Source organism: Lytechinus variegatus, chromosome 10 (genome assembly GCF_018143015.1).
Source record: "Lytechinus variegatus isolate NC3 chromosome 10, Lvar_3.0, whole genome shotgun sequence".
NCBI lineage: Eukaryota > Metazoa > Echinodermata > Echinoidea > Temnopleuroida > Toxopneustidae > Lytechinus > Lytechinus variegatus.
This window is the reverse complement of record NC_054749.1, coordinates 19,366,328-19,433,827: the sequence shown is the minus strand read 5'-3', so window position 1 is coordinate 19,433,827 and position 67,500 is coordinate 19,366,328. Positions and strand designations below refer to the sequence as shown.

At 37.1% G+C, this 67,500-nt stretch overlaps 3 protein-coding genes across 4 annotated transcripts; 1 reads left to right on the top strand and 2 right to left on the bottom strand.

Annotated features, from left to right (window-relative positions):
• Positions 1-10,674: 10,674 nt before the first annotated feature.
• Positions 10,675-53,410, top strand: LOC121422246 (adenylosuccinate lyase-like). Its single transcript, XM_041617157.1, has 10 exons — positions 10,675-10,898; positions 12,393-12,596; positions 14,251-14,375; positions 15,047-15,265; positions 38,819-38,909; positions 39,750-39,967; positions 41,795-41,885; positions 43,946-44,035; positions 46,707-46,883; positions 50,406-53,410. Exons 1-10 carry the CDS (start codon positions 10,722-10,724, stop codon positions 50,490-50,492), a joined length of 1,479 nt encoding a protein of 492 aa, XP_041473091.1. The 5' UTR covers positions 10,675-10,721; the 3' UTR covers positions 50,493-53,410.
• LOC121422245 (cell surface glycoprotein 1-like) lies at positions 18,743-30,383 on the bottom strand. 2 transcript variants are annotated; one of them, XM_041617155.1, is made up of 7 exons: positions 29,304-30,382; positions 24,727-24,966; positions 24,250-24,396; positions 23,723-23,923; positions 23,195-23,290; positions 22,778-22,873; positions 18,746-21,940 (listed from the first exon to the last, which is right to left on the bottom strand). In XM_041617155.1, exons 1-7 carry the CDS (start codon positions 29,470-29,472, stop codon positions 21,165-21,167), a joined length of 1,725 nt encoding a protein of 574 aa, XP_041473089.1. In that variant the 5' UTR covers positions 29,473-30,382; the 3' UTR covers positions 18,746-21,164. The 2 variants fall into 2 exon arrangements, with proteins under 2 accessions (XP_041473090.1, XP_041473089.1); XM_041617156.1 differs by lacking the exon at positions 22,778-22,873 and having other exon boundaries at positions 18,743-21,940; positions 29,304-30,383.
• Positions 53,411-59,199: 5,789 nt separating the features above from the next.
• LOC121422648 (G-protein coupled receptor 54-like) lies at positions 59,200-60,228 on the bottom strand. Its single transcript, XM_041617808.1, has one exon. It carries the CDS (start codon positions 60,226-60,228, stop codon positions 59,200-59,202), a length of 1,029 nt encoding a protein of 342 aa, XP_041473742.1.
• Between the last annotated feature and the right edge of the window lie 7,272 nt (positions 60,229-67,500).

Below are 67,500 nucleotides of genomic sequence, written 5' to 3'. Positions count from 1 at the left end.
AGAGGAAAATAAGATGAGGAAGACAAGTGAATGAAATAATGTGAGGGGGAGACTTGCAAAAATAAAATTAAAAATCTTTCATATTACTATATAAAATTTTGGCTTGCGCTTCGCGCCAGAATTGCCTGTTCAATGAGATTCATATCTCGCTCAATATGCTGATATGAAGCAAGTTTTGAAGTCAATATACAAAACATATTTTAGCTCGGACATCGAGCTTTCATTATTTTTGCTTCATTTACAAATTTAAGTGCTCTGTAAAATGTCCGGTTTACGGTCTACATATCAGCATTAAGCTCAAGCTGCGTGGTCACATTGTTTGATTTGCCAAGTTCCTATCGTCTACGAGTATTCCATAAGTTCCATTAAACAAATGGATTCAGAATGCCCAGTTTCTAGGTCTAAATTTAAAACATGCGCGATAGCCTGCATGTTCTTTATTTAAAATGTACTTAAATTATCCAGTTTCACATCAGAATATCAATTGTCTGCTCATGCTTCACGATCGCATTATTAATGATACCCAATTAACTATATCCTATTTATGATTTACAAAATATGAATAGAGTGTCCCGCTTTTAGGTCTAAAATCTCAATTTTCTTCCTCTCGCGCTTCGCGCTCGCATCAATTGTTTATTTACAAACATATCCCAGGCATTTATTAATACAAAAGAGCTTAGAATGACCAATTTTTAGGTCGGAATGTCAAAAAAATTGCCCGCGCTTCGCGCTCGTATTATTGAAATATATACCGTCTTCGTGGGTAACTGTAAGCAGTCCTTAATGTTCAGGTCCCTTTTCAATAATGCTCGAACAGTTAATAAAAATTTCTGCTCGCACTTGGCGCTCGCAGTAACCATCTAGTTACATACAAATCTTGTTCAGGATCACACATAACATTGCCCATAATATAACATTTTCAGGACAAAATACATGAAAGTGAAAAAAAAACTCGCGCTTCGCGCTCGCACTTCTTGTAAGGCTTATGAGATTATTTCATGTTTATGTTGTTTTATAAGAATAAAACCAAGAAGTGACTCATCGGGGGAAATATAGGTGAAGATAATTTCGGGCCCCATCTCCTATTGGCGAAAGTCGGATCCGGCCTTGTGACACATACACACACACCGGAAAAAATGGTGCCCCCCGAAAAAGCAAGGACCCCCAGGAAAAAATTCTAGCTACGCCACTGCTCCATGTACTCACCAATTACAGAGGTGAAAAAAATGCAAAAAAACAACAAACAGCTGCGAGCTGTACATGTAGCCAGGCGCGGATCCATGGGGGGGGGGCCGAGGGGGCCTTGGCCCCCCCCTTCGGCTAAAAAAAAAGAGAGAGAGGGAAGGAAAGAGAAAAAAGGGGAAGAGGGGAAAGAAAAGAAGAAAAGAGAGAGAGGAGAGGGGGAAGAAGAGGGGAAAAAGAGAGAGGAGAGGGGGAAAGAAAAGAAGAAAAAGGGAAGAGGGGGAAGGAAGGGAAGGAAAAGAGAGAGGAAAAGGGGAAAGAAAGAGAAGGAAAAAGAGAGGGAAAGGAAAAGGAAGAGAAGAAAAGAGAGAGAGAGGAAAAAGAGGGAAGAAAAGGAGGAAGAGAAGAAAAGAAAGGGGGAGGGAGGGGGAGGAAAAAAGAGAAGAAAAAAGAGAGGGGAAAGAAAAGAAGAAGGGAAAGAAAAAAGAAAAAAGAGAGAAGAGCGGAAAGAAAGAGAAAAAAAGAAGAGGGGGAAGGAAGAGAAGAAAAAGGGAGGGGGAGGGAGAAGACAAAAAGAGGAAAAGGAGGGAAGAGAGAGGAAAAGGAGAAAAAAGGAAAGAGAGGAAGAGGGAAGAAAGAAGAGGGGAAAAAAGAGAGGGGAAAGAAAAGAGGAAAAGAAGAGGGGAAAGAAAGAGAAAAAAGAGGAAGGGAAGAGAAGAAAAGGGAGGGGAGAGGGAGAAAAAAGAGGAAGAGGGTGAAAAGAGAGAGGAAGAGGGGAAAGGAGAAAGAGGAAGAGGGGAAGGACGAGAAGAAAAAAAGAGGAAGAGGAGGAAAGAAAATGATGTTTGAACCAAAAGGGCGCCGAAATGATGTTCGAAGTGATGTCAAAATGCTGTTCGAACTAGGGGCAGAATTGATGTTTGAACGGGGGGGGGGGGGGGGGGCGAACTGATGTTCGACGTAGGGGCGCCAAATTGATACTCGAGCTAGGGGGGGGGGCAAATGGTATTCGAACTAGGGGCGCCAAATTGATGTTGGATCTACATGTAGGGGCGCCGAATTGATATTCGAACTAGGAGGGCGCCAAAATGATGTTCGAAGGGATGTTAAAATGATGTTCGAACTGGGGGCCGAATTGATGTTCGAACGGGGGGGGGGGCGAAGTGATGATCGACCTACATGTAGGGGCGCCGAATTGATATTCGAACTAGGGGCGCCAAATTTATGTTAGACCTACATGTAGGGGCGCCGAATTGATATTCGAACTAGGAGGGCGCCGAAATGAAGTTCGAAGGGATGTTAAAATGATGTTCGAACTGGGGGCGCCAAATTAATACTCGAACTGGGGAGGGGGGCGCCACTTGATACTCAAACTAGGGGGGGGGGCGCCGAATTGATGTTCCCAACTAGGGGGCGCAAAATTGATACTCGAGCTAGGGGGAGGGTATGATATTCGAACTAGGGAAGTCAAATTGAGTTCGAAGGGATGCCAAAATGATGTTCGAACTGGGGGCCGAATTTATGTTCGAACGGGGGGGGGGGGGGGGGGGACGAATTGATGATCGACCTACATGTAGGGGCGCCGAACTGATATTCGAACTAGGAGGGCGCCGAATTGATGTTCGAAGTGGGGGCGCCAAATTCATACTCGAACTAGGGAGGGGGGCCGAATCGATGTTCGAGGCAGGGGGAGCCAAATTGATACTCAAACTAGGGGGCGCCGAATTGATGTTCAAACTAGGGGGCGCAAAATTGATACTCGAGCTAGGGGGGGTATGATATTCGAACTAGGGATCGGAAGGCAAATTGACTTCGAAGGGATGCCAAAATGATGTTCGAACTGGGGGCCGAATTTATGTTCGAACGGGGGGGGGGGGGCGCCAAATTGATGTTGGACCTACATGTAGGGGCGTCGAATTCATAGTTGAATTAGGGAGGGGGGCCGATTCGATGTTCGAGGTAGGGAGCGCCAAATTGATACTCAAACTAGGGGGCGCCGAATTGATGTTCAAACTAGGGGGCGCAAAATTGATACTCGAGCTATAGGGGGGGGCGAAATAATATTCGAACTAGGAAAGGCAAATTGAGTTCGAAGGAATGCCAAAATGATGTTCGAACTGGGGGCCGAATATTGTTCGAACGGGGGGGGGGGGAATTGATGATCGACCTACATGTAGGGGCGCCGAACTGATATTCTAACTAGGAGGGCGCCGAAATGATGTTCGAAGTGGGGGCGCCAAACTCATACTCGAACTAGGGAGGGGGGCCGAATCGATGTTCGAGGCAGGGGGAGCCAAATTGATACTCAAACTAGGGGGCGCCGAATTGATGTTCAAACTAGGGGGCGCAAAATTGATACTCGAGCTAGGGGGGCGAAATAATATTCGAACTAGGAAAGGCAAATTGAGTTCGAAGGAATGCCATAATGATGCTCGAACTGGGGGCCGAATATTGTTCGAACGGGGGGGGGGGGCAAATTGATGATCGACCTACATGTAGGGGCGCCGAACTGATATTCGAACTAGGAGGGCGCCGAAATGATGTTCGAAGTGGGGGCGCCAAACTCATACTCGAACTAGGGAGGGGGGCCGAATCGATGTTCGAGGCAGGGGGAGCCAAATTGATACTCAAACTAGGGGGCGCCGAATTGATGTTCAAACTAGGGGGCGCAAAATTGATACTCGAGCTAGGGGGGCGAAATAATATTCGAACTAGGAAAGGCAAATTGAGTTCGAAGGAATGCCAAAATGATGCTCGAACTGGGGGCCGAATATTGTTCGAACGGGGGGGGGGGCAAATTGATGATCGACCTACATGTAGGGGCGCCGAACTGATATTCGAACTAGGAGGGCGCCGAAATGATGTTTGAAGTGGGGGCGCTTCATTGATAGTCGAACTATAGGGAGGGGGGCCGAATGGATTTTCGGGGTAGGGGGCGCCAAATTGATACTCAAACTAGGGGGCGCCGAATCGATGTTCAAACTTGGGGGGCGCAAAATTGATACTCGAGCTAGGGAGGCGAAATGATATTCGAACTAGGGAAGGCAAATTGAGTTCGAAGGGATGCTAAAATGATGTTCGAACTGGGGGCCGAATTGATGTTCGAACGGGGGGGGGGGGGGAGGGGGCAAATTGATGATCGACCTACATGTAGGGGCGCCGAACTGATATTCGAACTGCCGCCTTGTTGTTGGCTCATTGTTCCATATATTGAAAGTTTGAAATTCCTTGGCCTTGAGGTTTTTAGGCCTTGGGTTTCCATGCCTTGGCCTTGGGGAGTAAAGCCTTGGTCTTGGGTATTAAAGCCTTGGAGGTTTGAGCCTTGACTTACAACACTGATGGATATATTGACAGATATTATTTACAGAAATTTCGAAGTTTATTGCACACACTAAGAAATAAATGTTCAGAATTGAACCCCGAAAGGTTGATGCAAAATCAGCACCCTATGGGTTCAAAAATTGAACCCCTGATTTGGGGTTCAAAAGTTGAACCCTGCGGTTGGGGTTCATTTTTGCACCCTGCGGGTTCAAAATTGCACCCCTAGGGGTTCAATTTGAAATTTAGGGGTGCAGTTTTGAACCCCAACCGCAGTGTTCAATTTTTAAACATAATTCTAGCAGGGCCTACTCTGATGAGAATTTAAACGAAATTGAAAGCATCAAATGGTTAAAATAGAAATCGATCGAGTTTCCCGCTCGCATTGATTATTTTTTAAAGTGATATTACATTATTCATGAACACATCATTTTAAAACCATTATTCAATTGCCTCTTCTTCATGCATAGGCGGATCCAGGTGGGGACCCGAGGGGCCCGGACCCCCCTATGGGTAGAGCAAAAAAAGGTGGGAAAGAAAGAAAAAGGAAGGAAAAGAAAAGAGAAAAAAGGAAAGGAGGAAGACGAATTAATAAAATAAAATGAGAGGAAGACTTGGACAAAATATTTCATGTAACTATATAAAATTTTCGCTTGCGCTTAGCGCTCGCATTGCCTGTTAAGTGATCCACATCTTGTTCAACACGGAGATTAAATATCAAGTTTGGAAGTCAGTATACAAAACATAGTTCTCCTTGGAAATCGAACTTTCATTAATTTTTTTGATTTATATATTGATTTTTAAAAAGTGCTCTGTAAAAATGTCAGTTTTATGGTCTGAATATTAACATTTTCCAATTGCGCTGCGCGTTCGCGAATTGTGATGTAACAGGTACCTATTATTTTCATGTATTCCATAAAGTTTTCAAAATATCTCTTTTCAGGTCTGATTGTCAAAACGCATCAGCTAGCGCTGCTATGCTTGCATTTTTGATTGGCGGGTTATGTATGTCTCAATATTGATTGTATAACAAACTACTTAAAATCCCCTTTTCATGACAGTTTATCAAAAATTTCGGCTCGCGATTTGCGCTCGCATTAATGGTTAAAATATATCAACTATAATTAATGATGCATCCTATTCATAAATAAAAAGGTGCTTGAAATGTTCAGTGTTCAGGCCATAATATCATCAGATTCCGCGCCCTCATTATGCATTAATACTAATATATCAATTTGATAATTAAATTGTCACTTTTGTGTTATCTCGCGCTTAGCAAGATGAATAGGAAGATATATAGTCATCATATTCATATGATAACATGTCCTAAGGATGTCAAGGTCCTATGTCTCAAAATTAAAGTAATAATGAAACATATCAGCTCTTTATCAAGTGCGATTTATATCCACCTTACAAGTTTCCTACAAAGTGTTTGAAATATCAGATCGGAAAATCAAATATTTTAAGCTCGCGCTTCGCGCTCGCTTTTATTTTCATGATAAAAGATTGTTTAGAATGCCTAGATTCTAGGTCTAAATCTGAAACACGCGCGCGCATTTTCATTCAGTTATCCAGTTTCAGATCACAATATCAAAAAATTCTGCTCGCCCTTTGTGCTCGTATTATTAATGTAGGAAGATCCCCTTTCTCATCCCTTTCATGATTTACAAAGAATAGAGAATCCCGTTCAAGGTCGAAATCTCGACTTTTTTTACGTTCGAGCTTCGCGCTCGCATAATTTGATTGTGAAATATGTAATGTCTTCATGGCTAAATGCAAGCAGTCCTTAAAAGGCACTTTTCGATCAGTTCAAAACGTATATAAACATTTTCTGCTCGCGCTTTGCGCTCGCATTATTAATGTAGGAAGATCCCCTCTTTTTCATGATTTAGGAAACATGAATAGAGTGTCCCGTTCTAGGTCTAAAACTAGAATTTTTCCGCTCGTACTTCGCGTTCGCATCAATTGTTTATCTATCTTGTTCATGATTACAAAAACTGATTAAAGTTTTCCATTCTTTATGTAGAAATGTCAAAAATTTTCAGCTCTCGCTTCGCGCTCGCATAATTTGATTGTGAAATATGTAATGTCTTCATGGCTAAATGCAAGCAGTCCTTAAAAGGCACTTTTCGATCAGTTCAAAACGTATGCAAACATTTTCTGCTCGCGCTTTGCGCTCGCATTATTAATGTAGGAAGATCCCCTCTTTTTCATGATTTAGGAAACATGAATAGAGTGTCCCGTTCTAGGTCTAAATCTAAAAATTTTTCGCTCGCACTTTGCGCTCGCATAAAATTGTTTAGTTATACTGTATAGCTATCCTGTTCATGATTACAAAAACTGATTAAATTTTTCCATTCTTTATGTAGAAATGTCAAAAAATTCAGCTCGCGCTTCGCGCTCGCATTATTTGATTGATGAAATATGTCATGTCTTCATGGCTAAATGCAAGCAGTCCTTAAAAGGCACTTTTCGATCAGTTAAAACGTATACAAACATTTTCTGTTCGCGCTTTTCGCTCGCATTATTAATGTAGGAAGATCCCCTCTTTTTCATGATTTAGGAAACATGAATAGATTGTCCCGTTCTAGGTCTAAATCTAAAATTTTTCCGCTCGCATAAAATTGTTTAGTTATACTGTATAGCTATCCTGTTCATGATTACAAAAACTGATTAAATTTTTCCATTCTTTATGTAGAAATGTCAAAAAATTCAGCTCGCGCTTCGCGCTCGCATTATTTGATTGATGAAATATGTCATGTCTTCATGGCTAAATGCAAGCAGTCCTTAAAAGGCACTTTTCGATCAGTTAAAACGTATACAAACATTTTCTGTTCGCGCTTTTCGCTCGCAGTATTAATGTAGGAAGATCCCCTCTTTTTCACGATTTAGGAAACATAAATAGATTGTCCCGTTCTAGGTCTAAATCTAAATTTTTTCCGCTCGCACTTTGCGCTCGCATAAAATTGTTTAGTTATACTGTATAGCTATTCTGTTCATGATTACAAAAACTGATTAAATTTTTCCATTCTTTATGTAGAAATGTCAAAAAAATTCAGCTCGCGCTTCGCGCTCGCATTATTTGATTGATGAAATATGTCATGTCTTCATGGCTAAATGCAAGCAGTCCTTAAAAGGCACTTTTCGATCAGTTAAAACGTATACAAACATTTTCTGTTCGCGCTTTGCGCTCGCATTATTAATGTAGGAAGATCCCCTCTTTTTCATGATTTAGGAAACATGAATAGAGTGTCCCGTTCTAGGTCTAAATCTAAAATTTTTTCGCTCGCACTTTGCGCTCGCATAAAATTGTTTAGTTATACTGTATAGCTATCCTGTTCATGATTACAAAAACTGATTAAATTTTTCCATTCTTTATGTAGAAATGTCAAAAAATTCAGCTCGCGCTTCGCGCTCGCATTATTTGATTGATGAAATATGTCATGTCTTCATGGCTAAATGCAAGCAGTCCTTAAAAGGCACTTTTCGATCAGTTAAAACGTATACAAACATTTTCTGTTCGCGCTTTGCGCTCGCATTATTAATGTAGGAAGATCCCCTCTTTTTCATGATTTAGGAAACATGAATAGATTGTCCCGTTCTAGGTCTAAATCTAAAATTTTTGCGCTCGCATAAAATTGTTTAGTTATACTGTATAGCTATCCTGTTCATGATTACAAAAACTGATTAAATTTTTCCATTCTTTATGTAGAAATGTCAAAAAATTCAGCTCGCGCTTCGCGCTCGCATTATTTGATTGATGAAATATGTCATGTCTTCATGGCTAAATGCAAGCAGTCCTTAAAAGGCACTTTTCGATCAGTTAAAACGTATACAAACATTTTCTGTTCGCGCTTTTCGCTCGCAGTATTAATGTAGGAAGATCCCCTCTTTTTCACGATTTAGGAAACATAAATAGATTGTCCCGTTCTAGGTCTAAATCTAAAATTTTTCCGCTCGCACTTTGCGCTCGCATAAAATTGTTTAGTTATACTGTATAGCTATTCTGTTCATGATTACAAAAACTGATTAAATTTTTCCATTCTTTATGTAGAAATGTCAAAAAAATTCAGCTCGCGCTTCGCGCTCGCATTATTTGATTGATGAAATATGTCATGTCTTCATGGCTAAATGCAAGCAGTCCTTAAAAGGCACTTTTCGATCAGTTAAAACGTATACAAACATTTTCTGTTCGCGCTTTGCGCTCGCATTATTATTGTAGGAAGATCCCCTCTTTTTCATGATTTAGGAAACATGAATAGATTGTCCCGTTCTAGGTCTAAATCTAAAATTTTTCCGCTCGCATAAAATTGTTTAGTTATACTGTATAGCTATCCTGTTCATGATTACAAAAACTGATTAAATTTTTCCATTCTTTATGTAGAAATGTCAAAAAATTCAGCTCGCGCTTCGCGCTCGCATTATTTGATTGATGAAATATGTCATGTCTTCATGGCTAAATGCAAGCAGTCCTTAAAAGGCACTTTTCGATCAGTTAAAACGTATACAAACATTTTCTGTTCGCGCTTTGCGCTCGCATTATTAATGTAGGAAGATCCCCTCTTTTTCATGATTTAGGAAACATGAATAGATTGTCCCGTTCTAGGTCTAAATCTAAAATTTTTCCGCTCGCACTTTGCGCTCGCATAAAATTGTTTAGTTATACTGTATAGCTATTCTGTTCATGATTACAAAAACTGATTAAATTTTTCCATTCTTTATGTAGAAATGTCAAAAAATTTCAGCTCGCGCTTCGCGCTCGCATTATTTGATTGATGAAATATGTCATGTCTTCATGGCTAAATGCAAGTAGTCCTTAAAAGGCACTTTTCGATCAGTTCAAAACGTATGCAAACATTTTCTGCTCGCGCTTTGCGCTCGCATTAGTAATGTAGGAAGATCCCCTCTTTTTCATGATTTAGGAAACATGAATAGAGTGTCCCGTTCTAGGTCTAAATCTAAAATTTTTGCGCTCGCATAAAATTGTTTAGTTATACTGTATAGCTATCCTGTTCATGATTACAAAAACTGATTAAAGTTTTTCATTCTTTATGTAGGTCTAAATCTAAAATTTTTGCGCTCGCATAAAATTGTTTAGTTATACTGTATAGCTATCCTGTTCATGATTACAAAAACTGATTAAAGTTTTTCATTCTTTATGTAGAAGTGTCAAAATTTTTCAGCTCGCGCTTCGCGCTCGCATTATTTGATTGTTGAAATATTTAACGTCTTCATGGCTAACTGTATGCAATCTTTAACAGGACTGTTAGGCATAGCTTTCCGATCAGTTCAAAACGTTTATCAAAAATTTCTACTCGCGCTTCGCGTTCGTAGTAATTATTGCAGGCACATCTTTTTTCAGAATGTTCAAATTTTAAGAAAAAATAAATACAATTGCAAAAAAAATTGCTCGCGCTTCGAGCAGGCATTATAAAATAAGGATTATGATAGTATACATTTATGCTGATTTAAAGAATAAAGCTAAGAAGTGACTTATAGGACTACCCCCTTCAAAGAAACAAACGAAAACAAAAACATCTTCGAGCGGCCGATCGGGGAAAATATGGCTGAAAAAAAAATCAGAAGGCTGGATCCGCCCCTGATTCATGTGCCTATGAAATAAGATAATTTAACATGCATTTAAGGCACATATGATTGCCTGGGGGAGGGAGGGGCCGCCATTTTTCCGAAAAGTACACAGGGGCGCCAAAATCAGGTCGAATTTGGGCCCCCCTCCCTACGAAATCCTGGATCCGCGCCTGCATGTAGCTGCCCATGACGAAAGAAAATAAGGAAATGTACAAATAGTTTCCGGACGTCGGTAATCGGTACGATATTTGTCAGTTACCAGGTCCTCTGCCCCTCCCCCCGGAAAAGGCCGAAAGCGAAGCCCCTGGGACAACTTTGAAGTGCTTTTGGCAATGAGTCATGCACTTATGCCTTATGAGCACCTGCGGATATTTTCCATACGCTTTAAATTAATTAAGTTATAACGGTATGTAAGCCAAAAAATTCATGTCAAAAAGAAGGAAAAATATGTTAGTTTAAATAATTTTGATGCTAAAAAGTTTGGTTTCATATTTTTAAATGTTATTCATATCAAGATTTTTGGCTCTTTCAGTCTCAATATACACAAAGCGTCTGAAATTTGACCAAGAGCGCGCGCTTCAATTATTTTGATTTTTCGATGATCGATCGCCAGCATCTTATTACACGTGAAAATGGCAGCTCCTCTCAGCCCTCCCGTGCCGGAAAACGGTAAAAATGCAGATAAGTACAAGTACAGATCACCATTAGTCTCCCGATATGGAAGCCCCGAGATGGCCTACAACTTCAGTGAATTGAAAAAGTTTTCTACTTGGAGAAAATTGTGGCTATGGCTAGCCAAAGGTCAACAGGTAATGTTATTTTTCGAAACATGGTCATGCATGGAAAGTGCGGACGTCAATCCTCATTTGCCCCCGTAGCTCCGGCACGGCTTCGTGCATCATGCTGCAACCAACGTGCGAGCTGCCTTGGTATTTAGCTATCCTATGCTCGTACTCGTTAGAGAGTGACGAGAGTGACGAGAGCTGTGCCTGTGCCTGTGGCTGTGTCAAGCTCAAGTTAATGTTGTTGACATGGTTGACAGTCATTTCGTTGTTTGTATTAGGCTTTCATTCATAGTGAATACTTTATGCCATAATTGTCGTGATTTTTGCTCTTAAATTAACATGATGGAAAATAGATTTGTCATTTTTTTGTTATTATTGATCTACGATAGTACGTTCATCGAGGCCTAGGCCTAAAACTTTTCATAATATTTTCTTAATTTTTGTTAAAATTTGATTGTAACTAGCCAGGAGGCTTCTAGAGAGTAAAAATCATTTACCAACGTAAGGTTACTCTCAACGAAGCCAGGTCTTCCTTTCTATTCATTTGTGTGTAGGGGCCTACCACCAAAAAACCTGAAACTTTTGCCCCCGAGATTTCTACTTTCTTTCCAAGAGATCTAGCCCTAAATCATGTACATGGGATACAACTTCATTTCCGACATTTCTGCGCTATGGATTTTATTTTTAACAAGAATTCATCAAAAAAATGAGAAAAATATGAAAAGACGGGAGAGACTTGCCCAATTTTTACGCCGCCATCTTGTTTTCTATTGTTCTTCACCCACGATAGCGTTCGTATTGTGGGTGAAGAACAATAGAAAACAAGATGGGGCAAGTCTCTCCCGTCTTTTCATGATATTTTTCTCATTTTTTTAATGAATTCTTGTCAAAATAAAAACTTTGAATAAAATCAACATTTTTCTGGGGTGAACTTGACCTTTAGCAGAAAAATCCAATAATAAGGTCAATGAAAGTATGAGACCATTTGAAAAAAAGTAAAGGTATGAGCATTTGAATTTTAAGATTACATGTGGAGAAGATGTGTTCTGTCACATTTCTACTCTCCCATTTATTTTTTTCTTACTGTATTTTTCTTAAATTCTCAACTTTATCAACTGGATATAGAGATCAGAGGCCTGTTTCCTTTACTTCATAATTTAGTGCATGTACACTTTCTACATGTATAACAAGTTTACTATCAGCCAAATACATTGAATGATTTTAGTAGCTTTACGTGTACACTATAATTGCAAATTTGTTTTTTATTAAGATAAATGGGTCCCTGGTTTTCTTATTTTCTAAGGACATGAAGTAGATTTGTCCTATAACACATACATGTATCATGGACAGAGAGTTTTTGATATCCTTAGAATGAGCAAAAATAGAAGATTTGGGGTATATTTTCAGTGTACAATGTAGGAAATGTGGACTTGTTGATGAATGGGCTATATACGACTCACCCCAATACGGCTAGATGTATTTAATATCATAATATATTCATTGTGATTCTTTCACCAGACCCTTGGTCTTGATATCAGCAATGACCAGATCAAGGAAATGGAGGCCAATCTTGAGAATATTGACTTTGAGATGGCTGCTGCAGAAGAGAAGAAAAGACGTCATGATGTCATGGCTCATGTCTATACGTTCGCACAGTGCTGTCCGAAGGCCGCACCCATCATTCATCTTGGGGCAACGTCATGCTATGTTGGTGATAATACTGTGAGTAGTGATGTTTTATGAATTGAATGGCATTCACCAAAGGAACAGTACAGTTTGTCACCTGTCAGCAATCTATCAATACACCAAATAGAATAAAAAAATATTTCAACGTTTAATTTATTAGCAAAGCCAGCAACTAGTTGGAAAATGCAATCATATTTTTAGGATTATTCATCCAACATTGTAATTTCTATATTCAATGCTAAGAGCCTTCACAAATAATAGTTTTCCTGCCTCCCTGTCATGTACATGTAATAATGAGGATGTTTAGCTAAATATTCCATAGGGGGGAAAGGAGACTAGTTTGTCTTAAGGTTTTTTGTTTGTTTGTTTTTTCATCTCTTATGTTCATCAAGTATGAACACAAGGGTTAGACATGCATGTTTGAATACTGTATTAAAACAACTTTGAGTAACACAAATTCATGATGAATTCTTAAGTCATTTAGCTGCATTGCTTACATGCAAGACATAAATTTTCAATAAATGGATTTTTAAGGCCTCCCAAAGTTTTTTATCAATACCTATACTAGACAAAGTAACAAGGGTTTTTAGTTCGACTAAAAAAAATATGATACATGGTCCTACAAAATGAATGAAATATACAGAAAATAGTAAAAATACTCCCCTTTTCCAGGGCTCATCTTTATATTATAAATGTTTAGCTTCCCTTGATGTGAAAAGAACATTCCTGGGAGAGGTATTGGGGTTGCTTGGGGACTGATCAACTTTAAACAGTTTGATCAAATAATGAATTGTTTATTCAACACTGTGCTATGGAATGAAGTATTCAAATATGATTGTTGGGGTTAAAAAAGAATAGAAATTCTTGCCAAGAGGAATAAATCCCTTTAAAAAGAGACTTTGATAGGGGTTATGTTGCATGCAATGATATGGCTTATTGGGAGTAACTTGTGTGCTCAGCAGCCAAAAGGCAGCCCAGCTAATCCCAGGTTAATTATAATGGCAGGGCCCGCTGGGAGAACAGTACATGTACAAATGAAATGAAATGAAACAGTTTTTAGAACTAAAGTGGCTACCCTGGGTAAATATAGCTTTATTAATTATGGTTATTATTATCATTACTTTACAGGCATAACTAAATAACCAAACTCAATAATAATAACTTTGTATGGAATGGGGGTGTGGTACATGTAGCAATAACAAAATATGGATCAGTATTTTGATAAGCAGCAAACAGTGTACATGTACATGTACAATGTATTACAGCTACATTCCCAGTACATGTATTTGATCTGTGTTTAGCCTCCCTAATAATGTTTTTTTTCCCTGGGGGGGGGGGTGACATGAATATGTCCACTTTATATCTATAATTGATTGTAACTATTTGCACCTGGCTTTCCATTGACTTACAGCCTTATGTACACATGTATTTAATTGTATATTTTTTGTTATACTACTGAGAACTTAGTATGATGATGTACATGTATATTTCCCCCTTGTGTGATGCACTTAATATGCATTATTCTATAAACACGTTTTTCTAAACAAACCTTTTCTGAACAGTTCGAAAGTCATTCATACAAAATATACATGGTTTTAAAAGTTTATGTGATGATATTTCACATGATCAGTTTGGTTTAAAAGTGTTCCTATGTTTCTCTAAGGTTTGTTGATGTCTGTTGTTTTGATAGGACTTGATTGTGATGAAGGATGCCTTGACGATCCTGCTACCGCGCCTTGCACGTTGTATACAGAGGCTTGCTGTCTTTGCTGATGAGCACAAGGCACTCCCAACGTTGGGTTTCACCCACTATCAGTATGTACGATCAGTTCACCTCATTTTATTCCATTTCCAGCAAGCATAGAATACAAATGAATTGATACAAATGCTGTATAATTAATTTGAATGAAAACCCATAGGCACAATGTTATGAGTCATGAACTTATGATTTTGCCAGTCTGTCTTTATACAGAGCTGCCAAGTAATACTGATTTTCCGTATTTAGTACTGAAAATAGAGAAGAATACTGATGGTTTCATGGAAAATACTGATTTCTTAAGTTTCAATTTATGTGTTGTCCTATGGTATTCCTGTGAAAATACTAATTTCCTCACCAAAATACTGATTTTCAGCCTCGAAAAAACTGAAATGTTCTTGCTCAGGTTCGCAGCTCTGTTTATATGCATGGTGGAAATGCTGATGTAAATGTAGTGTCTTTGGTATTGTCTGTGCTTTAGAGGCAAAGTTTGACACAATAAAAGTTACATTATCCCCATTTTTATGTGTGTGAATGCTGTTCATTGTCATTTGATCATGATAAAATGTGTGGCGAAGCAACATTTCCAAGTTGAAAATTTGGATTTTTTGCTAGTCAAAATCAAACAATGGCGATTTGTATTACTCTTGTCCCTTTAAACACTGAAACGATTAACAATAAGTGTCAAAATAGCCCATTCTTCTCAGGGTCTGTACTCCTCTACTTTCAGACCTGCCCAGCTGACCACAGTGGGAAAGCGTGCTTGCCTCTGGATCTCTGATCTCTGTATGGATCTACGTAACTTGACCAGAGCCAAGGATGATCTCAGGTTTAGGGGTGTCAAAGGCACTACTGGAACACAGGCCAGCTTCCTTGCTCTGTTTGAAGGCAACGGGGAAAAGGTAGACATGCTGGATTCTTTTGTCACCTCTCAAGCTGGCTTTACAAAGTAAGTAAGGCTCTTGGAGTCTTTTCATGATTTCATGACAAAACTTTCTGGTAGATGGCACAGTGCAAGGCAGCTGTTGCAGATTTGCATCTGGAACTTGTCACTAGGACGTGCTGTTCCCTGAATGATTGGAATTATTTAAGAGTGTGTATGAGAAATGTGTATCATTTTATGTATGAAGTTAGTTTCATTTAGGCGGAGCGCCAAAAGCCCAAATGCGTTCCAACGCGTGCATAGCTATTGTTCCATAATGAGAGCGTGCAAAGGTGTTCCAAGAGATTTGTAGGAAGTACCGTTATATTCTGCTTTAAGGCTAATTTGCATAATCCGTACACGCTGGGGAACACCGCAATTATAATCTCGATCGCTATTGGCTAAAGCCTCGCCCGCCGGAGCGTAGCACGAGAATGGTCTGAATAGTGCAATGTCGCATACAGTACACACGACACACACACACAGAGCTCTAGCGTGCACTTCGCACCAAATGAGGTTCGTGTTCGGTGTGCACGTAGATATACGGAGTTTTCGGTCGGATCAACCATCCTGGCCCGTTGCTTGGGCCGAAATAGAGTAGTCGCTTGGCTTGATTTTTCATGCGTAAAGGGGTAAACATATTCAGTGAATATTAGCTGCCATATCAATTTCACAATATCGCCTGATATCTAAACATGTTGAGATGTTACTCTTCCCGAGTGGACATGTACATAAAAATTTTAAGGATAATTTACGGCGTTTCTGTGCAGTATTTAAAAGTCGAACATAGAAGAAACTCGGGGGTGAATGAAGCAATACTAGTTCGCGCTTCCTAGCTCAGCTGCAAGCGCAATCTTCGGTACGCTGGTCTTTTGGGACGTTACTCTATGGCGACATCGAAATCAACTGCATAATTCCAAAATTTAAATTGACAATGCCTTTATATGACATCTCCGATATTTGATCGAATTCTAGTAAATAAAAGACCGAAACATCTAGTTTTGTGCCGCAATTCTACGCTGTGGCGAAGTCGAAGACAATTCGCGTGCCTGACTAGTTTGACTGTCCGCTGTTGAGACGTTATGGTGCTTTTATTATGAGGGAACAACTTTTCAAATAAAAATAAAAGGAAATTTTATCGGCCAGTTTGCAAACAATATGACTATGACATGGTAACATTACCGGGGATGAAAGGGGGAGGGTCCCAGTGTTGAATTAATAATCATAAAATTGCAATTCATAAAATATAATTAAAGAACAAAACCAAGTAATGAAAATGAAAATATAATGTATAGAATAAACAAGAAATGAATTTCATTAAAAATAGGAACAATATCAAAACTACGTGGTTGCATGCAGTCGCCCCTTTGAAAACTAATTTTGACTAGTTTCAATAACCCAATGATTTTTTTTATTTTTCTATGAAATTATTAGAATTGTAATAATTACTACCATTGCTGTTCATGAGTTTCTTTTGGGAACTATTTTGTCTAAAAAAAAACTTTTTTTTTTTTTTTATGTTGTGATGTACTAGCGCTTTGCAACTTTTGAAAAGGCGCTTGATAAATTATTGTGTTGATATTGTGAATGTTTTCATTATTGTTTGTTGTGTTATCATATTTGGGACATTCTGTGAATGAAATTATGGAGGAGAAAATAATAAAAGGAAAATCGCGTGATGTGTCTCTAAAATTAACAATGTGTCTTTTATGAATCTCTTGTTAGAATTTCTGCTCTCATCAACGAACCATCTTTTTCTTTATAATGCCGATTATTTAGGCTTCAATGAGTTGCCGATGTCAATTCTGCATTTATTTCAAAGTCATTAAAAGCACTGGATGACAAATCACGAGATCACAAGATAGGGAAAATAAAAGTTAATATAATTAAAACGTGAATAAATGAAAACAAAGGTGATCATTGTTGGCTCATAATTTATAAAAATTGAAAGATTAATGATAGGAAGTGTGGAATGCAATGAAAATGTGGACTGCTTGTTTAAATGGTTTCACATCATTATTGTAAATTCGGCCATATATCATCTGGGGTCCGTTGCAGAAATAGTTAAACGCAAGTCAAAAAATCAATCGCAAGTCAAAAATGCGCGCTGTTGATTGGTTGAAAATGAAGTTGCTCGTGATTTTTAAAGATGCGTTTGATTGCAACTCTTTCTGCAACGGGCCCCAGATCTCCATTGTCATCGTCATTATCACAATCACCATCTCATCGAGCTTCCGAAACGTTTTTTTTTTTACGTTCAATAAAACATCTACATTTGGACGCGTTCAGAAAACATCCATAAAACGTCCATTCGTAGTTGGGTAGTCATCAGTTTGGGCCCCTTGTCGTATCCGGATCCGCCGCATGGGACATTCAGGAACAAATGAAATTGGTCGCTACCTAAATCTTTTTAGGTAGCGAACAATTTTTTCCGTTTATTCACTACATTTGTGCATTTGATAAAAGCAACGTCATAATTTTATTGTCAAAATAGAAGAAAATAAAATTCTGTCACAATTAGAATATCATTGACCACCAAAAACTCATTTTTCCGGATTTGTAGAATTTTGATACCGGGTAATTTATGATTGGGGAGGAAACTTATGAATATTTTAAAAAGGAAATGTAGGCCATGAATGCGACTAAACATTCATAACTAAATTTGCAAAATCAAAGATTGAAGACAGTCCTCCTTATAATTGACATTGTAAACAAAATAATAAAAACGCATGATTGGATATCAAATACGAACATAGACACCTAAATTCAAACCTCCGCGGAAACCGGGGATCGCAGAACGGATCTCATTACAAAACATCTGATTGTGATTTTATTTTTGCATCGGGTCGACCCCCCCCCCCCCCGACTGTCAACCCGTTTCGCGGCCCTCGAATGATCTTCAGCGGAAGTCAAAAAAGTAAGCCGCCTCTTCCAATAATCCTGGATCCGTCCCCTGGACACCTAGCATTTTGTTATTATGAGACATTTCTATCAAGAATTAATAAAGTCTTAAAATGAAACTTGTCACAATGTGCATCGTTTACATGTCAATTTTTTCAACTCTTGAATACTAGTTTATTGTTAGGTAAAAGAAAATGAAAATATAAAGACAATTGCAAGCATTATTAACATCATTTGCGACACATTTTTGGCAAGTTCATCGTCAAAGTCGCGACGTCTTATTTTTTTTATATCATTCATGTTTTTAATCCAAACGGAAAAATCAAAGTTGCTTGAAAGAGCAGGCACGACCGCCCCCCAAAAAAGTCACATAAAAGAGAAAAAAGGGAAAAAATGAGAACAGGAAAAGTTAAGGGAGGAAAGGGAAGGAAGGTAGCTTTGTGGTGTTTTCTTTTTAGTCTTTCACTTTTTTATACAAATGGGCAGTGTTTTGTTTGCATGGCTTGCGCTTGTACCTCAAGCTTGGTTGCCCTGGGCCATAGTCTGCTGTGCAAACCCCTCTCTCGAGTAAGGGTCTGAATTGCAGCCTATTCATGCCTTGTGTACTGAAGGTCCCCGAAATTGAAACAGCAAGTTTTGTATTAGACTAAAAGCTTCGGTCTCTGTCATGTCTGTAGCGTTGGCTGTTCCGCTGAACTCAGTTGCTCCACTCACCAAATACAGAGACCTATAAAGTTCTAGCTCGACTCGATCGTCTGTACAGGGAGTGGAACAGGGGGACAGGGACTCAAAGGCCGTATGTTTTCTGGAATATTTCGGATAAACAGTGAAGTGAAGTTGCGCGACAGCTGAAGTAAATCACTGTTTTCCCCCTTTAAATTTATTTTCCCCGTTTTGGTGCATTTCAGACAAAAAAGGAGAAATAATCTTTATTTCGGTACAGTTCCGTATTACGTATTTTTTAATGAAATAAAGATGATCAATGAGCCCGCCGGGGGGGCTGCATTGTTAACCCCTTAACAGTGGCTGCACGATAGCGAGCCGTCTGTGTACGAGAATAAATAATAATTAAAAGAAATATGCAAAATTTCTAGTTTTGTATATGCTACTAATTGCGTGGAGACACTAATATTCGTCAAAGTTTCAACCAGGGTCTGTGTCTGCAGACTAGTGGGGCCGCGCCGTTGCTGGCGGCGGTCTGGGGGATTTCGAAGTTCACAAATTCGCCGTGACTGGCCGGCCGGCCGAGGTTTGAGGGTGATCGTTCGAGCTATGGTTAGCATACGCCTTTTGGGTATATGGAGATATGGAAGTTCGGACCAGACTACGTAAGGATGTCTGATTTCTACGCACGGCCAGAAACTTTTATTATTCGTCTGTTATTCGTATCTTGCCGGCTGCACGCGCACCTATAAAGTAGTGTATACATGCTCGAATAAGTTGTGATCTGTGTTCTAGCCGTCCAGATGTATTAAAAGGGATGTGAGCTAGGTTTGGTTTTGTTATATGTGCCTATATACGGCTATGCCATCCCCCTGTCGGTGCTGGGGAGTTTACCATCGGAGAGCCACCGCATGATCTCGGTGCACTAGTCCACGAAACATGATTGAGCATCGGCATAATATGGTCTCTGGGCGTAGCGTTGGCATACATTGTCGGTTCAGAATATGTGTGGGTAGTCTGTTTTGCCCATACTTTATTGGACTCCTTCCGCATCTCTTCAATTCATTTGGAGTTATTTTTTATTTACTTTTAGTGTAATACACTGATACATTGTAGGTATCACAGTGTAAGTGTTACTGTTATGCATATCTTCATCATGAACCAACTTTATTTTACTTCCTCTTCCTATGGAATCATGAGAATCCAACTTTTGACGCCATATTCCAAATTTCCTGTCATGCCCCCATTCCCCATACTCCTTTCGGTGCTGAGGATGAGAGTAATTACAAACTTGCCCATACCACTTCCAAATGAATTGAAAATAATTAAAAACACATATCTATTGTTCTTTTTTCGGAAATATATAGACTCGTGTTTGAGCCTGTGAACATGGTCTGGGGGAGGGGTGATAGGAAGGAAATGAGAGACGGGTTGAGGATTGGGATGGGGGCAGAGATTAGTGCAAAAATCTTTCATATTGTTCTTTATCATGAAAATTTCCAGTATTAGCCCAAAAGTTCCTTCATATTACGATTATCATTTTAGACCCCTTTTTAAATCAATAGTAGGGGGATGTATCTGGCCTTCAACATATTGACATGTAGAGTCATGTAAACTATTCACTATCTATGCTCTCATTTTTTTAAGGGGGTGTAATCATGCTATATCAAATCATTCAGATGTTAAAAAAGGGTGAGAAGAGTAAAACTCTGGGAACAAGGGAATTGGTGTCACATGTTTAGGGTTCAGTGAGGGCAGAGATAGATATCCAAACTGAAAACGTGTTCAATCTCACAGGCCTATACTCTCTCAGTGTGCACTCAACTCACGCAGATCTACTCTCAATATCCCTCCATGCATCTCTAAATATTTAAATAGTCTCCTAATTAATGAATCAAACAGACAGAATCTTGAACGCATTGATTAACATTTATTGCACTGAAATATAATGTGTTCAATCACTACACAATTATGGAAGTTTATGATATGAAATCAAGAATGTTTAACTACATGGTGATTCACTTGTTGATAAAAGTAGTTGAAAGTAGTATAAGTAGTATTGAAATTAAAATGTACATGTACATATTAAACTTAAATACATGCAATCACAACAAAATTGAAATATTAGAATCAGAATTACAGAAATTCATAATATAAATGAATATATATAAATATATAATACAAAGAATACTTAGCTACCTGACTCAAATAAGTAGCCTAAAATGACAGTATGAGTACAACTTAAATATATGTGCTAACTCAATCAACAAAATTATTGAAGTATTTAAATCACAATTACAGAAATTCAAAATATCAAGTAAAGAATATCTAGCTCCATTGAATGAAATGAGTAGTTGAAAATTTAGGCCTTCATGTGTCTCAGATTATAGTCGGCACGCCTGCACCTAGAGTTGACGGCTATCCTAATGTCTCTTTGGAATGCTTGCGTTGAAGTCCCACCAGGATAGACCAGCTCGGCTTGGGCCACAATCGCTTGGAACGAGATTCTCTCACTAAGACTCTCCTTGGTGACCATCTGTTTTCCGTTGTAGACCTTGCCACCGTAGAAATTGCTCCTTGCTAGCTCCTCCCTTGTCAGAACCTTCCCCATGAGCTTAAGGATAAGCTCCTTAGCAGAGGAAGACTTGTCGAAGGCCTCGTTGTACTCACTCTTGGCCATCACCCAACTTGACCCTGGAACGCCGATCATCACCCTCTCACTGTCTATAGAAGTCGTGTTTGGTCGTTGGGTTCTTGGTCGAGTAGCCACTAGCTGGGTGCGGAGGGTCACGTTCTCGTCAGTTAGTCGTCGGTTGGCGTCCAGTAGGTGTTGGTTGTCGTTCAGTAGTCGTCGGTTCTCACTCTTCAGATGAGAGATGAGTCTCGCCAAAGGTGAGTCTGGTGAATGGTCAGTCAGTAGTTGGTCAAGTAGTGGGTCGTGGGTCTCGTCAAGTCGAGCAGTCATGTCAAGTCTGTCAGTGGTGTTGGGTCGGCAGTGGGAAGTCTCTGGTAGGTCAGTTGTGTCTGTAGAGATGTCGCAAGTCTTTGGTCCTTCCGTCATGTCAAGATGGTCGTCGAAGATGTCGTCGTCAAAAGGTCGAAAAGAAGGTGAGCCGACGGGTGAACGGTCAAAGGGACCTGATGACGAAAAGGGAAAATAATAAGATATACATTAATTTTCAGTCATTGAATGTCTCCCTTTTATGTCAGTAGGTCTGTATAAACATTATTTGGCAAGAACTTAACCAAAAATGGTATCACTTTAATTTTAAACTGTTGTGCCCTTCCGCTATATTGGCCCATATCCTGACGTCAGATTCAACTTATACCATGGTCTAACTGTGCTAAAATTATGGGGAGCCAAAATTTAAAAAATCTGTTTATGTTGTATATTTCTTATGTTTTCTATTGTGTTTCCTTCTGCTTTCATAATGAAGAATCACACCATAGTTACCATTCCCAGACAATTACAAACAATTTGGGTGTCATATCAGTTAATTAATTGAATGTAAACTTAAAAAGGGATTTTAGCTCCAATTGGACCTCCATAGTTAAACCACAACTTGAAACCTGGGTATAATTTAAACCCAAGTTCAGAATAAGGGTCATAGACCTTTTGCTGTTTTTAATTTTAGCTACACATGGGAGTGGGTGCTATTGTATTACGATCAAAAGAAAAGAATATTTTTCATTATTTGTGTTTACTAATTTTGTCTGTAAAGAAAAAAAAATTGGACAACTGAGTTAATGCTAAAGATTATCATTGCTGAAAAAATGTCTTGCTGCAAGGGTGGTTTTAAGATTAAGGAACATGAACAGCCCACCTATTAACTGAACACTAATCTCAAATATAATTACTATTTTTATTATTGGATTTTGATGAACTTTCAGCTATTTGCACACTCAATTTGACTCCATTTTGATTTAGAGATAATTATCATCAGTACCCCATTAAAACTGTAAAATAATTCTTACCCATGGTAGGGCTATCAGGAGTGGGATGGTTGTCGGGTGCACCAGGTACATCAACGGATGGAGGAATAGGGCTCTCAGGCAAGCATTCACTGGGACCTGATAATGAAAAGTAAAAAGAACAAAACATAACATTGATAACATTGGGGTTCTATTGTATTATGATCAAAAGAAAAGACTAATATTTATTCTTAATTGTGTTTACAAATTAGAATAAATGTCAAGATTCTATTCAAGTTTTGCCCACCAAGAAAAAGAAGCAAAAAAAAAAAAAATAATTACTTGTGATTCCATTTATCAATATTACCAGGACAGGGACTTTCATCTTTATTTGCTCACCTAATTTGACTCCATTTTGATTTTATAGTTAATTATCATCAGCCAGAAGTACCCCATTAAAAACTGTAAAATAATTCTTACCCATGGTAGGGCTATCAGGAGTGGGATGGTTGTCGGGTGCACCAGGTACATCAACGGATGGAGGAGTAGGGCTCTCAGGCAAGCATTCACTGGGACCTGATAATGAAAAGTGAAAAGAACAAAACATATATAACATATTTTGGGCAAGAAACCTCTAATTGTACACAAACATTGGTGTCACTTTTAAGTTGCAACTGTTTTTGCCATTGTGGAGAAATGTGTCCCCCTTAATAACATATTGACTTTTCGTTGTCAATAGGGGGCACTATGGGGGTCTTAAAAGATAAAAAATGGGGACATGACATGATTAGCCAACCTATTTGCCAATCATGACAGAAATGAACATAAATGATGACACAATATAATGCTAAACTTTGAAATAAAATTGAAAATTAAACTCAAAGAAATATTATATATTTCTTGGTAGCGGATTTTGATGAACTTTCATTGTTGTGCTCAGTGAATTTGACAAACTTTAGTGCTATGTTTTATTCAAAGTACCCCTTTTGAGCTGAAATACTATATTACCTAATTGGTCTGACCGAGGACTCTCGGGGCATGGATGCCTCTCAGGTGTAGCAGGGACATCTCTGGGTGATGCAGGTGTTGGATGGCTGTCAGGATGGGTGTCCTTGTCAGGTGTTGGTGGCGACAATGCAGGCCATCCCACTTGGATACAGGGTGACACCAGAGGCAGAGGGGTACTCTGGACTTCTGCAATACATGTACCTGTTAAGACAAAAGTGATAGTATTAAACACTCCAGGCTTCATAAATATTCTGAATATTAACTCATTCATAATATTGTATCATAATATTCAGGACGTTGTGCAAGACATATCATTGTTTTAAGAATATATTTTGTAACTTTAGTTCAGAATTCAAAATATGTGGTGTGAATTTTCATATATTTTTTAAAATCATTTGTTGAAATTTACATGTTTTCTAGTCTGTGGCTCAGAGCAAGAGCTTCCATTCCCTCTTTTCTGCTTATATGATATGATTAATAATACCACATCATATTTAGCGCTGATATCAAAGTTAGAAATATCTTACCAATGGTTTGCTGACATTGAGATCCATCCTCAGAACTTGACGGGTTATCCTCGGGTGTGGGAGGTGTTGGTGCAGTCCATCCCACTCGGATACAGGGTGACACCAGAGGTACAGGGGTACTCTGTTGGACTTCTGGAATCCATGTACCTGATATTAAAGACAAAAGTGATAGTATTAAACACTCCAGGCCCTATAAATATTCTGAATATTACCTCACTCATGATATCATACAATATTAAGGACGTCGTACAAAGTATATCATCGTTTTATGAATATAATTCGCAACTTTAGTTTAAAATTCAAAATATCTGGTATGAATTCTTAATATATCTTAAAAATAGTTTGTTGAAATTTACACGCTTTTTCCAGTCTGTGGCTCAGAGCAAGAGCTTCCATTCCCTCTTATCTGCTTATATGATATGATTAATGCCATATCGCATTTAGCGGTGAGATCAAAGTTAGAAATAATTATCTTACCAAGGGTTTGCTGACATTGAGGTCCATCCTCAGAACTTGACGGGTCATCCTCGGGTGTGGGAGGTGTTGGTGCAGTCCATCCCACTCGGATACAGGGTGACACCAGAGGCACAGGGGTACTAGGTTGGGGTTCAAATCCCACCGTCAGAGTTGGAGAGTACGGAGGCGACGCCCTAAGCCGTTTCACGTGTCCAGCAGAAGTATCATCAGATTTCCGCTTACTTCCTTGCTGCAATGGACCTAAGTTGTAAAAAAATAGACATAATTAGCGTTATTTTTAGAATAAAAAAATAAATTAAAATCATTTCTTTTAGAGTATAAATTTAATCGAATCTTAGAACGAATCATTCAAACGGAAGGAAAGTTCAAGTTATACTAATCGAAAAATTGGAGCTCGTGAACTAAACATTACAATGAAATACTTTAAAACGAGAGTTGTAATTTCATATCTCAAGCAAATTGGTATATACTTTGATCGAATTCCGGACATGAAATTAACGAAATCCATCCAAAGAAATACTTTTAAACGAGAATTGTAATTTCATATCTAAATCAAATTGGTATATACTTTGATCGAATTCCGGACATGAAATTAATCAAATCCATCTAAAGAAATGCTTTTAGACGAGAATTGTTATTTCCTATCTAAATCAAATGAGTATATACTTCGATCGAAGTAAAATTCCGGGCATGGAATTAACGAAATCAATCCAAAGAAATACTTTTAAACGAGAATTGTAATTTCATATCTAAATCAAAATTGGTATATACTTCCATCGAAGTAGAATTCCGGGCATGAAATTAATAAAATCAATCCAAAGAAATACTTTTAGACGAGAATTGTAATTTCATATCTCAATCAAATTGGTATATACTTTGATCGAAGTAGAATTCCGGGCGTGAAATTAATTAAATAAATCCACAGAAATATTTTCAAACGAGAATTGTTATTTCATATCTAAATCAAATTGGTATATACTTATGATCGAAGTATAATTCCGGGCGTGAAATTAACTAAATCAACCCAAAGAAATGCTTTTAAACGAGAATTGTAATTTCACATCTAAAACAAATGGGTATATACTTCGATAGAAGTAGAATTCCGGGCATGAAATCACTCAAACGGAAGGAGAGTTCAAGTTATACTAATCGAAAAAATGGGAGCTCGTGAACTAAACATTACAATGAAATACTTTAAAACGAGAGTTGTAATTATATATCTAAATCAAATTGGTTTATACTTTAATCGAAGTAGAATTCTGGGCATGAAATCATTCAAACGGAAGGAAAATCCATGTTATACTAATCGAAAAAATGGGAGCTCGTGAACTAAACATTACAATGAAATACTTTAAAACGAGAGTTGTAATTTTATATCTAAATCAAATTGGTGTATACTTTAATTGAAGTAGAATTCCGGGCAAGAAATTAATTAAATCCATCCAAAGAAATACTTTTAGACAAGAATTGTTATTTCATATCTAAATCAAATGGGTATATACTTCGATCGAATTCCGGACATGAAATTAATCAAATCCATCCAAAGAAATGCTTTTAGACGAGAATTGTTATTTCACATCTAAATCAAATGGGTATATACTTCGATCGAAGTAGAATTCCGGGCATGAAATCATTCAAACGGAAGGAAAGTTCAAGTGATACTAATCGAAAAAATGGGAGCTCGTGAACTAAACATTACAATGAAATACTTTAAAACGAGAGTTGTAATTATATATCTAAATCAAATTGGTTTATACTTTAATCGAAGTAGAATTCTGGGCATGAAATCATTCAAACGGAAGGAAAGTCCATGTTATACTAATCGAAAAAATGGGAGCTCGTGAACTAAACATTACAATGAAATACTTTAAAACGAGAGTTGTAATTTTATATCTAAATCAAATTGGTGTATACTTTAATTGAAGTAGAATTCCGGGCATGAAATTAACGAAATCCATCCAAAGAAATACTTTTAAACGAGAATTGTAATTTCATATCTAAATCAAATTGGTATATACTTCGATCGAATTCCGGACATGAAATTAATCAAATCCATCTAAAGAAATGCTTTTAGACGAGAATTGTTATTTCCTATCTAAATCAAATGAGTATATACTTCGATCGAAGTAAAATTCCGGGCATGGAATTAACGAAATCAATCCAAAGAAATACTTTTAAACGAGAATTGTAATTTCATATCTAAATCAAAATTGGTATATACTTCCATCGAAGTAGAATTCCGGGCATGAAATTAATAAAATCAATCCAAAGAAATACTTTTAGACGAGAATTGTAATTTCATATCTCAATCAAATTGGTATATACTTTGATCGAAGTAGAATTCCGGGCGTGAAATTAATTAAATAAATCCACAGAAATATTTTCAAACGAGAATTGTTATTTCATATCTAAATCAAATTGGTATATACTTATGATCGAAGTATAATTCCGGGCGTGAAATTAACTAAATCAACCCAAAGAAATGCTTTTAAACGAGAATTGTAATTTCACATCTAAAACAAATGGGTATATACTTCGATAGAAGTAGAATTCCGGGCATGAAATCACTCAAACGGAAGGAGAGTTCAAGTTATACTAATCGAAAAAATGGGAGCTCGTGAACTAAACATTACAATGAAATACTTTAAAACGAGAGTTGTAATTTCATATCTAAATCAATTTGGTATATACTTCGATCGAAGTAGAATTCCGGGCATGAAATCATTCAAACGGAAGGAAAGTTCAAGTTATACTAATCGATAAAATGGGAGCTCGTGAACTAAACATTACTATGAAATACTTTAAAAAGAGAGTTGTAATTTTAGATCTAAATCAAATTGGTTTATACTTTAATCGAAGTAGAATTCCGGGCAAGAAATTAATTAAATCCATCCAAAGAAATACTTTTAGACAAGAATTGTTATTTCATATCTAAATCAAATGGGTATATACTTCGAATTCCGGTCGTGAATTAAAACAATCCAAAGAAAAACTTTTAGACGATAATTGTTATTTCATATCTTAATCAAATTGGTATATATATACTTTGATCGAAGTAGAATTCCGAGCACGAAATAACTAAATCAATCCAACGAAATAAACGAGAATTGTAATCTTGTATAGGAGTAATTTCTTTTAAACGTGAATGCTATTTCATATCTAAATCAAACTGAAATCTACTTTGTTAGTATATTGTTCACAATAGCACAAAAAAAATGACCTGCCACCAGGTAATTCAGTAGAGTCTCTTTAAGTTATACATTAGAGTTCGCACGGTATTACTGCGGCAAGATAGAGAACTCCAATCTATCCGCTTGACCTGGGCAATACCGTTATATCCACTTTTTGTTCCCCCTTCACCGTAAAAGGAATTTTGTTATTTTGTCATTTTCTAGTGTGTTTAAAGTGTCTAAATCCACTTTCTAATCCACTTTTGAATCCCCGTTATCTGGTTATAAAGAATGTCTCTATCTTACGGCTCTTAACGTAGGCTGAATAAGTTTACAAAAATCGCATCGTACACGCGCAGCTAGACAATACTGAAGAACTCGTGCTTGGCCATGTACAATAGTTGGAAGTTAATTGCTGATGTGGTTTACGGTACACCATGTGGAGTGTTATAGAAGCAGTGGATAGGAGGAGAGAGGAAGTGGATAGGCGAGAAAGTGGAGATTTGAGAATAGAGTATTCTTTCTTGAGAATAGTCCTGAAAAGGACTGTAAACCAGAAGGAATGTTGAGTGAGAACAGCTTGAGTAGTAGAGCTGATGAGGAGATGCTGGCTTGCGTCGGCGAGTAGAGATGATGAGTAGTAGAGAGACTCGACGTTTCGGACAGGTTGACTGTCCGTCTTCAGGAGTGAATTGAGCAGATATTTTCGACTTGCTATGCTTTTCAGTATAAATATAAGGCAAAAGCTAACCAAAAATCAGTTTGTAATTCGAACTTGTCAACTTGTGGTAGCTATAGCTCATACTTTCATCAATCCAAGTGCTCATATATACTCTACTCTCCGATTATGGCGAATCATCGTGAAGTCACCATTCAGTGGTTGACTAGGAAGTGGAATGGGATGCAGGAAACTGTTGCTAGGAGTCGAGTTAAGACGACCAAGGAACTCCGCCCCCTGAAGACGGACAGTCAACCTGTCCGAAACGTCGAGTCTCTCTACTACTCATCATCTCTACTCGCCGACGCAAGCCAGCATCTCCTCATCAGCTCTACTACTCAAGCTGTTCTCACTCAACATTCCTTCTGGTTTACAGTCCTTTTCAGGACTATTCTCAAGAAAGAATACTCTATTCTCAAATCTCCACTTTCTCGCCTATCCACTTCCTCTCTCCTCCTATCCACTGCTTCTATAACACTCCACATGGTGTACCGTAAACCACATCAGCAATTGTACATGCCACCATGCAAACCTTCAAACAACATCAGTTGGAAGTTAGTAGCATAATATATTTCATTAAATTCTATATAACAAACTCGTTTGATTTAAATCTCGTTCAATTTAAAGTCATTCTAAATTGATTTTGCATCCTTAGGCATATTTACAAAATGGTAACGAATGATACTTACCTAATTTAACGACCACAGCCCTGTACCTACACGACTTGTAGGTAACCCAGACATCCATTCCGGGGCGGAGTTCCTTGGTCGTCTTAACTCGACTCCTAGCAACAGTTTCCTGCATCCCATTCCACTTCCTAGTCAACCACTGAATGGTGACTTCACGATGATTCGCCATAATCGGAGAGTAGAGTATATATGAGCACTTGGATTGATGAAAGTATGAGCTATAGCTACCACAAGTTGACAAGTTCGAATTACAAACTGATTTTTGGTTAGCTTTTGCCTTATATTTATACTGAAAAGCATAGCAAGTCGAAAATATCTGCTCAATTCCGATTCGTCGCACTAGTACAATTACCTAATTTGCATGGTACAATGATTGGCTGATTGTCATTCACCTTCGCACCAGCTGAACGTGATTGGTTGGTGATTCTCTTTGAATATAAAATTAATCCCAATTAAGTACGCTCAGTGGTCTGATTGGATGTTTGTGCACAACACAAGATCCGGTTTGTCGATCGCCTGTGGCTCCAGATAATTAACTACTCCTTTGATGATACCCGATAGTTATTATTATATATCTACCGATTAAAAAAAAACTTTACCCTTTGAAATCGGACTTGTTTCAACACACACTGCCGAATGTATATACCTTCACGCGCTATACACTCTGGAAGTAGACGGGCATGCCTAATCCGCTGATGAGCAACAAAATTGAATAATCTTCAGCTTTGCCAATTGTTTTATATAACCAGCAATAATGCTAATCATAATTACTTGTTTAAATGACTGATGATAAAATGTAATTTTTACACTATAAAAAATAATTCAAATGACGCTGTTTACTGAATTACATATTTAACAAGCGTTTAAAATGAGAAACAACGAAGTACAATGTGGAATATTAAATTGTCAATAATTTAAGCATGGTTGTTTCAAAATTTTAAGAACTTATTTAGAACCGTGCGGTTCACGTAGTAAACATTGTTATTCTTTAACATTGTAATAATGAAAAAAATATAGCACAAAATACTGTACTGAGAGACAGATAAACCTCAGTATGATCGATGATGCTGTTTGAACTTTTTTTCTGTTCCTCTCAGCGCTCTCCTACTCTCTCTCTCTCTCTCTCTCATGTAGGAAACTAATTTTATCATGTTTTATGGTATTCAGATTTGAGAAACCCATTTACTGTCAAAACACGGTGTGAAATGGGTTTTAGTTGCTCTATAAAATGTATATCTATAGTTCCTATTTGTAATTTTGTTGTCTTATTTTGTGTGTTTTTACCCGTGTCAATATTAACAAAATTACCGTGAGCCATTTGTGACAATAACAGAGATTGCTCAAAAATGTTATTGATTGTAGCGAACTTACACTGTATTCGTACGAAGTGTTAGAGTTCCGCAGTAACATCTTATATTAATAAAATATGAAGTTACTGAAATAATTTCAATACAGACTATTATGTGCGCTATAATAAGATTTCGGGTGACGTAACGCGAATTGGGCGAATTCATTTAGGGACTTTTAAACTGGACATGGGAAATTGTCAAAGGGATGGTCCCGGCTGAAAATATTTATTATCTTAATACATAGAGCACGTAGAGTAGAATTCACTGAGCAAAATGTCGAAAATTTCATCGAAATGGGATAACAAATTATAAATGATTGAAGTTTAAAGTTTAGCAAATATTTGTGAAAACAGTCGTCATGAATATTCATTAGGCTGATGATGTCGCATCTCCACTTTCCTTTTTCCTATATATGTTATTACATAAAATCATAATTTTTCATTCTTTCATACTTGCGTGAATAATACGTCTCTCTTGTAATGAACTAAGTCGCAGTAATGAATATCTGATGCGCTTATTCAGTTGTCGATCCAATTTTTCTAGTTCTAGAAGGAAAAAAATTTGAATAAACCTAATTTCATATAATAAAATAAAAACGAACAAGTGGAGATATGACATCATCAGCCCACCAAATGAATATTCATGACGACTGTCTTCACAAAATATTGCTAAACTTTAAAATTCAATAATTTTTTAATTTGTCATCCGATTTTGATGAAATTTTCGGCATTTTGCTCGGTTAATTCTACTCTATTAAGTTTTCCGTCCTTTCATTCATGACCATCTATATTTGAGGACTACACAGAGATATATGAACAATATCGGTACATGCATCTCTCGGAATAAATAATGCGAATGCAAACTCATAGTATAAGATATATGAACCAGAAAAGTTTTTTAACTTCGTGGGTATGAAAATCCTCCATGAAATATCTCATTCAACAAAATTCATCTACGTAATCGGCAACTTTTTAATCTGCAAATAGATATTAAGTTCGATTCACTCATTCACTTTGGCGAAAGAAATATTTTGTCGGAAGTTTGGTATGTTACTTTCGCTCTTGATTAGGAGGGCGATAATTAGTATTCAACGCCCAAAGTTAATGTTATCTTTGTAAAAGGAGTTTATCTGCGTATGCAATTTCCAGTAGACGCGGTAACTGAAGGTTCATTAAAGAAGTGACCATGCCAGCATCCTGATCAACATTAATTGCAAGATATATCGTATAGTGACTCTCTATGAATATGATTATTTACAATTTGAATGGTAATGTGCGTGAATATAATGACTCTGAATATTATGATACTTTGCTTCAGATTTCGAATGGAAATACATTGGAAATTGTTACTTTGTGGGTTTTCCAAACATCTTTTGCAAAGCAATCGATTTATTGCAATATGTAATTGTATAATGACTGTAATATCATTGCTTCAGATTCGAATGGAAATACATTTCAATTATTGTATTTCTGTATAATCATTGGAAACTTTTCGAAATCGGTAGAAGGCAATAAAAGTGTTACATTCAAAACATTATTTTTCACAAAGCAGTTGATCTATTGCAATATGTAATTGTATAATGACTGTAATATCATTGCTTCAGATTCGAATGGAAATACATTTCAATTATTGTATTTCTGTATAATCATTGGAAACTGTTAGAAATCGGTAGAAGGCAATAAAAGTGTTACATTCAAAACATTATTTTTCACAAAGCAGTTGATCTATTGCAATATGTAATTGTATAATGACTGTAATATCATTGCTTCAGATTCGAATGGGAATACATTTCAATTATTGTATTTCTGTATAATCATTGGAAACTTTTCGAAATCGGTAGAAGATTCAAAACATTCAAAACTTATTTTTCACAAAGCAGTTGATCTATTGCAAAATATAATTGTATAATGACTATAAATATATCATCATTTGCTTCAGATTTCGAATGGAAATACATTTTGATTATTGTATTTAGGTATAATCTTTGGAAACTTATCAAAATCGATCGTAAAGTAAGAAAGTTTAACATTTCAAAATAATGCTCATTTTTCACAAAGCAGTTGATCCAAATATTGCAATATGTTATTACAATTATGACTATAAATATATAATTGTTTGATTCAGATTTTGATAGAAATACATGTGAATAAAGGAACTACAAGCTAATAAGTATACTTCAAACACCTTCATAGAGTTTTCTTTTTCTAATTCGGTTTCGTTATGGCAGAGATCGCTGAACATGATGACCACGAGTTGTGATAATGAAAGGAGGCATTTAACGCAAAGGAAGAATATTGACAAACATTGCGAAAGTGACAGGGCTGTGTCAAGAAAAAAAATGTAAGAGAAATAGAGTTGTACATACTTGATGAACATGTACGTCATTATACGTGATTTTGAGTGTGACGAAAGGTCTAACTCGTAACTTTTGGATGCCGGGGAAACAGAAATGTGCAACTCCGTGGAAAGAAAAAAAAAACTCTGTGTGGTCGGCGGGGGGGGGGGGGTTATGTTAAGAGTTGAACACAAAGCCCACTTCCAAAAACATTTGATCAAAATTATAAGAAAAATATCAGAGATAAGAAAATTTCACGATATTTCATTTATATCACAAAGCAGTTTTTTCTAAAAATAGAAAATGTGATTTTTCTTTGAAGGGGGTAGTCCAATAAGTCTTTTCTTAACTTTAAATCAACATAAATAATTATATCAGAATCCTTATTTTATAATGCGAGCGCGATCATTTTTTATTTGGTAATTGTATCTCTTCCCAAAATTTGAATATTCTGAAAAAAAATGATGTGCCAGCAATAATTACTACGAACGCGAAGCGCGAGCAGATTTTTTTTGCTACACGTTTTGAACTGACCGGAAAGATAGGCCTATTAATTAATATTAATAATAATAGTAATAATAATAGGCATTTATATAGCGCCTATATAGAGCTATGAAAGACTGCATGCACTTAGCCTTGACGACGTTACATATTTCAACTGACGAGCGCGAATTTTTTACATTTCTACTTAAAGAATTGAATATTTTAATAAATTTTTGTAATCATGAACATGATAGTTATATAACTAAACACTTGATGCGAGCGCGAAGCGCAAGCGGAAGAATTCTAGTTTTAGACCTAGAACGGGACACTCTCATGTATTGTAAATCACGAAAAGGATGAGTAAGAGGGAATCCTCCTACATTAGTAATGCGAGCGCAAAGCGCGAGCAGAAAATGTTTGATATCCCGATCTGAAAAGGGGGGTCAATTTCAGCTTTATATTTCAATCACTTTGTAAGAAAATTGTAAAGTGGATATAAATCGCACTTGATAGAGAGCTGATATTTTTCATTATTACTTTGGGTTTGAGACACGGGACCGTGTAATCCTTAGGACATGTTATCCTATAAATATGAAGATTTATCTTCCTATTCACCTTGCAAAGCGCGAGATTAAACAAAAGGGGTAATTTAATTATTTAATTGATATCTTATTTATTAATGCATAATGAGGGAGCGGAATCTGATGATATTATGGCCTGAACTCTCTGCATTTAGCGATGATTTATCATAACTTAATCATAAATGAAATAGACAAGTGACCTACAAATGTAAAGCTTAGATCTCCTCTTTAATCTGGTATTACTTATATTATTCCTCATTCACGCATGAGTGAGCAAAAATAATTCGAAGAAAGGATGCCAAAAACTCATTTGGCGGGTTTATATGAATTTCAAAAAGAAAATCACATGACTAAAAAGTTCAATATCTGCTCTATCCTTTGATACCTTAATCACAGAAAATGATAAAGAAGTAAAAAAGTTATGATCCCTCGAATCAATGCTTGTATTTCCATAATTTCATTTAATAAACGTGTTTTCACCAGTTTCCCACAGAAGCTATCGCACGGTAACATAAGAGTTAATGCATGGCTGATTGTCAACAAAACGAAGCGTCGAATAGTTTGAACGCTAGCCTGTAAAACCTCTTCATTTTATCAAACTGACATTTATACAGAGCAGTTTTTAAAAATCAATTTGCAAATCACACAAATTAATGAATGTTCAATTTTCCGAGGAGAGATATGTTTTGTACATTGACTTTCAAACTTCATATTTAAGCTCACTAAACAGGCAATGTGAAGTGCGAGCGAAAATTTTATATAGTGACATGAAATATTTTTTTTCCAAGTTTTCCTCTCATATTTTATTCACTCGTCTTCCTCTTCTTTTTTTCTCTTTTCTTTTCATTCCTTTTTTTCTTTCGCTTTTTAATTTTGTTTTGCTCCGCCAATGGGGGGGGGGGGGAGCCTCGGGGCCCCCACCTGGATCCGCCTATGCTAGTCCTATAGCTGAGGTGGAAAAATCCGGGTTAAAAATGTGCTCTAAATAAATTTAGTGCGGGAGTGAAGGAGTTACGTTAAGGTACTAATTCTTTTGAGAAAAAAATAACGAATACAAAGAAAAACACACAAAGCTATCTTTCTTCCCTTCGCTTTTCCTTTTCTACTCCATTTTTTTTCTTTTGGGGACTTTAGGGGGAGGGGTGACCCCCGGGGGGGGGGGGCACTTCCATTCACAAGTGGATACCATGCGCGACCATGGGGTCTCGAAAAGCACCCTAAACACGTAATTTCCATATTCTGAAAATGCATCCCTTAACAAGTATTGGCGAGTGAAACCCTACCCTTATTAAGAAGAATTGGAAACAAAACGATACTATTGGCGAATATTCCCTGAAATGAACCCCTAAACAAGTACAGGAATGTTTTATTGTTACGGGTCCTTCGGTCGTCGGCTTAACCTTATTTGGTTTAGTACGACCCCACCTTCTACACCTCGCGCAAATCGGACTCTAAACACGAAGTGTTGGGGCAAAAAGGACATCCTTTATAAAACATTTTAATTTTGTTTTATCATCCCCGCAAATTTGACCCTAAACACGTAATTTTCCTAGCGAAATAGATACCCTTTTTTCATTATTTTTGTGTTTTTGACACCCTTATCACGTTACGTACGTAACGTGCCCTATCGTGAAAAAGACATCCTTTTTACGTGTTTTTTTGGTCACGCATGGTATCCACTCGTCAATGTAAGTGGCCCCTCCGGGGGGGGGGGGGTGACCCCCTCCCCCTCCCTTTTGCTAAGCGCATGGCGACAAGGGACAGAAGGTAACAAATTGAGAAGGGAAAGTAATATACCATAGATCAACTGCCCTTTTTGAGGCAAGAGGACACTCGTCTACTTACAAAACGGGCTTTATGGGAAAAGATGAACTGATTACGTCAATTCTAGTGGTCTCAAAATAAAATTAGAACATAATCGTGGCACTTAATTCTTTACAGATGTCAGATAGCTTGTCTCCAAACGCAGACCCCGTTATGGGTTCAAACAATTCTGAACGTTATTTAAAAAAATAATATTTTGCAATTTCTATTTCCGGAATACCATGTGTAGTAGCACAGTAGATACTTTACATGGCCTACCAGCATCTACGCTGACAGGTAGGATTGAAACCTGGAATAAATGTGTTGTATGTATACTGTATGTACGTATACGAGGAAAATTGCATTAGCGCTATTTTTGTTTTTTATCCCGCCCATATGAGTGCACAAAATTAATGAATAGCGAAGGAGTCCGAAAACTGCATATGGGCGTGACTGAATAGCTCTATGCATTAATGTGTGCATGCATTCATAGACTCCGCCCATGAGCCCACTCAAAGAACGAATAGCAAAGGAGGTTGAGAACTGCGCGTGATGTGAATGGATGAGTATGTTGTATGTATAAATATGTACCGCACTGATTCTACCATAAATCCCGCCCATGAGCCTACCCAAGGAACGAATTTTTAAGACTGAAAAAATGACGTGGCTGGAAGTGGATGTGTTGTGTGTATGGTTTGTGTTTAGTCGCACTTGCTCTGATGTCATAAATCCCGCCCATGAGCCCACTGAAAGAACGAATGGCAAAGGAGATTCGTAAGTGCGCATGACTGATAGGGTGGGAATGGATGTGCAGTATTTTTTTTTAATTCATATTGGGAAACCCCTCACCTCGGATGACCCATGTATTTTATTTTGTTTGTTTTGTTCAAGCGGGCACACGACATTCAATATGTATCAAAGTCTCTCAACTCACGGGTTTTTATATGATTTCATTTTATTGCATCTCTCTAAAATCCATATTTATGAACAGATTTTTTTTCAATTTTCAAAATTTCGTTCTTCCATTCACTAGTCTTTTTCTTTATCAATCACTACGCTATCTATTATTTGTTTCACCACTTTATCAATTTCACAAGACCCATCAGTCCTTTTCCTTCATCTTAATAATCATCTGCTCTTTCATACGACATTGTTCCATCAATTCCTGTCACAGCCATTTAATCTTCATCTTTCATCAGTAATTAATATCAATATAAAATATTTCTTCATCTTTTTCAATTTTGTCAAAAATATACAAGTCATACACTCAGTCATTTCACGATTTTCAGAGAAGCCATAACAAGTATTGAATAATAAACATGGCTTTATCAGTTTCTATCATTCTCATACGTTTGCGTTCCTAAAGATCATATAGATACATCCTAATAATACGTAGAGTGCAGGGGTATGAGTGGTCACAAAAAAATCTGAAAAAACTGAACTGTTGAAAAAGTCTGAAAAAGAAAGACCTCTCGTACTTTTTGCAAAGTGGAAAGCCATAAGTAAGCTGAAATCAAACTGAAAATCAAAACAAGTGAATCTTAAATCAGATAAAAATCTGAACTCTCACACCCCTGTAGAGTGAAAAGAATTTTGTTTCATTGCAAAGCTCCGCCTCAAAACTACGATGTATTATTGTGTAATTTGCGCGCGCGGTAAAATACTGACATTGGTTGAGCGGGCGGGCATACAGCAAGAACAGTAGGAGGGGTGACTTAACTTTTCTGTAGAATGATTCGGAGGAATCACGTACGAGTATTTATGACAATATGGGCGTATTCGCCAGCGCTGTTGGAATGATTATCAAGCATGGCTTTAATCACGTATAATGAGCGAACAGAGCTAGCTAGCTGATGGGTCCAGCGCATTTTGTATATCAGCGTGTATATCAACACGTCCGGGCGTCATTGTGGTACATGTCTTGGAAAAAAGTGTTTGGAATTAGCTGAATTTTAGCATACATTTAATTGGATAACTTCCACTTCCTTTTAAAAGATCAAAGATTATAGTCATGTACATTTGATAATCGCTTGCCTCAAATCAATCTAGCGAACATTCAAGTAACATTTGGTTGCCGATCGTTGTCAAACTGATCGGATGCTTCGATGGATTGGATTTTACTTCCATGCTTTATATATTTGCTAGTACCGGAAACAAACTCAATATCCCTTTCCATCTTTGTCGGGAATTTACAAGAATTACATACATCTTTTTGAAAGCTCATGCAGATTATCGGGTTTAAAGCATGAATTAGCGATTCGCCAGAGCAAATGTTTTCGTCTGGGGAATATCCCTTTGAATACTGTCACACCTTCCACGGCACACATCGTCATTCATTATAGTACTGTTGCACCCTCGCAAGATCTCACGGCAAACAATGGAGGCAAGGAACTCGTTTGCACGCGCCAATTAATTCCTCTTGGTTCGCCAGCCCAGTACCCTCGAACAATAGAGGTGAAAAAAACGCGACTGCACGGGCTCGTTATGTCACTCCTCGATGGTTGCAGGGGTGCTCTATTGATATGCAAATTCAACCTCATTAACTTCGGGGCGTGCAAGCGCGTGCATGAAAAGTAATGAGGGTGTGCAAACGCGTTCGCACGCCCCTCCCGGATATTGACGTTACGCCTTATTTATTATCATGTACTGTGTACATGTGCCATTTGGATGTAAAATATTGACAGGCAAGATTATTTGCAGTGAGTGGGGTATTTTTTATTTATTTTTGGCACGTACAAATTAAAACATGTGTAGTTCATGAACATCATAATGTAGACTACATGTACATGCAATTACCAGTGATGTAGACTGTAGTCGGGGCCAGTCTCGAGGCCACATTTTTCAGGCTTTGCCTTTGTCTCTGGCTGAGTCGTATGTCCAAAGGTTCATTTGAGAGCAGCATCATGACTCAGAAATATCCACCTCGACCAATTCCCTGTTTATGATTCTCCTTTTATGATTTAGATCCTACATGGTTACAGGACAGACATACAGTAGAAAGATTGATGTAGACGTTCTTTCAGCCCTGGCCAGTCTAGGAGCATCCGTGCACAAGGTACCTTTCACTACCACCACCCGTTAAGATTTGTGTCATCATCAGGACTTTGTTGCACAAAACTATGCAATCCATTACAGTACTTAATGGCCACAGAGTAAAAACACTGTTTAAAATTTGTATGCACTGAGCTATGTGAACCTTACAGTAGTTATTTAACAGTTTGAATAAGTCTTTGAATATTTTAAACAAAGTTTAAATTTTGATATTCAATTTTCATAAATAAAGCTTTGTTGTTAACTGGTGAACAACAACTGTAAGCTTCATATAGTAGACGTTGTATGATTATACCGTTAATGGCAACACTTCTGTATAGTCAATCAAAGTCAAGGAACCCATGGATGTTACCATTGGAGGATCAATAATCATCAAACAGTATTTCTAAGGCAACAAGACCATTAATTTATTTTTCAGGTATAACATTTTCCCTGTTTTTTTTCCATTTTAAGTGTAAAATTAAGAATAAATAGGTGAGCAGAGGTTGTGTTTATATGCTCAAGAAAAATTGAAGCATTTAAAAATTCAGTCATTCATTAAAGATACACTCATTCATTGTACTTTTATGATTATCAGGCTGTCTTAACTTGAATATACAAGTTTTTTAAAGACTTAAATATATTGCTAGTGGAGATACTCTAGATATTCAAAACAATGAAATTTGCATTTCATAATCTGTATTCTGAAAGAGGTGAATAGAATGTAGCGAATCACAAAAGCTAAAATCAGCCAATGTGTGCTCTTTCCATACATTTGAATCCACAATCTTTGTTCTCATAGGCACAGTAGATCTGCTCTATACTTACCAAAGCATTTTGCCATTTTCTACAAATGTGTTCATAGATCTGCACCGACATCCGCCTTTTAGCAAACCTCAAGGAAGTGGAAGAGCCTTTCGAGAAGGATCAGATTGGTTCCAGCGCTATGGCATACAAACGAAACCCAATGAGAAGTGAGAGGTGCTGTTCCCTAGCAAGACATCTAACCTCTTTGGTGATGGATCCTTTACAGACTCTTTCTGTTCAATGGTTTGAAAGAACCCTTGATGATAGCGCAAACAGGTGAGGCCATAGGTCACGATGCAGGAGCCAAGTATCGTTGATTCTCTTTAATACTTTATGGTAATCATAATAATCCATATTTTTTTATTTGAAATAGAAATCCTGAGAAAATTCATTTTGCCCAGTTGGTTTAGGGCCTGGCAGCTGCTGAGCAGCATCAGATTGACATTCCTCTATCCCTAAATCGTTGAAAGCCAAACAGCGTAGCAGCAACTCCTATCTTTTAAGGTTTTTTTTTTGTCTGATGCAGCCGGGGCTTGAACTCCCAACCTCTTGATTGTGAGGCGGACGCTCTACCAACTGAGCCAAAACACCAGTGTTTACCCAAAGTCTGAGCTATGTTGAGCTGTGTTCTTGGCATGATCTCTACTCAGCACCTTTTCTATCCAAACCTTTGTATACATACTGAAGGATCAGGAATCCTGCTGTTTGTTCTCTTGTCTGGCTACTTTCCACCCTTACAGTTGCTTTCTGTATACATGTACATCTTTGAACATTTAACTTGGTTTGATTCATGTTCTGGTATGAACTTGCGTTTGTAGAATCTATGGCTACGGTACGCTACGTGAACAAAGTCAATTGATTTCCGGGTTTCGGAGCGTCAAATGCGCCAGCCAATCACGATCGTGTTACCATTTTCGGTTTATGATGAACTGAAAATGGTATCAAGAACGTGATTGGCTGGCGCCTCGTATGCTCCGAAACCCGGAAATCAATTGACTTTGTTCACGTAGCGATAGATTCTACAAACTCACAAACACGATGCAATATCGACGCTACTTCGTAAGATTTTGACGGAAAAGCAAGAAGTAATAAAATTTGCTTACCTGCGTGGTATCGGTGAGAAAACAGATCCTCTGAGAATACCTTTCATAATTCATATGAAATAAAGGAAAGTGGAATGCTAGGTCGATTTTGGTACGAGGTGACAGACTATTGCAGACTTTTTTTGATGGACTGAGGCTTGCAATGCGCATGCTTACTATATTTTCATTCATAAATTGACTTGCGTCGCAGTGGCTGGATGACGTCACTGCGCTGCAAAAGAAACATGGCGACGATTGAACGATCTCAGTCACATCATCATCACTTGAAAAAAACTAGTATATTTATGGATATTTCGAGGGTAATTGGTGAGATTCAAAATGAGACTTGTGTACTTTGTGACGAGTTACAATCATGTCTTACACAACGTAATACAAATCAAATGTATGTTATACTGGTGAGCAATTTTCGGGTATCGGGTATTGATTTTTCTACCCGGGTACCCGAGGCTTCCGGGCGGGACCCGAGTACCCGGGTTTTAGTCCCAGCCCTACTACATGTCTATGAACAATTGCTTAGCTTAGAAAATAAAAGTCTTCGAACTAGATTCATCCACCTACAATAAAAATTCAAGAAATTTATGTGCTTATGTACTGGGGAACAAAACCTAGTGAGCAGGTTACTGATTGTGTGTTTAACCAGATTGTAACCTGACGTCCCTCACTTTGCCACTTAAAAGATATAACAGATTTACACTTCAGTATAAATCCATGGATGGGTTATCTCAGGTGTGGATAGGTTCGGTTTTATTAAGACAGAGCTTTTACGAATGACTAACTACCATATTAGTTTCTTGCTTACTAGGTTCTTTGTCGATTCCAGACACTGACATCAGGGATTTTAGAATCAGTGAATAAGTGAATCACCGTCCAAGTCAATTGATCATGCTTGTCTAAGTTCACTAGAGATATGAATATTTTAGATTTAACTCAATGCTTAAGTGTCCTCAGAATTTTATATTTTAACCAATGAATAATCTTACATTATTCCCATCATCTTCAGGAGGATATGTATAGCAGAAGCGTTCTTGACGGCTGACGTCCTACTCAGCACACTCCAGAACATTTCTGAAGGAATGGTTGTATACCTCAAGGTTAGCATAATACCCATTGTTAATTGTTGTCTCTCTCTGTTACATGTAGTTTCTATCTGTTTTTATCTTTTTTATCTCTCCTCCTCTACTCCACCCCTGCCATCTCACCTACTCTGTAGGAAGCACCCTTGTAAAGAAAAAGATTAAGATTACCAAAAGAGGACATTAAATCTAGATCCCGTATTACAAAGAGTTGAGAGTGGTCTAATGAACCACAACCATGGAAAGCCAGCAACTTCAACATCTAAAAAGCATATTTGTTAAGAATATTTTCTAGATATATGTGTATATTTCATCGCTTTTTTTAGAATTCGGTTTGCATTTCTTTGCTTACAAAGGATGTTGTGCAAATTTCCTGTAGGGAAAAATTATGACATTGATGGATTTCCATATAGTTGAGGTTGATTGGATCAAGTATGTATCTCTTTGTACAACAGGGCCCTGATCATTGATCAAATGCATATTTTCTCACAGTCAATAAATTACAAAAATAGATAAAGGTCAGTGCACTTTGGTAAGCTTTGAATGTTCAAATGATCATTTTGTCTGATGACATCTGAAAGCTTTAAGCCCTCAATAGACCATTTATGACAAATGAAGAATGTTCCTTTCAATTCAGCAACTGTCTGTTGACCTGTAGCTTGGTTACACGGACACTTTGTTGGGGCATTAACATGGACAGATGCACAGTGCATGGTGGCCAGTCGTGCTTTGGCTTGAATTCACAAATGGATCTATTTCATTTCCATAACAGACTCATTTGTAAACTGCTTTTGTGTTGACATGCAGGATAGTGTTTCAATGACCACCGAGCAAAGATGCAGCTTACATCTTCCCTATTTATGTTAATGATGAAATGCAGGGGAAAAAATATTTTTTGTCTCACCTGCATAGCAGGGTGAGACTATAGGCGCCGCTTTTCCGACGGCGACAGCGGCGTCAACATCAAATCTTAACCTGAGGTTAAGTTTTTGAAATGACATCATAACTTAGAAAGTATATGGACCTAGTTCATGAAACTTGGCCATAAGGTTAATCAAGTATTACTGAACATCCTATTAGAGTTTCATGTCACATGACCAAGGTCAAAGGTCATTTAGGGTCAATGAACTTTGGCCGATTTTGGGGTATCTGTTGAATTACAATCAAAACTTTAAAAGTTTTTGGATCTGATTCATGAAACTTGGACATAATAGTAATCAAGTATCACTGAACATCCTGTGCAAGTTTCAGGTCACATGATCAAGGTCAAAGGTCATTTAGGGTGAATAAACTTTGGCTGAATTGGGGTATTTGTTGAATTACCATCATAACTTTGAAAGTATGTTGGTCTAGTTCATAAAACTTGGACATAAGAGTAATCAAGTATCACTGAACATCCTGTGCGCATTTTAGGTCACATGACCAAGGTCAAAGGTCAATGAACTTTGGCCATAATGGGGGTATCTGTTGAATTACCATTATAACTTCGCAAGTTTATTGATCTGACTTTTGAAACTTGGACATAAGAGTAATAAAGTATCACTGAATATCCTGTGCAAGTTTCAGGTCACATGATCAAGGTCAAAGGTCATGTGAGGTCAATGAACTTTGGCCACATTGGGGTATTTGTTGAATTACCATCCTATCTCTGTAAAGTGTATTGGTCTAGTTCATAAAATGTGGAAATAAGAGTAACCAAGTATCACTGAACATCTTGTGCGAGTTATAGTAGTTTTCAAAGTCAGCACTGCTGCTACATGTATGTTGAATCGCGTGATGCAGGTGAGACGGCCAGAGGCATTCCACTTGTTATTTTCGAGGGCTACTTTTTACAATTTACTGGCTAACTCCAGAGAACATTAGAGAAGCTTTGATATTACAGTGAATGGGAATTTTTCTGGCCTTTTTTGAGCATTCCTGGGCCAAAATTGCCCTGAGCCACCATTTATATTTTTCCCTGATGGAATTTAATGAAAGTTATGAGGTCTGAGATCCTTGAGACATGATATTCTCAATTTTTTAAGAAAGACTCTTGGAAATATTGTTCATGATGACAATTTTCTTCAAAGTACTTGCAGGTGATAGAGCGCCACATACTCCAAGAGCTTCCTTTCATGGCTACAGAGAACATCATCATGGCTATGGTGAAGGCTGGAGGCAACAGACAGGTAGGAGAGAGAGTAGATGTATTGTGAGTGTGACGTCTAGTTTAGTTGCACACAAATATCATAGATGTGCATAGTCACCTTTTTACGCAGTGATTAAATTGCCGGTTTGAAGCTGCTTTATGGCATTTTCCCTTTTTTTATAGCTGTTTAGTTCATTTTGTAAAGCTATGCACACTGCGTTAGCAACTTGCCCTTCCCTTGAAATCGCCCCCCCCTTGTGTTCACTGAACCACATGAAGCCGCATGTCCATTTTATAGTAACTGCTTTTTAGATTGACTATGATGATATTGTTCCTGTGTAATCCTAACATGTTTGCAATAGAATTCTGCATTGAGAACGTATGTTCTAATGTAGAAAATGCTTCTATTGTTTTAATAAAATGTTAGAAATGATGCAACACCTTCTTGTGATTGAATATGTATTGTTTACACGGTTGCTATATGCTAATGGGTGAAGGGTGGAAACATTTACCCACCAGTATTACACACACACACACACACACACACTTATATGATTATATAGAAGAAGAAACAGCAAGTAAAAGAAGAATGTAATGCATTTAGCTCCAACAAAGTATATTCGAATGAATGAAAAACTATATATATCCTGTATAGTCCGCCTCTACTGTCGGTTTCACACTTCTTTAGCGATCGTCGGGCGACTGAAGTGGCATCATTGCATCGAGCGATAGATGCATGAGATTTCAGTCTGTATGGTCTTGTGGTTTCTTTTTTCTTTTGTAACAGCACTTAGTACATGTATTTATCTCTGAGCAAAGGTTGATCGAGTTGCCTTATTTGTTGCGATGGTGAAGTTGCACTTCCCACTTCTTTTTCCTAGATCTTGATCATTTCACGGTGTCCTACTGAAGCTTGTAATTTTTCCCCTTCCTTATATAGACCACAGATGTATTTTGATATCTGTAAAGCACTTAGTTATATATCTGTAAAGCGCTTAGAGACATCGTTTTGATGTGTTAAGCGATATATAAATGCGGATTATTATTTTGAAAGTTCTGTTTTGTTTTTAACTTTGCATTGCGGATTTATTTATTGTGATTTCTGTATCTCTCCCCCGGGAGACCAAAATAAACCTTAATGACCATGGGTGAGGTGGCCTTGTAGACAATCGCCTTTATTACATGTAAGGAATTGCGGAGGGCAATCATCTTTCACTCTGCAATTACAATTACCTATGTTCTCTCAAGGGTTCATCTGATGCCTTTGGCTTCCTTCTGTCATTGCATGATTTCATGACCGACTGCATGTTTTTTTATACAAATGTGACCTTGACCTTTTATTGAGGATCCTTTGTAGTTTGCTACCCTCTGGGGAAGTGTATGCAAATTAGTTCAAGAATTTGCTGCCAACATTCATCTTTCATTAGTAATGTAAATATAAATGATGGCAGAAAATTCTTGGGCTTAATTTGGGGTTCTTTGCAAAAAAGAAATTAAAAAATGTTGCAATTGCAGCCAAACCTACTTGTCTGCATAATTGGTTGGCCTAATAGCGGTGCATTTATTGATATTGGTCTGCATCATCTGCAAGTATGTAATGATTTTTTTTTAACAAGTATATAGTTACTCCATAAAGTAGTGTCTAATTTACTATGGGTAACTTAAAGATCATGTAATATAAACCCTTTGCATTGAAATCAAATTACACTGAGATACCAAACAAATCTGCCTTTTGTAGCCTGTATCGTATCACAATACACTCAAGCTAATATCACAAGTCAACGTTTCTTTTTTGACATCACAATGAGAGACACACATTAAGTGCACCCTTGGAATACAACCATTTTGCACAATGACGTACAGTCACATTCATATTAGTTGAATAATGAAGATCTTGTGGGCTTGCCAAAGTATAAAACATCCAATGCTTATAGAAAACGGGTGATTTTTTTTTCATGGTGAAATCTTGATAGGGCTTACACATAAAGATTAGATCAAATAATTTGCCTACTGACTGAGATGGCTACTACAGACCTACAGTTATACTGCCTCTACAATCGCGTGTCTGCATGATGTATGACATTTTAGGATACTGATTTTCTTGATGCTATCTGTCCTAACATATGATTTCTTTACCGGGAGAATTAATAAGTCAATCACACACAATACTTGTTTGATTTGAATACACAATATAAATAACACAATACATGTACAAAGAAACTGTAAATTGTTGGATGCTTGTGTTTTTTTTTCAGAAAATATCACTAGATAGTAAAACAAATATTTAAGGAAGTTGTAGTTTGTCTAGATAAATTCCAATTATATTTCTTGAACCTTTCCTCCTTTCTTTTTTCTTCGAGTTTTTTCTTCCTTCTTTATTGGATCTTCTTCTGATCAACTACTAATTTTGCGTATAATGTGAATATTTATGTTGACACAGGCATTGTGGAATTCAGTTTTCTAGCTGTCAATGCTACTCTATATGGATATAACTTAGATATATGTAAATGAATAAGAAATGAATAGATAACAAAATAAATATATGAATAGGAAGAGTATGTCTACCAAACCAAACTACAGAGCCTATCGCTTCCCAAATGTTTGTTCATGCTGTAATGCTGCCAAAATGTAAAAGTGAAATCGAAGCCTGCAGTGCATTGCTAAGTTTGGAGAAAATATATCTTCAGTTTGTCCGAAATTTGTTTTCGTAGGATTGCCATGAGCATATCCGCACAATGTCACAAGAAGCAGCCGCAGTGGTCAAGCAAGAAGGAGGGGACAATGACCTTGTAGATAGAATCAGACGGTCATCCTATTTCTCACCTATTCACGATCAACTAGACAAGCTCCTTGACCCTTCCACTTTTGTTGGCAGAGCTCCAGAGCAGGTAGGTGTTGACTTATCCCTAATTGCATATTAATGAATTTTACCATGTATGAGAAGATTTATTACATATGTTGCTTTTTGTCTCACCTGCGAAGCAGAGTGAGACTATAGGCGCCGCTTTTCCGACGGCGGCGGCGGCGGCGTCAACATCAAATCTTAACCTGAGGTTAAGTTTTTGAAATGACATCATAACTTAGAAAGTATATGGACCTAGTTCATGAAACTTGGCCATAAGGTTAATCAAGTATTACTGAACATCCTATTAAAGTTTCATGTCACATGACTAAGGTCAAAGGTCATTTAGGGTCAATGAACTTAGACCATGTTGGAGGAATCAACATTGAAATCTTAACCTGAGGTTAAGTTTTTGAAATGTCATCATAACTTAGAAAATATATGGACCTAGTTCATGAAACTTGGACATAAGGTTAATCAAGTATCACTGAACATCCTGCATGAGTTTCACGTCACATGACCAAGGTCAAAGGTCATTTAGGGTCAATGAACTTTGGCCGAATTGGTGATATCTGTTGAATTCCCATCATAACTTTGAAAGTTTATGGATCTGATTCATGAAACTTGGATATAATAGTAATCAAGCATCACTGAATATTTTGTGCAAGTTTCAGGTCTCATGATTAAGGTCAAAGGTCATTTAGGGTCAATGAACTTTGGCCAAATCGGGGGTATCTGTTGAATTACCATCATAACTTTGAAAGTTTATTAGTCTAGTTCATTAAACATGGACATATGAGTAATCAAATATCACTGAACATCCTGTGCGCGTTTCAGGTCACATGACCAAGGTCAAAGGTCAATGAACTTTGGCCGAAGTGGGTGTATCAGTTGAATTACCATCAAAACTTTGAAAGTTTATGGATCTGATTCATGAAACTTGTACATAAGAGTAATCAAGTATCACTGAACATCCTGTGCGAGTTTCAGGTCACATGATCAAGGTCAAAGGTCATGTAAGGTCAATGAACTTTGGCCATGTTGGGGTTTTTTGTTGAATAACCATCATATCTCTGTAAGTTTATTGGTCTAGTTCATAAAAAGTGGACATAAGAGTAACCATGTATCACTGAACATCTTGTGCGAGTTAGAGTAGTATTCAAAGTCAGCACTGCTGCTATATTGAACCGCGTGATGCAGGTGAGACGGCCAGAGGCATTCCACTTGTCTATATATACTCTTTAGAACAAAAATGCTCTCCAAGAACATGTTCTTTCTTGGCTCACCATTGGTGAGAGCTATTTGTCTTCAGGGGAGCATTTTATCAATAGTTTCATCCGACAAGTTGTCAGATCTGACATCTTTCCTTGATTCTGATTGGCTGAGAGGGACTATTCCTATGGTAACTGTCGGATAAATTGGTACTTGTCGGATAAAATGTCCAAGTCCTTTCATGAAACGGTCTTTACATCCATCCATTTATCTGTTCATACTTTTTGTCTCACCTGCGAAGCAAAGTGAGACTATAGGCGCCGCTTTTCCGACGGCGGCGGCGGCGTCAACATCAAATCTTAACCTGAGGTTAAGTTTTTGAAATGACATCATAACTTAGAAAGTATATGGACCTAGTTAATAAAACTTTGCCATAAGGTTAATCAAGTATTACTGAACATCCTATTAGAGTTTCATGTCACATGACCAAGGTCAAAGGTCATTTAGGGTCAATGAACTTAGACCATGTTGGAGGAATCAACATCGAAATCTTAACCTGAGGTTAAGTTTTTGAAATGTCATCATAACTTAGAAAATATATGGACCTAGTTCATGAAACTTGGACATAAGGTTAATCAAGTATCAATGAACATCCTGCATGAGTTTCACGTCACATGACCAAGGTCAAAGGTCATTTACGGTCAATGAACTTTGGACGAATTGGGGATATCTGTTGAATTCCCATCATAACTTTGAAAGTTTATGGATCTGATTCATGAAACTTGGACATAATAGTAATCAAGCATCACTGAACATTTTGTGCAAGTTTCAGGTCACATGATCAAGGTCAAAGGTCATTTAGGGTCAATGAACTTTGGCCGAATTGGGGATATCTGTTGAATTCCCATCATAACTTTGAAAGTTTATGGATCTGATTCATGAAACTTGGACATAATAGTAATCAAGCATCACTGAACATTTTGTACAAGTTTCAGGTCTCATGATTAAGGTCAAAGGTCATTTAGGGTCAATGAACTTTGGCCGAATCGGGGGTATCTGTTGAATTACCATCATAACTTTGAAAGTTTATTGGTCTTGTTCGTTAAACTTGGACATTAGAGTAACCAAGTATCACTGAACATCCTGTGCGTGTTTCAGGTCACATGTCCAAGGTCAAAGGTCAATGAACTTTAGCCGAATTCGGTGTATCTGTTGAATTACCATCATAACTTTGAAAGTTTATGGATCTGATTCATGAAACTTGTACATAAGAGTAATCAAGTATCACTGAACATCCTGTTCCAGTTTCAGGTCACATGATCAAGGTCAAAGGTCATGTAAGGTCAATGAACTTTGGCCATGTTGGGGTTTTTTGTTGAATAACCATCATATCTCTGTAGGTTTATTGGTCTAGTTCATAAAAAGAAGACATAAGAGTAACTATGTATCACTGAACATCTTGTGCGAGTTAGAGTAGTATGCAAAGTCAGCACTGCTGCTATATTGAACCGCGTGATGCAGGTGAGACAGCCAGAGGCATTCCACTTGTTTATACTCAAGATGTTAAACTTGTTTATTAATAGCCAAGTCTACAGTGTACCTCAACAAGAAATTTGAGAAAAATAGACAATAAGCACTCTCCAGGCAGTTTTATCAATCTCTGGGGAAAAATAAGAAAATTGAGTCTTTCGAAATCTGTCTTATTTTCTCAAGAAAGTTTGTGCATGACACTTTTGTTGTTGAGAGCCAATGATGCCATACACTTTTTCTTTTGTATTCTACTGGAATAAAATATTTTCTGTTTCCTTTTTTTGTGTTTTCACTCTACCTTGTGGAATGGTGATCATTATGACTTATTATAATTCAAGAACAAATTCATCATCAAATTAAAGATTATATTTAAATTCTATTTGACCCAATTTGAGGGATATTGTAAATTATATGTAGGTAGTGCATACATGTATGATCATTTGTGCTTTGCAAAACTTATGAGTCATTGAACTAAGTTTATATTGTCTTAACTGTGGGGTCACGGAGTCAAATGTTGAACATCATAGAAGTCAATCGTTTTAATTGTACTCTAAAAACATCTAATTATATAGGCCAAAACCCCAAAACTATCAAATTTAACTTGATTCACATATGCATATTGCATGAGTGACAATATCACAAACTACATGTCCATGCTTGATCTGAGTATTTTAAAATGTCGGAAGTTAAACTGGTCATTATTGTGGAGGCATCTTTATATTGGCTTCATACATGGGGCAGTCCACTTTCAGTCTTATTTTTGTAATAACTCATTGTGAGAGCACCTACTTCATAGCATCTTGATTTGTTTCTCTTTTATTTCCAGGTAACCAATTTTCTTGAGGCTGAAGTCAAACCAGCTCTAAAGCCATTTGCCAGCTTTCTAGATGGAATATCTGAACTTTCTTTATGAATTTAGACAGTATCATGTGTCTATAAGCTTATTCAGTTATGACAAAATTCAGCAATATTTTTGTTTTGGAAGTTGAAATAAAAAGTGCCGAGCAAGAGACTCTTTTTTTGTAGCAAGGAGACATAAAGCTGCAACATTCAACTTCATTTTTTTTTAATGCAAAAGAGTAAAGTGGTTTGTCCAGTTATGTGTCCAAGCTTGTCACATCTTTAATGAAATATAGATTAGTTTCTCAGTGCAACTTTGCACAAATCCCGAGGCCTAATGCATATTCAGTGCAAATGCAAAAAATTTCACAGATTTTTTAAAACGTGGGCTTCAGCGCAGAGGAATATCTTTTGTGTTCGGGAGGGATGCAACAAAAGATGCCTCTCCCCCCACCTATGAACAAAGGATAATTCTCTGCGATGCCACCCATAACCATGTATGTTGAAGCCTTGTTCAACCTCCTTCAGATATGGTGCTACAAAGCTCAACAAATTTTCTGTACAAAGACGATAGGACATAGGGTTACAAAAATTTTTGTTTTGCCTTCAGGATCAACAGCTTTCTGCCACAAAGCTTCAAAAAGTTTCTGTCCAATCAGATTTCCAAATACAGGTTAGCATAAAATACCGAACTTATTTTGTGGACAAACTCATTTAGCATAAAAATGATGTATGAGTGTGACCCTTGCCACCAGAATGGCCTTTTGTTTTTCAATTTTTACGACCTTAGGCATGAAAAGCATGTTTATAAATTAGTGAGGTGGTTTATCTCTCTACTTCTGAACATCATAAACAATTTTTTTCTTTTCTTTGTCTCACTGTATGTTAACGAGCCTTTAGTGATCATGTTTTGTCTTATATAAATGTAATATTCCAGTGACATGAAGTTTGGGCTGAATATGATTATCAGAGTTGCTAGCATTGTAGCAAGTACCTGTTTGGCATTGGCACTGCACACAGTGCTTCGGTCATTGTGTTACATTATTTAAGTGCATTATGCTGTGCACTTATAATTGTTATTTTCCCAGATATATTTTCCTTATGAAAGGATATCAAGCATCAGTTTGCTCTGACTTGTTTTAGTAGTTCAAGAGTATAAGAATTAATTTTCATTATTCTTATTTGGTATACATCATTTCTTACCCATGCAACAAAGATGATTAACAAAAGATAGTGAAGCATTGTTACTCTCTTGCTATTGGAGAAGAGACAATTTCCTTTGATTTTAGTGATAGTAGATTTCATACAATATTTTCCTTCGTGCTCAACTTAAATATCATTGCAAGCCTTGCTATTACTGTAGATTTTCCAGCTTTTGGTCCTCTTATCCTATTTTCAAAAGTAATTGTTATACAACAGTACTAGTCTTAGGAATTAAACTACCATTTGTATTTGAAATCACAATTTTATTACTAGCGACATCACTTTTTCAAAGATAGATATGGCCCTTTTTGGGTTCCCCTATCGGTCATTCCTAGGTCCACTTTGAACATCAGTTGCTAATATTGATGTTTAGTGACCACTTGCATCATATTGGAGTAGAGTGGTTTCTTTCACATGACTCATAATTATTACTGGTTCTAGTTTCAGCTTGTCACCGGCATCAATAGCAGGGTGGTGTACTTCTTCCATCCTGTAAAGTTGAATGTTTTGTTAAATTGTATGTCTGAAATAATCCTTATAGAGAGGAATAATCCGTTACGAATGGAAAATACAAACTGCTATCCTGGGGTTCACCTTGAAGCATGCATTTGAGATCATATGCTATTTGTCACTGTTTGAATCTAATTATTTGATACAGTGTGAAATTTTGTTGGAACATCAGGGGCCTGTATCATGAAGCTTAGTGATCGATCATACAATTGATTTGGTTCACTGCACATAAATGTAATTAAGCAAGAATAGATCAGTTCTCGAATCAAGCATTCAGCTTTACCAGGGTTCTTTAGTAAGTTTGAGCTCGCACTTAGCCCCTTCATTGGGCCAGTCAGTCATAGATTTATTGTGCAAGAGCTTGATATACAGTAACATTAACGATAATAATAAAAGATGTTTTATAGCACCATTTACCTAGAAATAATCTTTTCAGAGGCGCAAATTATTATCACCTTGGCTTTAGCTCGAGCTGCCTTCCAGCGTTACGCGCATTCAAGGAATTATTCTTGCCGGGTACCCATTCGCTTCACCTGGGTTTAGTGCAACGCAATGAGGCTAAATTTCTTGCTGAAGGAAAACACTCCGTGGCTGGGATTCAAATCATGACATGCCATAGTTAACAAAATGTGTTTGTATGGTCCTGCAGCTCCTTGAACATTCCAGGAATGCTAATTGTATCATCGCTCATCAGCCAATTTGGATGAATATTCCCCCAAAAAGTTACAAGTAATGGCTGAGATGTTTCCGAAAGACTTCCTGACAAGTTACAAAGATGTGTGTCTCTGATCCAAGCACAAGAATTTATTTTGTCCTGGTTGAATGGAGGTTATTGATGCAGTGGAATTACACATTATAGTGAAATTCAAGCAAATGATTTCTACTGGATATGCAAAAAAAAAACCCAGGAGACTCTGGTTATGTATAATTTAGTCCAATTTAGTGTCACTTTAGAGCTCTGTAACACGGCTGCCATAACTGGGAAGCTTCCAACATAGAATAAAGGCACTTTCATTGGGTTATGTCATTGGCAAGGTGTGTTGCTATGTCACTGCCTCAATTATCTTCTGTTAGGCATACTTGAACCCCCTTTAAGAAATTCCATTTACAACATTACCAAAACAAGTGAGAACTGCAAATCTTTTGAATGATCAATACTTTACGACGGTGTGTGTACACATTTCGTTGTCTTAATATCCTGAGAATGCTGAGTATTGATATTGAATGTATAACGAGGTACTTTGGAACATATGAATAAATACATATATGTAAAAACTATTAAGTGTTGGAGTTAGTCTTCTTTTATACACAAGTTACCAAATTTAATCATTCCCTTTAGCTCATGTTGGTTGTAGGATGTTGTAGTGTACATTAATTAAATGGCTTTGAGGTGCTACATGTGGTGGTGGAAGATGGTGAAAGTTGTGGCAGTTCAGTCCAGGAAGTAGTGGCGCAAAGTGATTGTGCAAGGAAGATAGATGGCCTTGTGGATGCTTGAGGATGAAGGTACATTCACACTGTCAACCAGGTAGAAGATGGTTGCTAGAGAGTTGTTGCCAAAGTTGTTTTGGGTTGTTAGGTGTAATGTTGGGCATTGTGGTGCAAGTCTAAAGTTGATGGGGAGTTCAGCCATATGGTTCTTTGTTCAATATTACACAGTCTGTGAATGAAGGGAGTGAAGGCAGATTACTGCTGTCGGAAGGATTTAATGCTTTTGGATAATGGAAGTTAAGAGGTTTGAGGCGTTTTTCTTTGTGCCTATGGTTGCAATGTGGTGCAGGCCGGTGAAATTTGGCAGCAATAAAGCAAATGGACTAATGGTAGTGAAAGGAAGGTTACGCAGTAGTATGACAGGGTATAGTAGTTGTAAGAGTTTCTGATGATGGAGGTGGTGTGCGATGTTAGTCGTTGTGCCTATTGTACGTGCTAATGGTGCAACATGATACAAGATTGTAAAAATTGTTGGTAGCTCAGTCCAGAAAGTGGGAGTGCAAGACGTTCATCAGCCCCCTCATCGGATTATGGTAGTACTTGTGGAGTGTTTCGACCTACAGTCCGATTGTTTGTTTACTACTAATAAATCATTGTTATTCAAGTAACGGAGTGATAGATTTTGAACAACGCTAAAAGCTTCGAGACACAAGGCAATAATGATAGACCTGTAATCATCGGGCTCACATCGCCTCTCTTCTGCAGTTGCAAATTTTTTGCAATTTTTCATTGGGAGTTTATTGGGAGGGAACTACACACCCGTTATTGATTAGATGTGCATTTTTTTTTTTATAAATTTCTGTCGAACAAGTTTTTAATACATAAGAACTGCTTCCGTCCAGCCAACTGATTTCTTATTATTAAGACTATTTATTTCAATACATCTGTGGCAGAAACTGTCGATAATTTAGAATTGATTTTATAACGACTAGGCAACAGGTTACCCATATCATTATTTGCAACATTACACATTTGTGAGGTATAAGCATCACTACCTGCATGTAAAACATTGGCAACACTGGAAAATGATTTGCAGTTTCATAAGTATCATGAGAAAAACTCGAAATAGATAACGGATAAGTTTTGTTGGATAGGAGAAATTCATAGTTTGCAAAATTTGGTTTGTGTCTTTAGTCTCGGTCAGCTTTTCACATTTTTTTTTAGTTTTCTGTTTTTATTTGTAACTTTATTTTTCAACTATTAATTTTATTTATTTTTCCAATTGAGATCACTGTTATTAACTTTTGCCTTCTGTTTCATTTTATCTCGTTTCTTCATCAATTAAAAAATGTGTCTGTACAACCACGGTGACTGTTTCTAACTTGTTTAGTTATTGGCATGTATTTATCAACTACACCCAACCGCTACAGCTCCCGCCAATAAGTGTTAGATTGACTAAGCAGACTTCATATTCAATTCGTTTCATTATTTTTTTTTTAAATATATGGTAATAATAATTATACTCATTCGTTTAGTTTTTATTGGCATGTATTTATTAACTACACCCAACAATAGCTCATGCCAATCAATGTGAGATAGACTAAGCAGACTTTTCATTAATTCTTTGAAAAAATACCAAGTTAATAACAAACCATAATAATTATACCCACTCGTGTAGTTTTTGTTGGCACGTAGGCCTATTTATTAACTACACGTACTCAACCAAAGCTCCTGTCAATCAATGTTAGATTGACTAATTAAGCAGATTTCGTATTAAACCCTTTTTCATTATTTCTTAAAAATTCCAATAGTAATAATAATTATACTAATTTTCTGGAAAAAAATACAATTTTGAATAGAGGTTTGGACACGTGAATACGAGGCAGAATACTGACCACTCGATGGTCACTATAATAAAAATTACTTGCCAATTCCGCTCGAATACTTGTTGATTGTGACCTTTTATCGACGAGGGGGTATTCACCAACACTTTAATTACTTTGTCCAATCCTTTCGGAGACTATATTTTACAGGATAGATTTCCAACCGATATATACACGAATATCTTTCCTTAATATACATTTACTGCATCTCCTTAATAAATCTTTTATTGTTGTTATTTTTCTTATATTTTTAAATCACAATAGTTTAAATTAGTGCGTCTAAAAGGAGTGAGATAAATAACATTCGGCATCTAGTTTCGAATATCAAAAACGTAACAAATAACAATAATACTAAGATTTTATATTTCTTCTGACCTGTTGAGACAGATCGTGATAACGATGACCAATTATTGAATTACTGTATTAATTTATTAAGTTTATATTTTGATCGATATCTGGTTTTGTGGCACTGTTACCTTGTGTTTTGAAGGTTCCTTTAGTTCCATATAATGGCGGAGTTACTCATAACTGAATTTGAGTGCTCATTGAATTTCCGTTATGAAAATTCATTATCCATTTCCTGTTGTAGGAATCCGATCCTCCAATCATCGCCGCAACTACCATCGTCTTCGTAGTCATCATCATTATCATCATCACCATTAATAGCAGCAGCAGCACCTTCAACAGCAACATTACTCTGCATTGATCTGTTATTAGTCTTTTTTTTATTTCGCTCTCTGTTCATCTCACACTTTTTATATCAGCGTATAGAACCGGTACAGAAAATTTACATGCAAATCATTTATACTTATAATCCTAAGTTTTTGGTAATATCAAACTTTCCCTTTTAATTGTGAAATTGATATTAAAAAAATATTACAAATACACCATAATGACTACTACTCAAATGAAGAATTTACTCCTAGGTTTTATAGAGACACAATTTCAACACAATTTAAGTTAGCTTCTCATAAATGCTCCAGTTTGTTAAAGTTATTCGTCAGATAGAAAATGATATGTGATTCACAATAATATATTTTCTAACTTTCAATCAATAAAATGCGGTGTTCCACAAGGATCGATCTTGGGCCTCTTGCTTTTCTTAATGAATATTAATGATATGACTACTGTAACGCCTTTGTTATCATTTGTATTAGTTGCAGATGAAACAAACAATTTTTGTTCACATAATAGATTAGAAACTTTAGTAGATACATTTAATCGTGAATTGACAAAACCATCTTTATGGTTAAGTGTAATAAGCTTGCACCTAATCTAGATAAAGCAATATGAATTTCAAATTCACATATTGCTGAATATATTCACAATAAAATAATACACAATATTCCTCGCAAAAAAAATTGTAACAATGAATGAACATTTTATTGAAACGAACACATACGTTGCATAATACTAGTATTTCAGGAAACATCGGTGTACTTCACAAAATGAAAAACATTTCACACGTAGTTCTACCATTGTCACACTATACAATTCATTAATATTTTCTTATATATCATATTGTTGTCTAGCTATAGGCATCCTGTGCAAAAAACTAAAATTAACACAATATACTTATTACAGAAAAAAAGGCCATTCGAATTTGTACTGGTTCATAGTATTTATCACATACAAACTTTTTTTCCATAAGCTAAGGACCGAACAGTATTTGACATAATTTTACTTCAAAGTTTACCGCTACCAAGTACGTAAATGATATGCATTCACCTTCATTGCACATTCTTTTTAATATGATCACATCAATTCATTCATACCCTACAGGTAACTCTTCAAATTTTCATGTAATCAAACCCAAATTGCTTATTGCACACAGATACATATTAGATACAACAGTCTCGATTTACTGAACTCTCTACCAGAGTCTTTGAAAAGGTGTTCTCCTTGCTCGCTTAGGCACACTTTAAATCCATGTTATTATCAGAAAAAGTTGAAGCAGGTTTTCTGTGTTTGTATTTCAGTTAATCATTAAATCACTCTTCCTTTGATTTAATCATCACCAAATACTCCCCCATGAACATCATCCCCATCATTATCACCATGGCATTCATCTTCACCAGTCTCACCATCATCCTCATCCTTATCTATATCTTCATAATTAAAGTTATCAACAATTTTATAAGTTTTATTCCAGGGTTGTCATTTGTTAGAGCTGATTTGTCTGCTTATAACAATCCTCCCGCAAATTGTAAATGTTAAATTATTTGGTAGTAGATCGTTATTTTAGGATTACATTTTTCTCTTTATGATTCATGCCAAAAACAATGACCAATACAGTATGTTTGTTGTATCATAAAAAATGTATTATATACGAAGTTTATATGAATGCAGAAGATAACAGTAAATCAAATAAAATGAAATTTGATCAATAATACAATTTAGTGCGTAAATACGTGCTAATACTACACAGTCCCATGTCGGGCATGGTCAGAGTCAGAGTGATTCGATCCAATTCTTGAGATTTGTCGGTCTCTCTGTATAAGGATAAAGATTGACAAAGAAAAGATTAACAAAAAAAAATGAACTTAAAGTATAAATGTACTTGGTGTCTGATATTATAGGCAAACATTAGGAGAAAAAATACCCAACAAGAACAACAACAAAAATAAAAATCAGACGGAACTAAGATTTCTTACACCATGATATTTGGGTGTTGTTCGCTTCGCGATGCACGACGGATTCAAGAACGCAGCAAATGTATTTGACAATGACCGTCAAATTGTAATGAGCAACCGGGAGGTCTTTGTCGAAAATTGGAACAGCAGTTTCGTCTTAAGTTTCAAAGCTGACTAAAATTGCACATCGAAATATGTCGTTTGTTTAGAATCCAAGACGACTCTGCTGATTCACCAATTTCCTGCAAAGACATGTGGTCTTTTTTGTCATAAAGGGCATTTAACATTTCATTTTCGGTATATGTTCTTAAAATTCGTTGAGCGTTGTTTAGCGAAAACTCCCCATTTTTAGCACCACAACGTATACAAGAGGCCAGGAATGCCCCATTAAACCCTAAAAATATCGAGTCGATCATAGTATACTGCCAATAGGAGAACGGAATTGGGCTGGGGATAAGAAAAAAATGTAACTTTTCATCCCCCGCTGCTTTCGACCATGACTACTACTACTACTACTACTAATACTACTACTACTACGTCTATTGCCTGTACTTCTACTCATCCTCCTACTCCTCCTTTCCCCCTCCTCCTCATCATCACCATATTCGTCATCATTTTATCGTTGTCATACGTCCTTTACATTTTAGAAAAACAAGTAACCTGGGCCCTGTTTTACAAAGAATTGCGATTGATCTGATCAATCACAACTATGGAAGGCCAGCAATGTCAAGATCTATTATGCATGTTGTTCAAAATATTTTCAAACTATGATGTGTATTCATGCATTCATTGTTTTCTAAAAAAAATAACTGTGCTTCAATTTGTTTACAAAGGACATTGTTAAAGATTTCCTGAAAAAAAATATGACACAGATGGATTTCCATGCAGTTGAGGTTGATCTGATCAATCATAACTCTTTGTAAGACGAGGCCCTACATACCTCACTTTCTAGATGAATAAAAGTGAAAAGCGTCTGTGATTTTATCTTGTTACCATGCAGATGGCAAGTTATAAGTATGTAAAATTATCGGTGTAACTCTTTAACTGATTAAGGAGACAAATTTTCACTTACTTCATTAGGTGCCGTTCTCATCATTTGTGGTGCGTTATTTAAGCCAAATCAAATGCTAGCCACCGCGATGGTTGCAACTGGAGCTGGATCTGAAGAACCATGCACCGGTGCTGCTATTCCCAAGTTGTTTACCTGGGTGTCTGGGTGATTTCTTGAACAGCCGAAGATGGTCTTTAGGCCATGCTGAAACTTATGGTATTGGAAAGTGTAGATAAACGGATTGATCCAAATGTTGATGAAGGAAATACAGACTGTTACGAAGTAGAATGTTCCAGTTAAGTCAATACCCACACCGACACAGTATAGGAGGTAGGTGAATTGGTTCGGTGCCCAACAGACCGCGTAGCATAAGCTCAGAGACACCATGGTCTTGAGGACATTCTTGCGGGCGCGGTGTCGAAGATTTGACGCCTGGTGAACGGAACTGTCTTCTTTGGTAGGCCCCTCTCGCAGTGTCTGCCATATGCGGATGTAGTAGAAGAACATCACAGCAAAGGCAACTACAAAGGATATCACGAACGTGTAGATGCCCATGGCAGGCTGCAGAGTTTTGTTGGGCCATACGTACAGCAGACAGTTCTGGCCTTCTACCCGAGTCAGGGTGATGAGATAAGTCTGATGAAGGAATCCACTTGCCCAAGGAATCAAGGAACAACCAACCACCAACCTGTAAGTATTGTATCTTCTGTAGCGGATAGGGAACACTACAGCAAAGTATCTTTCCAGAGTAAGGATCATCAGGTTTACGAGCGTTGATATCAGCAAAGACCAGTACGGAAACTGGGAGTACCAGAACCCACATAGGAACTTTGCCAGGGTCAAGTTATCTTCGGGCAAGGGCGGATTCGGGACTACAAATATGGCAATGAGAAATATCGAGGACATGCCATCGATGAGCGATTGGTTGGCAATAAAAAGATTTGTGGTATCCTGGAGTTCTTTGACCTTGGCAATAACGTACAGGACGAGGCCATTACCGAGAATCCCTATGGTGCCGAATGTGATGTAGACCACAAGGATAGGCAGAGGAATAAAATTTCCTGCCTCGTACTCCTCTGTCACGGTACTGATATTCATCTTCTTTCCGTATTACAAAAAAACAAAACTCTTGATTGGTCAAAAACAAAGCGAATGGCAATTTTCTGCTGAATGAATAATATCGCAAGTTTTTTTTTTGTAATAGGCAGTGGCTGTATTTCAATGAGATTTTTTTGGGAGGTGTATAACAGGGTAAGGATTTCGGTCCTTATCACCAATGCTGAACCTGCTCTTATCCGCACCAACGATGTTTACGCGATCACGCCTCTATAAAGACTAGAACGCTATTCACCTTAGAGGACATTTATATCATTTAAATTTACATTCATTACCGATTCTTTTTTACCGTAGCTTAAAAGGCTTAGGAAAAAAAAGAGATCGAGAGTATCAGGAAGAATGGAGAAAAGGTGAAATGCGGTGGAGAGAAGGGCGGGGGGGGGGGTAGGTAAGATATACGTCAATTTGATATCCAATCATATAATCACCTTGTTTACTATTATCGTGAAAGAGGATATACAGTTTTTGTCTCGCCTGCATGCCAGAGCGAGACTGGAGGCGCCGCTTTTCCGACAGCGGCGGCGTCAACATCAAGTCGTAACTAAAGGTTTGAGTTTTTGAAATGTCATCATAACTTAGAAAGTATATGGGCCTAGTTCATGAAACTTGGATTTAATGCTTATCAAGTATTACTGAACATGCTGCTAGAGTTTGAGGGCACATAACTAAGGTCAAATGTCATTTAGAGTCAATGAAATGAGACCATGTTGCGGGAATCAACATCAAAATCTTAACCGAAGGTTAAGTTCTTTAAATATCATCATAACTTAGAAAGTATATAGACCTAGTTTAAAAGACTTAGGGATAATCAAGTATTACTGAAAATCCTTCCTGAGTTTCAGGTCACATAACCAAGGTCAAAGGTCATTTACGGTCAATGAATTTTGGCCTGTTGGGGGTATTTGTTGATTTCCATCATAACTTTGACACTTAAGTGATCTGGTTTATGAAAACTTGGACCTAAGAGTCATCAAGTATAACTGAACATCCTTTTTGTGATTTTCAGGTCACATGACCAAAGTCAAAGGTCATTTAGGGTCCGTGAACTTAGATTATGTTGGGGGAATCAAAACGAAATTTTGAACTTTGACCGTGTTGGGGGTATTAATTTGAATTGTCATAACTTTGAAAGTTTATGGACGCAGTTCATGAAATGTAGACTTAATAGTGATCAATATCACTGATCATATTGCACAAGTCTTCGGTCACACGATCAAGGTCAAATGTCATTTAGGGTCAATGAACTTAGTATTTTATCATCGTGTTTTTTTTGTAAATGATTATTGTATATACGTATATTCTATATTCTTTATTCAGCACTGCTGCCATATTGAATCGCGTAATGCAGTCGAGACAGCCACAGGCGCTCCACTTGTTTCTCCTTTAAGATTGAACCAAACCCCCTCTATTTTAATGTCATTTTTGATAAGGACAAGGAGATTAAGACACAAAAGCTACTTGTATTTCAATGATATCTACAAAGATGTTGGTACTATTACGGTAGACTATCTATGAGTTCGAGAGAAAACAGACGGTACAAAGTGAAATAAATTCACGTCAAAATCAATCCTGCCACAATTATATTGAAATAGGTTTAAATGAAATGGATGATGATGAAAAAGCAAAGAAAGCATTACGAAGCGTCACATTTTCTTTTATTAGGAAAAGAAGAAGAAATAAATCATCTCGAACTCCTACAAACAAATGAGTTCCTGTAAAACGGCATTCATAATTATGTTGCGAACTCTTGCGAAAAGTTTTTATCATATTCCAAGTGACCCAGTTGTTAGCATGCTTCTGAAAATCTATAACTGTAATAATTGGGAACATAATTTTGAATCTTATATTTCACCTGCCTTGGTTGCAGTATAGCCGTCTTCTATACTGCAAAATATCGCTAAACTATCGAGGTATTCATGGTATTAGTATCATGTGCTAGGGCGGTTTTTTTTTATTCGGCGAATGTTCTAGTCGCCGTTTATTCTCAAATGTGTATGCAAAGTTTTACTTCATGCTCAGGACATACTCCAGACCTCTACAATTCGCAAATTCTTCGTAGATCTTAAAGATGGCTCTCGAGTCAATTCATGCGATATTAAAGGCGTGGAACATGACTACTGTGGCTTTCAAACCGGCGGGGGGGGGGGTTATAAATTGTTCCCTCACACTTTAACGGGGAAATTACCTTATTCGTTGTTTTTATGTATGTTCAATCCCCCTCCCCCTTACAGAGTTGTCTCCTCCACCTTAAATGACTATTCAACCATTGCGCACACGATATTTGCACATATAGACCTATACCCAATAATTACTGTTTGATAGTTCTTTTACATTTTCTTTATTCGGAGGAAAAGAATCCGAAAATGTGGGATTTTTTCCAAAGTTTGCACAATTCGCAAATAGTTCGTGTGCCCCGTGCAAAATACTCTTATTAAATGAATTAGACCTGCATCTTGACTCCGTGTGCAGATGCACGCCACTCTTAGGAGAATAAGCCCGCCAAGACGACTGGGTGACCTCTTCTCTCTCTGTTTTTTAAAGTCTGCGACAAACCCCATATGAAACGTCGAAATAAATCTATGATTCAAACAGAAAGGTCGTTTTGGGGTCGTTCTACATGTCTAAGAAAGAAAAAAAAAGAAGTAGGGTAAATCAAGGATTCAAGTTCAATAAGTGAAAGTTTCTTGCTTTGTATCAAAAGAAACAACAGCCCTCGCTTAACTGCACAAAAAAATCTTCATTATTCTCCTTGCACGGTTCAACCTAATTCGATTTGATGAATTATTGATTTTAGCTGCGCTCATTTCTTATGTGTGAGTAGACGAATCCCTCGATGAGAGAGGTTAGCATACTTGTTGATAGCAAAGGAATTAGAATTTTATTTCTATTTTTTTCCTTGATATAAGAGACATCATAAAAGTGAATTTCGTTTCTCTTATGATTAAGTAATCGTGTTTTATGAGAATTCCTGTAAAACTCAAATTCTTTTTTCAAGCTCGACCTGTTATCGTGGCAATAATCTGCGCAATATAGTGCATTAGTTATTATGCTGATGTTCGTGGACTTTATAATTAAACTGTTGCAAAACTAACTTTTCTGCAACAAGTTCCCAATTACATGTTAACGGCAGATTCAAAGTTCAGGTGTGATGATGTTAAGAAAAGATTATCATTCACTTTTCTCTTCTGTTTCTTTCTGAGCAATGGCAATTTACTGCTAGCAAGAGCCTTTTTATATTTCGTCATCCGTTGATGAAATAGTTAGGTAAAAATTTATCTAGGTGTGCTTGGGGAATAATGATGAAATATATGAAACGTTGGTATTTAGGAAAATATAAGCTCAAGTCTTTCTATATTTATGGGGAAACTGAAAGTGAAACAAGAATCCAAAGTTTTTTTTAGTAGGTTACGATCATGTCCTTATTCCATCATTTCTTTTCAAAAGGAGACTTTTAAAAGTATCTTACATCTTCTTTGCCAAACCATTCAATGCAGGAAATCGATAGCATATTATGACATTATTAAACTTGCCTAAACCCTCTTTTTATTATGACTTATCGACTGTACCTAGAGGCCAAAATGGATGGAGTAAAGCGGCGAAATGTTGCTCCAAACGCTATTAATATAACAATAGGGCATTTCTCTTAAGAATTTTCCAACTCATAATGGCGATGATGCCAGACCATGCCAGATGACGATCATAATCATGAGGTTATCATGACATGGATCTAATCGAAAGTAGGATGTTTGCCGAGAAATGAAATTCGATAATAATTCCAGACATTCCCTTTGTAATAGAAATCAAGGATGGCAAATGAAGATCACAAAACGCCTTCACAAATAAAGATCTGTCCTTGCATGGACTCTTTGTTGAAGTACTGAGTGCTTATTACTACAGCGCCATCATACGTTTTGAATTGAATTTACTATTTCATAGAGAGGGAAAAAATCCTGCTTATTAAGAATGATAATTACTAGTTCATAATACTCCATTCAATTTCTATGTTTTTCGGTAGCTGAATAAAAAAAACGACAACAGAACAAAACAGACTCCCTAAAGAGTTCCTTTCAGCCCTTAAAATATCACTTAAACGGGAAGTTCTCCCTGGCGAAAAGTTTGTTGTGAAAATACCAGAAAAATAATAATCAAAATATCAATGAAGGTTCGAGGAAAATATATGAAAGATTAAGAAAGTTATTCATAGATTTGAAATTGATATGTGGCGTATACCAGCAGCTGCCTCAGAGGTTAACCGCCATCTATATATATGTTCTTTTAATTCTTTTTGTTATCATTTGTTAGGGTGAACGTCGATTTTAACATAAATATTAAAAAGGAGCGCCATCTACTCGACGTGAAAATTTTAGGAAGCAATAGAACAGGACTGGAACGATTAGGTTAAATGACCCCTCGAAAACTTTACAGGAGATAGGATGCTTTAGAATGTCATTTCATCTCTCGGTTAGTCAAATTATTGATCTGTTGGCCAACTCGGCAGTTAGTTAGCCTAGTGGCTCATCAGTTATTTAATTCGGCAATAAGTTAATATCTCGATATGTAGTTTAGTCTGTATAACCGAAATGATTTAACTAAATACACTATAATTATGCCTGCATGACTCAGCGCCCTCTTTCGTTCTTCTTTTTCGCCCCCGATGTGAACGAATTGTTGTGGGATGCTTGGCCCTAACAAAGTCATGAAACAATTTACTCTCTGTGTCAATCAGTCATGAGTCTGTTTATCAATCCATCAGTCAAAAATTTGTTGGTCAGTCAGTCATTTAGTAGAGTCAGACAAAGTTGAAAATAAAATGTTTTTATAGGAAAGAGAAAAACAGACAAGTAGTAAGGTGAAAGTTTGAACAATATTGGACAAACAATAAGAAAGTTATGACTTTTAAGAAGTTGTATAGTTTTGTAACCACTTCAAATTAGCCACATTTGTAATGTCATTGCAATGTGAGGCAATGACTACTCTTCCATTATACTCCAATGCTGAAATGGCTAAAAAATAATTTAAACATGATTATGAAATACAGAACGAAATTTTCATAGTGTAATGGATTGGGTGGTGGATACATTCTCAGGGGGAGGGGCGGAGTAAAGTTTAAAGTGGGGGTGGGGGCAACAAGTAAAAAGGGCACCATCCATTAAGAAAAAAAATGACTATCTACAGTGGCGTCGTGGGCATAGAATTTTTAGGGGGCTAGGTATGTCGCATGACGTAAAATTTATAAGAAGTTGCGAGCGAAGTTAGCGAGCAAAAATTTTGACACTTTTCTAATGCAAATCCAATTTTGTGATAGATTAGGATTACTCTTACAATATTTCCTCCATAAGTAGTAACGTATAAAAATGGGAAGATTTTTTTTCTTGATTCAAAGGGGCATTCGTTATTAACACATAATACGGGTCCTCAGGTGAAAGGGACACAGAGCACATCTTTGAGTGGCACTTTTCTTCGGTCAAACGGGTCACTGATACGAGAAAGGGCGCCTATAAAAAGGCAAAGGGGCACTTGCTTGCGGCTGCAAACGGGTCCTTCTCAGGAGAAAAGGGCATAGGACACGTTCGTGAGGGACACTTTTCTGGTAAAAATCGACACGAGAAATGGCACTTGCTAACACATAAAATAGGTCCTAATGTGAAAGGGGCATAAAACACGTTCGTGAGGGGCACTTTTCTGGTAAAAATTGATACTGATATACGAGAAATAGTACTTGTTAACACATAAAATAGGATCCTTCTAATGTGAAAGGGGCACAGAATACGTTCGAGGGGGGGGGGGAATTGTGGGGTAAAACTTGGCACTTTAGAGCTTAAGAAAGGGCTTGTTAACACCTAAAACGGGTCTTCAAGTGAAGGGGGCACATCATACGATGGGGCATTTTTCTTTCTTAAAAAGGGCACTTTTTCAGGGCTTCAAAAAGTGAGAGGGGCAGGTGCATCGTGCCTCCGCTCCCAGGATCTCGCCGTCCCTGACGTATCTGGTAAACATGTGTAGGCCTTGTATTTTTTGTATACACCATTACGGACGACACTGGAACTTGACGCAAAGTATAGGCATATAAAACAATGTTATGGGGTTTTGTGGGTTTCCATTTCATTTGGAATATGTGTTAGTGGTCATTCACCGTGTCTTCTCATTCTGATTTGTTCTCCTTCTTTTCCCTTCCGCCTGCTCCCCTCTTTCTTCTTCGTTTCCTTCTTCTTCTTGCCTCTTCGTTGATTTATTATCACATTTAATTATCATGGCTGCGGATATCAAAATTAAGATGTACCGATCGGAATTGGTCGTGATTTGGCATGACTGACAAGTTGATATTGATCACGTTTAGAGCGAAGATTAGCTTTCATGTTCCTCCAATAAAGTACATGAAAATATAAATCTTAGTATTGCTCTCTGGCAAAAATAAGTACACATAACTATGTCCGACAATTGCTCACTTCCCTCGCTCTCATCATGGAGCTATTTTTAGCTCCATGCTCTCATTTTAAAAGCAAGTTAATACATCTAACTACATCTCAACAATGATGCATGCCAAAAGAGGCCCCTGCACGTGCGTAAATTGTTGCACTTGTTCTTCGACCGAAATTTATTTTCATGGCTTATATAATCATTAATTCCTCAGTTGATTAGAGTAGACATATTTCTGTTCCTTCCTCATCCCCTCGTTTTCTCAATCACATTTCAGAAAATGGATGTATAAAGCTTAAAGCGGACAACATATAAAGCAGAATTTCTACAGTGTTTTGTTCAGAATAAAAAAAATAAACTGTAGGTATGAAGGTATAATTGGAATTCTCAACGGGTCATCAGCCCAAGTAGAAATTAGACTAAATGATGATTAGACAAAGTGAAATTCAGATTTGCAATTGGACAAACTGGCTCTAGACCGTAAAGATAGTATATATCTCCATATACAAACTGACTAAATAGAAAATAGACAAAGGGTTAATTAGAACTGCAAAAATATAGGCCAATGAATACTTGACGGATTTGGGGTTAGACGAACTAGTATTAGACCAACCGACAGTAATACAAACGGGTATCAGACCAAATGCAATAAGAAAAGGTGGCAATCAGATATATTAGACTAAATACAATGAGACAAAATGAAAATTAGAGCAAGTGACGATTAGCCCAAGTGGTCTTTGGACCAAGTCGCTGATAGACCAAGAGATGGAGAGTGGACTAAGTGGGTTTATAGCCATTATGTTTGAGCCCATCTGAAGATTAGACCAAGAAGCTTTT

Bases quoted from the DNA above. Each gene is read 5' to 3' on its own strand.
- LOC121422246 (XM_041617157.1), top strand. From the start codon at position 10,722: ATGGCAGCTCCTCTCAGCCCTCCCGTGCCGGAAAACGGTAAAAATGCA. The intron at 15,266-38,818 runs GTAAGTAAGGCT...TTTATGATTTAG, and splicing joins TCTCAAGCTGGCTTTACAAA to ATCCTACATGGTTACAGGAC. The intron at 41,886-43,945 runs GTTAGCATAATA...AAGTACTTGCAG, and splicing joins GAATGGTTGTATACCTCAAG to GTGATAGAGCGCCACATACT.
- LOC121422245 (XM_041617155.1), bottom strand. From the start codon at position 29,472: ATGGCGAATCATCGTGAAGTCACCATTCAGTGGTTGACTAGGAAGTGG. The intron at 23,924-24,249 runs GTAAGATATTTC...TTGTCTTAACAG, and splicing joins TCAATGTCAGCAAACCATTG to GTACATGTATTGCAGAAGTC. The intron at 21,941-22,777 runs GTAAGAATTATT...TTTCGTCATCAG, and splicing joins TCCTGATAGCCCTACCATGG to GTCCCTTTGACCGTTCACCC.
- LOC121422648 (XM_041617808.1), bottom strand. From the start codon at position 60,228: ATGAATATCAGTACCGTGACAGAGGAGTACGAGGCAGGAAATTTTATT.